Source organism: Mandrillus leucophaeus, unplaced genomic scaffold (genome assembly GCF_000951045.1).
Source record: "Mandrillus leucophaeus isolate KB7577 unplaced genomic scaffold, Mleu.le_1.0 Scaffold987, whole genome shotgun sequence".
Taxonomy (NCBI): domain Eukaryota; kingdom Metazoa; phylum Chordata; class Mammalia; order Primates; family Cercopithecidae; genus Mandrillus; species Mandrillus leucophaeus.
Window position 1 is genome coordinate 360,503 of NW_012110774.1, and position 72,089 is coordinate 432,591.

Sequence of the window (72,089 nt, forward strand, 5' to 3'; positions counted from 1 at the left end):
GTCTTTATCTTCATATCTTGTTGCATTTTGAAGGCCATACCTGTCTCTACACTCAGCCCTGAAGAGACAGGAAAAAATCTTACTAAAATACTAAATATTATAGCTGCCATCTGTCTCAAAAAGCTTGGCAAGGATCCAAAATGAGCATTTCAGTAAGACTAACTACATCAGCCCAGTGTGTCCTTCCAGCTGTAGGTCACCTGTCTTCTTACACATTCTCTTTGGTAAAGGTACTTCTCCTCCTGGTACAGCCAGTTAGTCCTTCTGCTTTCTGCCCAAGTCCTCCTGTCTGGGGAAGATCCAGAGGCTTCTGATCCATGTTAATAGCTCAATTGGAAAAGGAACATAAGCCACATAAATGTAGTCTAGCATTGGAAATAATCAGATCAGTCATGCAAATTAATAAGTACATAAGGTCATATCCCAAAAGATAATAGGGCAGTCTTGTACAATAAAAGCTGCCAGAAAGAGTGGATTTTAAAGGGAAAGAAAAACTAAAGAGCCAGGCTAACTTTGGACTCTTATAAAAGTTACTGATATGATCTGTTTTTAGGTGTGCAATCTCCTGGCACTAGTGTTTGGGAGGTAGCCATTCTCTGAACCTCATTGAAAGATATGGACTACTCCGTTAAGAGCATTAAAAAATATTAAAAAGTAAATAAAACAAACGATGACTTTTTTCAAGGCACATTTTAAACATTTATTTTAAAAAGGGGAGTAAAGCATTTAAATAGCCAATCCTATAGACTGGGACTTGAACATCAAAGGAAAAACAGACAAAGACCAGACGATAAAGTCATTCAAAAGCACAGAAGCACATCACATACACCCGCAAGTTTCCCAACTACTGCACTGATTAACTAGATACTCTCAATGGCTTTTGTATAGCTTGTCCTAGAAAGAAAAAAAAAATTGAATTTTCATTTTCTTACAAGTTCCAGGCTTAAACAAAGGCAAAAATGACATGCAACAATTGATATGCTCATAAGTCGCACATATGCTCCAAGATCTTTATTATGTAACAATAAATGCTAGCACTTTATCGCTGCCATCAGATTTTCTTATAGTCTTAGAGCCATGTAAATAAAAGTTCATGATGAAATCAAAGAAAATTAATTTTTCTAATCTTAGATCAGTTCCATAGAAAACTATTAATTTTTTTACTGCAGGCAGTAGAGAGGGGGTGGGGGACGGGAATTGGTTAGTAAGTCTGGTTCTAATCTTCTGAGCTGCCTTTGGAAGGAAGTTATGAGGTAGAGGGTTCTACTGACTTTTAGTTAGGTGGACAATGAGAGAAAAGAAAAAGCAGGTGCCTCATCTGCAGATCCTTCTGGGATTGATCTGCCATGTACAATTTAACGCATAAAAAGGCCTCCCTCCGTAAAACTCAGCACTTTACAGACGTAGAATAGACAAGCATGCCAAATTTACTTATCTGCCACATACAAAGCATCATTCCAGGTGCTAGTGAGGAAAAAAAAAAAAAAGTTGGTGATTTGGTCCCTCAAGGAGCTCCAGATATTAATCTACCTAACTAAGCCCCCAGGTTCCTTCCAGGCATGAAATAATTAGTGGGACTCATGGATGAGGACTGGTCACTGGGCAATCTTTCCTGTACAAAGGATCCCTAGAAGTCATACTGAGTTCTCTTTAAGTTCCTTAATTCCTAATTTAAGGCTTCTAGTGAAGCCTCCTCACGGTAGGCTTCACTAGGCCCACAGTGCCCCTAGAACTCTAACAATCCTACCCTAGACAGACTTTACTGGAAAATGCACCTGAAGAGGCATTTTCTTGCCTGAAGAGCCATCTGAAGATGGCTCCCAAGAGAACTCACCAAATCAAGACAAATGTCCTAGGTCTCTAGTGTGGTAGAACTATGCACCTAAATATTGCTGCAAAAAGAACACACTTTTAGACACCCCTGCAGATATCTAAGTAAGCGGAGAAGACTATTTTTTCAACATACATTTTATTTCTCTTTCACCCTAACTCCTAAACAGCTTACTGGGGGTTCTGCAAGAAAAAAAGATCATAATTCAGAAGGTAACCATCATTATAGACATAAAGTTTCCGGTCAAAAGGGTTATAGTTAATGCTCTGCACTTTTTCCTGCATCTTATGCACTACAATGTCTAGTTTGCCCTCTTTCCCTGTGTTTGTGTCATAATAGTAAAAAATCTCTTCTGTTCTGGTGTTCAGAGTACGGGTGGCATACAGAACCCCACATACCATGAAGGCATTAGAAGCAGATGGTTTATACTGCTTGGTATACCAAGTGTTTAGCACCTGAAGTGTGGTGTCATTGAGTTTACTAATCACTATGTTACCAGTGCTGGCTTCAGTTGAATAAATCACCCACAATCCATTCTCATCCACAGCAAAGTCAATATCTTGCCAAGCAACATTAGCATATGAAAAACGGTTATTATAGGCAGCATTAGGGAGAGTTTGAGTCACAGCAATCGTGTTGGTGGTCAGGTTAACTCTGGCAATATTCCTGGTGTTGTACATGTTGATGTACATGTTGTTGTTGTAAACTGCTGTACCACTACCTTGGCCATAGGTGATCCGCAACTCACGAGCATTTACGTACAACAGCAAATCATCCAGTGTGTTGTACAGCCTGTAATACTCCAACAGTTTCCCATCTGTATTCAATGGTGCCACCCAATACAGTCCTTTGCTTGGATGCTGGGGAGAGTAATCCCTACCCCAAGCACCATACTGATAAGAAAACCCTCTCCAGTTGAGCTGAACCACAGACGGTTTGCTGATGTTCACCACACCACCATGATCACAGCTCCCTATACAAACAAGAAAATAAAAAGGCATTTTTAGAGAAAAGGAACGACAGGATACAAGTAGTTTAATATCCTAAGCATCAAAGGAATCTATAAATATTTTTCCTGTCAAGGTTCAATAACAACAGTGGTTCTGATGGAGAAGAGCCAAACCTCCTCTTAGTTCAGTGCATTCAGTCTCAATGCAAACCCGATGTCACTCTACAGAGAACTACCTTCTGTTTCCATGGGTGGGCTTTCAATCTGGAAAATAGGAATAATGAAACTGGCAAGAACTATATTTAAAATGTTTGGAGGCCCAGAGAGAGGAAAAGGAGACTTGGTGAATTTAATATATTTCCTTCTATCAGAAAGCATTTTGCAAATATTATCTTATTTCATTTTTCTTACAGCAAAATCAAGAAAGCAAGATTATTCCACAATCCTACCCTATTTCTATAAATCCACAAGATGTTATTCACTAGGGTCAGCCCCAGAAAGAATTGTGATGAAGAAGAAGGTTTTCCCAGGCAAGGCTTCATGCCCTTCCTCGTTCTCCCCTTCCTTGGGACCCCAACTGCACATCCATGCCAGGTACCAATCCTGCTTTAAGCTATTCTCAGAAGAGGACGTTTTAAATATAGCATTTTATAGATCCAGAAAGATGGTCCTATAATGGTGGGATTTCACCCTTTAGAAGCCATAAAGTTATTTTGGGGCAACATTGCCTGCTCTGTACCCAATGCACAGCCCATCAAGAAATCACTTGGTGACCGTCCTGCTGCAGAGTTACAAGGTGAGTCCTGCCGTTCATTACCCACATGCTATTGTGCCATAGAATGACATGCAAGTATTTCATCTTTCCATCCAGACTCTGTCATTGTCACAATGTGTACAATCAAGTGGAACAAGATTCACTGGTCCACTGAATCTACATTCCCTGTAACACTTGGGAAAATGACTCAGTCTGGGCGATCAACCCTTCACATTGTACTCCCACTGAAATGCCTGCCATCCCAGGAGTTTATGGGCTATAAAAATAAAATAAAGTTCCTCTAGTATTTTTATAATAACTATCCAAAGAGTTGAACACACGCTTTCTGGGATCTTAACACTCAAAAAAAAAAAAAAAAACTCGTGAGATAGTTTATTGGATAACAAAGAAAACCCAACTTCAAGTATATTTGAGGTCATTTTCCCTCGTCCTGCTGCTCAGAGCAGAGCAGGTGAGACAGGAAAGGAGCAGAACCTAAATTGTTGGATCTGGCTTGAAATGCTTGCAGGGACTCAGAGAGCCATTGAGGAACATGAGGTGAGCTGGAGCCAAAAGCAGAGCGTCAAAGAATTGCCTGAGATTAGCATGGAGGCTGGGAAGGGAGAGCAAAGCCTTTGTCTCTGGGTCTCTGCTGTGTCCAATATGCAAAGACCCATTCCTTTCCTTGCTAAATGCCTTCCCTCCCCATCCTCCTCGCCCAAGGACTGCTCAAAGGTGAAACCATTACTAGAAATTCTGTTTTTATTTTTCCGATCTGCTGGGGCTTTTTGGTCCCAGAATTAAATATGTGTTCCTTAAATGGTCTCATAAATCTGCAGTTGGTGAGAAAGCCAGCCAACCATACAACAGGTAGAGAAATGAAACCACTCTGTACCCAACCTCAAAATAATTTTGCATATCATTAAGCAGAACACAGTTGCAGGTTTATTTTAATAATGCATGTGCCATTTCATAAATAAAAAAGCAACGTGTGTTCAGCCAAGAGACTATTCTCCACTGAAGAAATAATAAATAAAATTATAAATTATTATTTCTTCTACTAAAAGTGATCTCTCTGATGAATGCTTGTTTGCTTTTGTTTATGAAACAATGCATGAATTATTAAAATAAAGTTAGTGGTGTGTTCAGTTTAATGATAACAAAAACTATTCAAGTTTCCATATGCTACAAACTGGATTTTCTAGTTAAGTATCTTCCTGAGAACTTGTTTATTTAACTACATTTCACTCTGAGGAAAGTCACTTTTTTTCTTTCAAGTTGGAAGATAGAATTGTTTGCTTCGTTGAATCTTGCCTTCCTGAAAAGAAAATATCCCAAATCGACAGCAACAAAGTATTTAAGGAAAATTTATGATGCATCTCACTTATTCAAGCACTACCAAGAGGTTAAACTATTCTACCCCTAGATGTGGAAATTTTTAGACATGAAGGACCCAAAATAAACTTCTCAAAAAATTACTATTACTACTACTATTACCATTATACTAATTGCACTATTATTAGTATAATAGTATTAGTACTGTTACTATTGTTACTACTACTAATAATAATAGTGGCTCATCATTTCATAAGTTGACCAGAAAATTCAAATTGCCCAGTGTAAATATTAAAATGTATGAAACTTTCTTTTTCTCACCTCCCAAACATTCCTAAACACTTTCCTGTTCATTTGTTATCCTTCTTTTATCCTCTATGGGTAAGGATAAAGGGCCATTTTTTGGGTCCTGGCTATGGTAGAAAGGAAGCAGAAATGGGGATGAGAACTCAACATTGCTGCCAGTGCTACAAATGTGGCCACAACAATGTCAGACTAGGAAAAATACTATGGCAGGCTTCCTCGATTCCTGGCAGCAAACCGTCTTGGACACGATACTGAAACTGACAGCCCAGTTCCCACTCTTCCTCAGAGTCCCCATCCACCCATCCCATCTTCACTGAGCTTCTTACTACCCTCCCTTCTCTCATATTCCTTCCCAGCCTCTTCCTTCATGTCAAGGTCTTAGACATACTTCATTCCATACTTCATACCCAGTTTCCATCCCAACTTCACCCTGACACTTGGGCAACAGCCCATTGCCCAGTCATGATCCAAGAATTCTGAAAGACCATTGAATCATTTTGCATTTTCTGGTGGAAGAGAACACACAGCACAAAACTGTCAGGAGCAAAAGGATCCTTTTACCTACTCCACAAGCAAGGAGGCAAAGATAATTTGGTGTTAAGCAGATAGGTGAGCTGTTGGAATTTTCTTTTCACTCCAGAAACCACAGGTGCACCTCTCTGTTAGAGCATCTATGAAAGGCAGCCTAGTATGAAAAATACTACTAGCCAGATTCTAATTCAAAGCCTGATTCCAATAGCAGTTGTGTATCCTTGAGCAAGTTACTTAACCTTCTAAGCCTCAGTTTCCTCATGTCAGAAGAAAAATAATACCAACTCTGCAAAATAGTTATGAAAAATACAGAGAAGGCATGTAACTGTTACTCAGTAAATGCTAAATATCTCAATAGAATCACATCATGTTACAACTGGAGGTTTAGATCTCTCCTTTCCTAGATAGTGGCTTCTGGGGGTTTCTTTACTCATGCTGGTAACCCCAGTACCCAGAACAGGGCCAGTCACACAGTGGCACCAAATTATGTTTGTGGAATAAAGGAAGGAAAGATTAATCAAATCACCTAAACTCCGCTTACCCTTATTTATAAAACACTAGCCTTCCACCCTGCTACATATCTGGTTTTTCAAAAAGCCTGGTATTTACTCCATGGAACATAATTTAAGGAACCCTCTATACAAGTTTAGCCTTGATTGGCACTCTCTTCATCATGCAATTCATTAGATGGCACCATGGTTCTCTGAAAATATCTGAGGAAGCCATAATCATGAGACTTTAAAATATTCTGACTCGGCTTTTTTAAAGTATCATGGTTAGTAGCATTTTTTAAAGCCAATGATTCTATGCCTGCAGAGGAAAATTAATCTTGGATCTGTTAATGCACTCTCTCAACTGAGCAACTGAACTTGGTTTGAGCCAGGAGGAGAATATGATTGACTTATAAGAATTAGGCAATTAAAACAATCAGTCACAAAATGATTAAGACTAAATTGACTCTGAAGTGTTGGATATATGCTGTTCAACACGTGGCTCTTCCCTAAGCTTGAGATTTTAGCAGATCACCCCATTTCTTTCAGACCCCATTCAATCATCAGCTACTTACTGAGCATCACTAGGGACCAGCATAGAACCTTGCATCCCCAAGCAAAATGGAGATCAATCCCTGAGCACTCCGATCACATTTGGCCTATATGCAGTCATTTAGATTCACAGGCAAAACAGAGACAGACTGAAGTTTGAAGGGAAAAAACGTTAATGAGTAGAAGGCCAATTATTTTAGATTAGAAAGTTCTATGAAATGAGGCAGAAAAAGGGTGTTGTCTGTAGCAAAAACCAAATAGGAAGCATATTTGATTGAACCTGGGATACATTCACTTGTTCTAAGTTCAAGCTGACCACTGGGTTAGCAAACTGTAGCTATGAGGGAGGGGGCCCAGACTGTGCAGAGTTACTTTAGAGCTGAGACTTGCATATAGTCTTTTTTAGTCTGTGCAAACTCCACAGTGAAAAAAGCAAACAGGCCAGATTTTAAGGTCCCATAATAGGGAGTAACTTTAATTAAAGTCTCCACAGGCTCACAAGTGTGTGGTGCCTGGGGATTTTCCAATTCTGCATTATCAACCACTCCAAACAGAAAGAGAGCAAGTGAAAGAAATTGATTTAAAAACATGACCAAAAGTCAGTTTAATATAAACATCATAAATATAATATGAACAAAGCTGGAAGAGAGCCAAGTGGCTTGGCAGGGATTCAGGTACAGTCAAGGTTGTGGGAAAGTGAGTGAAAATCTGGGTCCAATTTGCTTAAACAACACAGCTGGGTTAGGATGGATCACAGAAGTCTAAGTGTGAGGGCCTAGGGGAAAGTTCTGGGGAAAAAAAAAAATCCAACAAAAACAACCCAACAGGCTCACTTGTTTTCTTCCCTGGGTACTAAGCAATACATTTTCTCCCCACCATTGTCCTTGGATTGCTGGTGCCTGCCACCCTCAGTCCTGAGCTGACCGGGAAGCAAAGACCCTAGTCTTGCACCTTCTGCTCTGTCTTTAACTACTTGTGTGGCCTCAGGAAAAGCAGCCTCCTTACTATCCAAGTCTTCTCCTCTGAGACAAGATGGGGCTAAGTGAGATGGCCCTGAATATTCCTTCATCTAAAATGTCCTCATTCGAAGGGATGCATAGAAAATTGTGCCAGGAAAATCCATTCCATGAGGAAGATTTGCAAGGGGTGTTGGGGAGCTAGTTCAGGTATTATCAGTTGTTGTCATTGCTTCAGCCTCTGCCTCAGTGAGCCCTCTGTGGTCCAGCAGAAACAGTTCTCATTTGCTACATTTTTGCACCACTAATCCCAGACTAAATTTAGCCTTAGTTTATTACAGAGGACAGACCATGCTGTCTGCCCTAAACCTCCTCTGCAGGTTGAGAAATTTGAACAGTTGTTCAAATTTATGTTACTTCCTTTCTGGAGAAGTTGAAAGGCCATTTTGTTCTGGGGCAGGATTCTGACCATTAGATGACACCTGTTGTAGTAGGATAGACTCCTATTTGTAGAGGGAGGAAAAAGATCCGCCTGAACAAGACCAAGAGGCTTATATCCGTGGCTATACCTATTTAATAATTGAAGCCTTAAAAAATCAGTTACATTGACAAGAATTCAGAAACACAACCTAAAAGAAAGCAGGTGTGAGGACTGGAATTAATAAAAATAAAAGGGTTGCATGATTTGATGAAAAGATACAGTCCCCATTCAGGCTAAGATGCTCAGGACCTGCAGAGAGAAAGTCCCTGTGTCATCGATATCTCTAAAAGACGGGGCTGAACGCTGTGGCTGAGAGGCTTTAGTTTACCTGGAGGGATGCATCGCAGTGCACAGTGATCTGGCACTGCTTTTGTTTTGTTGCAAGGTTTTCGCTTCAATTATCAACATTATTAATAATATCTATTGCCAGCGTGTGAATGCCGATCATAAGGCTCTGAGCTTCCCAAGCATTGACTCATTAATCCCCACAGCCACCCTGCAAGGCAGGCACTATTATTCTCCCATTTTACAAATGAGGATATTCAGGATCCTTTTTGCTGCAGCCACCTAGCTGAGAAGCTCAGGTCTTTGGGATTCTAAAGCTATGCTCTTGAACCCTACACTCCCCTGCCTCCATTTACGGGTATATTTGCAGAACACCCACCTCTGTGCTGTACTTAACCCCAGTGGCAACTCATTAGAGACTAACATGCCACCCCTACCCTCCAAGCACTCACAATCCATGAGCAATGGCAAGACACACCCACAAGCACAGGATATGTGGCGTCATTCCTTTAATCCTCACTGAATCTCAGGACACACAATACAGCAGGTATGCAGCATGCATTTATAGAAGAAAAAAGGAAAAATTAAAGAGGAGAAAGGGAAGGAGAGAGAGAAGATGGGAGCATTGAAGGCATAAACCCAGTTCATCAGATAAGTGAGCCAATCAGCCCTTAAATACACAGGAACGTGGATGCCACACACAGATTCCAGAGGCTTTCCCCTGAGGCCCCTGACTGCCTCCCTCACCATACACATTTCTGTTCCCTGTTAGAAGATGCAAAGAGAATATGTGTAACTTGTGGATTTTGTTTAAATCCCTCATTGTTTGTGCTCTTTCTCTGTGAAACCCAGAATATGATAGCATGTAGAGTACTCGGGAGGAAGGGACTTTTAAAACATGGAAGAGAAAACTGAGAACTGCAAAAAAAAAAAAAAAAGCAAACAAAAAAACAAAAACAAAAAACAAAAAACCACCTTCTTCTTTCACCATTGCGATCCCCAATCCCTTCCCCACCCCACTCACAGCTGCTTATGGGGTCTGGCACAAGTGGTTAAAAAAGTAGCACGCTCACCTGGAGTGGGAGTAGGGTGGACGACAGGGGTGTTTTGACCTTTAGAGGCCTCACACTCTTTCAGCTTGGTCTTCAGAGCCACGATTTCTCGGCGAATGGCAAGGACATTGTTTTTGTCAAGCGTCTCAAGCTTCTCTACCAGGAGAGTAATATTCCTTATCTGAGGAAATAAAAATTCAGAGTGACTTTATATTAGGGTGCAATTTCTTTCATAAACATTCCAGGGCTGAATTTGTCATTTAGTGAAACATTGCCAGAGAATACACCAGAGATTCTTCTGAATGGTTTCATTTGGAAGAATACATTTTATGGTTTAGTGTGAACCCCTGTCAGATCTCAGGCAGATGTGTGTGACAAGAAGAAAATGGCAAAGATTTTAACGGCTTTAATAACAGAGCCCAAGCTCATTCTCAGCATCCACAAATGTCCGTTAAAGTTCATTTCTAATAACGTTCCCCTATAAACTTGTGTTTACTCATGTTGTATTATAATTAAGATTCTAATGAATGGTGAGGGCCAGAGAAAGCTTAAATTCTAAAATATGTAACTAGAATTCTCAATTATAGCCCATGTCATGACTGTGCTAGTAAATTCTCGTTGATATAAATTACCCAACCATAAATGTGATGGTCTTTATCCACAGATCTTAAAAGGCTTCACAGAAATATACAAGAAATTTATTAAAGGAGGTTTCCAGTTTGTGGAGAAGGATTCCAGGTTATTCAAAAGGAGAAATAAACCTAACAAGTTTGCCACAATCAGGTATATTGTGGATTTCCAGTTCCAATCGAGAACAGAGAAGACACCTCATATAGCTTGGCCATGAACAGTTGTTCAAATTTATGTCACCTCCTTTTCAGAGAAGTTGAAAGGGCATTTTATTCTGGGGCAGGATTCTGACCATTAGACGATACCTGCTCCTAAGTCAGCACGTTCCCAATGTGCTTAACTTATTATTCAAACGCAGGCCCTTATCCAAAACAGAACATAGTGATATGCCATGTGGCCATGAGAAAGTAGAGAATTAGAAGTTGGAAGAGCGAGTTTTATTTCCTGGTCCTAGTACTTGCTTATAGTCACTGAAGGGAGTTTATTAGTAATTTACCAAGAAGTGAGTTCACTCCTTACCTCCACCTCCAGCTGGTCAACAATTTCTGAGCTTCCACCAAAACTCTCCTTCAGCTGTACGACCAGTTTCGCCATCTCCTTCACTTCTACCTTGATCAGTTCAAAGTCCAGTTCAGTGTAAGAAATGGTATCCTTCTCCATGATCTCAATTCGGACAGTTAGGTTTAACAGTTTCTTTTCATACACACTGATTAATTTGACATATTCCTTTACCTGAAAGAAAATCAAAAGATTCAAGCCAATTCCCTGAGTAGTATCACACCATCTTCTTCCACTACCAAGCCCTTGAGCTGAGAACTATTTGATTCTTGCCAATCATTGTTTTTTTGTAAAGAAATAGATCAAAAATATATTTAACTAGATTTTTAAAATCTATCCACATACAAAGAACTTATTACTCCAATTGAAGGGAGGTAGATTTTATATTTTGCTAGACCAAAAATAATTTTGCGTCAGCATCATCATTTGCAAGTGTACTTTAATCTTCGTTTTTTAAAAAGCTTTTAGGTTCGGGGTACATATGCAGGTTTGTTAGATAAGTAAACTCATGTCATAGGGTTTTGTTGTACAGATTATTTTGTCTCCCAGGTACTAAGCCTAGCACCCCAGAGACTTTTTGTTGTTGTTCCTCTCCCTCCTTTCACCCTCCACCTTCAAGTACGCCTCTGTTGTTCTCCTCTTTGTGTCCATGTGTTCTCATCATTTAGCTCTCACTTATATGTGACAACATGTGGTATTTGGTTTTCTGTTCCTGTGTTAATTTGCTTAGGATAATGGCTTCCAGCTCCATGCATGTTCCTACAAAGAACATGATCTCATCCTTTCTTATGGCTGCAAAGTATTCCATGGTGTATATGGCCCACATTTTCTTTATCCAGTGTACCATTGATGAGCATTTAGGTTGATTTCATGTCTTTGCTGTTATGAATAGTACTGCAATGAACATACACACCCATGTATCTTTATGGGAGAACAATTTATATTCCTGTGGGTATATACCCAGTAAGGGGATTGCTAGGTTGAATAATAGTTCTTTTCAGTTCTTCGAGTCACCACACTGCTTTCCACAATGGCTGAGCTAATTTACACTCCCACCAACAGTGTATAAGTGTTCCTTTTCTCTGCCACCTCACCAGCATCTGTTATTTTTTGACTTTTTAATGATAGCCATTCTGGACTGGTGTGAGATGGTATCTTACTATGGCTTCGATTTGCGTTTCTCTAACAATCAGGTGATACTGAGCTCTTTTTTCTTAATCTCCATTTTAATGTTTGAAGACATTAGCTCCCCAAACTAAACCGGTTTGTATCATATTCTCTTGCCATCTCTCCTCCTTTCAACACACTTACTCTAATTGTTGGCATTTGGGACTGGATTGTCATTTCTTGTGGCGGTTGTGCTGTGAATTATACAATATTAAGCAGCATCCCTGGCCTCTTGATGCCAGTTGCATCCACCTACTCCCCAGTTATGATAACCAAAAATGTCTCTGGACATTGCTAAATGTTCCCTGGGGACAAAATCATTGCCGCTGCCACCACCACCTCCTTCCATTTAGAACCACGGCTCTAAATCTAAGTATTTTCTAGAAGAGGGAGAAATGCGCTATGCTGAATTCCTTCTTTGATCACCATATGCAATTAGTTTTGATCCCCTCTGCCTTTTACAAAGTGGCATAAAGATCCAACCTACTACACAATATGTGAGTGTGTGTGCCCTGTAGAGTACACATTTCATTAAGTGCACCTACATTTATTCCAAGAACTGATTATTGCAATCAGACCTTTAAATTACACATTTGTTGCATATATTTGAATGTCTGATCATTAAGTTAAAATACTTCCAAAAATTCCCTTGGCGGTTTAGTGTATAATTGGAATCTCCAAATGGATATTTTAATAAACACAGTTGGTGGTTCTTTCTGTGTCTGATCTCTAAAGAAAATGCCATGGCTTTTTTAAGGACCTGCTCATTAAAAGTTGCTGGCTTTATATGCTTTTTAAAAATTTGAACAGAAGTGATACTTTTCCCAAAACTACACTAATATCAAGTAGCTGATCCACAGTGCCTGGATGAATTTAGAGCCAGATGTTGGCCTCTAATCCTTCTAATACCAAAAGCAATCCTAACTTCTGTCATTTCAGCCCTTCCACTTAACCCCATTGTGCAAATTAAAGTAGACTCATAGACCACAGACCTAAAGAACTAGGGCTTCAGGCAAAAAGGATTTTAATGAAAGTTGAAAAAACAGCCCTTGGCACTGCTAGTGTATCTCCTCAGGCAACTGATGCTCACTGCCATCGGATGTACCATAACTCGGAGGATGACAAGGCTGGTGATATTTTGGTGGATAGGGAGGTTTAAACATATATACTGCCACCCCTCTGTATCCATGGGGGACTGGTTTCAGAATCTCCCAAGAATAACAAAATTCAAGGATGCTCAAGACTCTGATAGAAAATGGTACACTATTTGCCTACGATCTACACACATCCTCCCAAATACTTTAAATCATCTCTAGATTACTTATAATACCTAAAACAATGTAAATGCTACATAAATAGTTGTTGTATTGCTTTTATTTGTGTAATTTCTGTTGTTACATGGTCATTTTTATTAGTTTTTTTCTGTGAAATTTTTCAATCTGAGGTTGGTTATATCTGCAGATGAAGAACCAAGGCTATGGAGGGCTGACTGTATATGAAACCTAACAAGTCCCCCTCAAAAGTGCACTGCAGATATAGGACTGCAAGGTTTCAAGTGTCTACAAAAATCAGGCATAAAACCTTGACTATGATAAAAATAAATAAATAAAGTGCCAATCCATTACAGAAATGGAAGTTTGAGAAATAAATATGCTTGTTGGCATTTGGCCTTGCCAGCTCTTGGAACAAATGAAACACCCTCAGCTTCTCTGGAACATTTTGGTGGCACATCGCAGCTGTTGTTCTACAAAAATGAGTGATTCAACTGTCATCTCTGCTAAATAAAATGTGGTTCTCCCAGATTTTCACAAAAAAAAAGCAAGGCATATTCTGGAGTTTGTTACCTATAAAAATGTGTGGTGTGCCTATCCTGGTGCAGACAGAATGAAGGGGCTGTACAGATCCAGCTGAGGAAAAAAACTCAAGGTTCTTCAGCAGACACTTAAAAGACGCTCGGTGGTGTTCAGGAAAACGGCAATAATCCATGGAGTTAGAGAAGACACAAAAGAGCTTGGGGATGGGCCAGAAAGACTTCAGAGTGTGAACTTCACTAATTCAAGTAAATCATTCATATGAACCTTTCACATATATGAATCTGTAGCTTTGGGAATGCGTGGACAATGCTGAGCACAAGCCATCTCCTCCTGGGAGGTGCAGTCTTGGGAGAGGCAGCCCAGCCTGCCTGGGAGCCTCCAGTCCCACATCCCTGGCACTTGGGGCACTTTCTGCATTTTTTTTCTTCTTCTAGAAAATACAGTTGTTTGTTGCCTAACAACATGTTTGTCAATGACAGACCACATATATGACAGTGGTACCATGAGATTATAAATATATTTTTACTGTACATTTTCTATGTTTAGATATATATGCATACACAAAAACTTACCATTGTATTATAATTGCCTACAGTATTCAGTACAGTCACAGGCTGTACAGGTTTGTAGCCTGGCAATAGGCTATATCATATAGCCTGAGTGAGTGTGTAGTTGGCTACACCCTCTAGGTTTGTGTAAGCATACAGTGATGTTCACCAATGTTAAAATCACCTAACGATGTATTTCTCAGAATATATCCCTGTCTTTAGAAGACCTGTGGCTCTATTTTGATCTAGAACAGTCATTCTAAATGGAGGGAGGGTGGTAGTGGTGATGATTTTGTCCTGGTTCTCATAACTGGGGGGTGGGCGGGTGCTATCGGCATCTAAAGGCCAGGGACACTGCTAAACATTCTATCAGGAATATGGGTCTAGCCTTGAGAAGACACGTCCTGTATCAACATCTTTACCTCGAAGCTCCTCATCACGACAAGTCTGAGTACTAGACGGCTTATCTATGTTTTAGTTGAGTCTTTAAGCCACCAGCCTAACATTCACAGCTTCCATTTTATTTTGCTTGTTATGCACATACTATGTCATTGATGAGGAATAAAATTTGTGTGAGGGTTGGTTTTGGGGTGCTTGTTATTGTTCCTTATAATTAATGTGGTCTTGTCATAAATAAGGATGTAGTGCTAGTGAGCTAAAGAATTAATCTGGTTCTTGTTCCTGCCAGTCTCTCAAAACCTGTGATTATAACTATGGCCAGACTATTTGAAATAAGTAAGTTTACTTTGCAACATACTACTGTTTTCAATATATGTTTCAAAGTAAATGTAACAGGGTTCATTGAGCCTGAAGTGATTGTAAAGACATATAAAGCACTTTGGAGCTAGACCCAACTAGACTCAAATCTAACTTCAGGACTTAGTGGGCAAATCACTTAATTTCTCTAACCCTTAGTTTCCTGTAAACTGGGGGTAATGATATTTGAGTTTACAAGATTACATAAAGACTACAGATAATGTACATTAAGTGCCTAGCTAATGGAGGCCCTATGAATTATAGAAATTAGTAGAGAAACAGTAATTTCAGCATTTTTCAATCTGACCTTTTATTTTCTTTCACTACACAAAATATGGCTCAATCAATGTCGTTTCTTTATGGGTTGCCTTAATGTCTCCTAGGCTGCCTCAACCTTCCCATGCATGAGGATCTACTAGCAAATATGTCATATTAAACAACTTACCCCAAAGACCATAAGCCTCCAGAGAAAGAGAAAATCTTGAGCTGCCTTTTGTGCCATCCCTTTCCTAAGTATAGTCACAAAAGGACATATCGTAAACAACAGAAAAGTATAAAATGCTTTCAGCATCTTATGCAGAGGCAGCTCCCTGTCTTCTCTGCGTACTGACAGATAATGAATCAATGTAAGGCAGTCAAGAACCTTTTCTACTGGCCTGTCCTAAACGGGCATTCTCCCAGGCCCCCAGTTAAATGATGATTTTCAAGGCAACCTAGGGACAGCTGTAATAATTCACTTGGAAATTCGAAAGCCCTCAGCTAAACAGGTAACTTTGGATTTGAGGGCATTACTGACCTACTGCAGCTCTTTCTGGGCCTACCCTAGAGGATGCTGACAGCATGGCCAAGAGGAAAGAGAGTTGGGATGATTTTGAAGACTCGAATTCTGACCTGGCTTAACCAGCCAAGAGAGGAATGACCTTGGGCAAGTCTCCTTACCTTTACGAACTGCAGTTTTTCCTTCTCTAAAATGGGAGAGACAACACCTGGCCTATCTGCCTTAAAGGGTTACTTGAAAGGAGAATAGAACTGGAAGCATTTGAAAAAGCACAAACAAACTGCTACTATTATTGTTGTTATTATCACCTGCCACACTAAATAGATTATATAATTCCTAGCTAGCAGATAAACTTTTTCCTTAGGCCACAATCACAGATTTTTTTAGGATCTGAGCAGCCATTGACACATTCAGAACTAAAACTTTTCACCTATTCTGCATTTTGTCCCTACCTGTTACTAGCAAAGCAGATGCTACCAGTCCCCCGTACAGTATTGGAATTGAATGTCCCATATCCACAAACCTGGCAAGCCACATCCCCTCCCTGGAGCGCATAAGGTTTCAAACTGCCCTTCACACTGCTGCCAGCAAAGATGATATGTAAATCAGTAGTTCCCACTATTTCAAAGCAAATGACTCTAACTGAAAAAATCTTTACCTAGGATTTTCCTCTACTTGTTATGTTTTTATGCATAACTTCTTATCTGTACTTGATTATGCTGGAATAAGGCTATGAATATTAATGGTTAGAATTTATAATTTAGTGCTGTGCCTTTTCTGCTGATTAATTCAAGGACATTTTATTTCTTAAGCAGCTAGGTTTCTAGAGTAGTCAAACACATTTTCCTGGACACTCATTTAAACTTAGAATATTTATCTACCAATTCAGGCTGAAAGTAGGGTCTCAGCCTCATCATAATTTTTGTTTTAAAGGATAACTATGTTGGATGTTGAGGTGGAAAAGCTTAAATTTCTTAGGAAAACTTATTCTGAATCTTGCAGTAAAGCCAGAGCTCCTTGTAAATTAATGGAGTTGTATTAAATAATGCATAATGTGATTATAGCCTAGCTTGGACTTCACCTGTGCAGAAAATAGGAACTTTTCTAATTGATTTTTAACTTGGGCTGAAAAGGTGGAAGGGGTCAAAACTAGAACACCAAGTCACATTGTGCCAGCCAGCCCAGAGAAAGGCAAACCCTTTAAGATAACTTCCTCTGGCTAAAGAAAAACACAGTAATCAGAGTTCAAGTCAGTGTTTTCACCAAGGCTGAGAAACCTATTAGTCTTGATTCAAATTCCCAGGGAAGCCTTCAATTTTTGTCTGACGTTGGACACATCAAATGTAATGTTCCTGCTGAGACAATAGAAGATAACCATCAAGAAAGAGAGATGGAGGGTGAGGACGGACGTGGGGATGGTTAAAGGGTAAAAAATAAAAGTAGTTAGAAAGAACAAATAAGACCTGGTATTCAACAGCACAACAGGGTGACTATAGTCAGTAATAATTTCATTGTACATTTTAAAATAAGTAAGAGAGTCTAATCGGAGTGTTTGTAACACAAAGGATAAATGCTTGAGGGGATGGACACTCCATTTTCCATGAGGTGATTATTATGCATTGCATGCCTGTCTCAGGGTATCTCATGTACCCCATTATTATATACACCTACTATATACCCAGAAAAAATAAAAATTAAAAATAAAGAGACTACAACCTTGGGTTTCACTTGGAGAAAATAGAAAAAAATAAAAGAGACTACAACTTATTGTCACAAAAAAAGAAAGAGAGTGAGGGAAAGAGAGAAGGAAGTGAGCAATTTGTAAAAGCGTTAAAGAAAAGAGAGAGGGAGGGAGGACGATGAGAGGGAGAGGATTTGAAGGAGTGGAAGTGGAGGAAGAGGAAAAGAAGGAGGGAAAAAAAGATCATCTAAAAGTAAGAAAATACCCAAAAATGTCCCCCCCCAAAAAAAAAAAAAAGAATTAACCAGGAAAGGAAAAGATAGATTAGAAGGGATGAATAAGAGCAAGGATTGAGGCAGGAGAAATAAGAAAGTAAAAGATGCAAGAATGGAATAGAAATAGAAGAAAAGGAAAAAGAGAAGGGAGATAGAACTAAAGGGGATAGAGGAGAAGAAAAAAAAAAGAAATGAAAGCTTGAGGAAAGATCTAGAAGACCAAAAGGAAGAAGCAGCATCAAAACAAAATAAAAATTGCAAGTTGGGGTTTGCAGGGAGAGCTTCTTTCCAACTATGTAAATACCACAATACTATAGTGAGTTTATCCACAGCGTGAACAATCTGAACCCCACTTTCTTCCTGTGTTCTCATTTCCCCTGCCTTAATAAGAACTCCATTGGTGTCCTCTAAAATAAATACTAAAATCACCATAGAATAAAAATGTGATGTCTTTGATACAGTGAAGAATGGTTGCTTCTAAAATCCTAAATTAAAACACGTTTTGTGTTGCTTCTTTTTATCAAGATACTGTTTGGAAAGAAAATGCTTACTTTAGAAAGCTCTTTCTCGAACTTCTGAGAAAGAACATGAGCTGTGAATTCCAAGCGTTCCACTCTGTCCACGGGAAAGGTGGTGTCTGGCAGGAAAACAGAGCACTGGCAGGTCCCACGGTCATCCACAGAGCCGGTGACATTGGAAAACAACTGCAAATAATAACAAGTTGAACATCAGTAACAAGCTGGAATCTGAGCTTTTTGGCAACTGGAGTGACAGAAATTGGCTTGTCAAGAGTACTTACAGGCAAGTAAGTGGAGTCCAATACATAAATGAATAGAATCATAGAAACAAGCTAAAACAGCTTTGTTTTCACAGGTGGGGACCACACAGCGTTTAGCCACATCGCCGTACGAAAACCACTATGTCAGTGGACTTTCCCGAAAGGAAGATTCTCCATTCTGGAGTCTTAAAGGAGATTATTCCTACTCTATGCAAGGAAAGGGAAATAAAGAAGCTATGAGAGTGCTAAGTTCGAATTTCAATTCTAGCACTTGCTAGATGTGAAACCTCCTTAATTCTTAGTTCCTTCATCTGTAAAATAGAGATAACCTACTTCACAGGGTTATCCTCAGTGTTAACGGAGTAATGTGAGCCAAGTCTCTGGCACAGGGTAGGTGATCAGAAAATGTCACATTCTCTTTCCTTCTACTGCTCATTTTCTCTTCCTCACCTTCACCCCAACCCCAATCCAATTCCTTTTCATCAGAATGAGGGAATCACCAAGGATGCAGGCTACAATGAAAATATATGATGCAAATTCATATCCTCTCATCGCCTGGGAAATTGTAAATTAACATCCTTCAAAATGAGAGCCAGCCATTTGTTAGAAACTGAATAGCATATGAGCTTGAAGGTTTTGTGCAATTTTTTTAGTAAAAGTTTTTTTCCAGCTTACCATTTGCAGAAAAAGTCATTTTAAAATATTTGATGTTTCTTTAAGATATTCAGACTCACACTTCAGTGCCACTGCATATTTTTAAATGACACGTTTGAAAGATCCTGTTTTTCTTTTGTCCCCTTTGAACTTCCCCAAGAGGATCTCAGCACAATTAACATTTTTTCATTACTACTGTTGCCTTACAGAGTAACCCTTGGCAGCCAATTTGCTGTGCCTTTTAATGATCTCATCTGAAGGCCAACCCAAAGCTCACCTGTGGAACATCAGCCTGAAGGGACTTTTTATGAACCGCTAAGGAGACAGCAATGGTCTTCAGAGCTAGAAGAGACTCTGGCCATGTCTCTCAAAGTTCAGGTCAGCCAGCTGCAGGTGGTGTCATGTGTCCTGTCATTTAATGGCCACCAACCTCCATGACGCCTGAACAAGCTGGGTCTAGATGCTTCTATAATGAAGACTTATTTTATCACTGGCCTCGGGGCCAATCAAGGCTTTTGCACCTAAGTTGTTTTTAATTTAATTTAAGTTTCAAGATGAGCAAAAAATACATATATGTGTGTGTATCCAAAAGTCTCTATATGTGTTTAGTCAAAATTTACGACCTTGGCCTCAATTTTCTTTTCCAGTCACATCCCCACACGGGAAAGAGTTCAGGAGTAGGGAGGAGAAACAAGCAGATTTATGTCGAACATAGGGGTGGACAGCAGGATTTGAATAGGGCAAGGGTCTTTGCTAGAGATGAATAAAGATCGGACAAGATACCCCAGGAACCTATCAGAGAGGCCAGCTTCCCTTGAAACCAGCTTTACTCATTTCTCCAAAGACAGAAAGACTCCAACTCAAGCATGCCAAGGCTTTTACAGAAAAGACCAACATATCACGGACTTTTGAAGAAATAGCTTATTATAATAACTGTCTAGCAAAAAAAAAAAAAATTATTGCATTGCATTTTAACAAGGGGAGTTTAATTAGCTGCACAAAACAGGGTTGGGCCATTCTCAGAGTTCTCTGAGAAACTCTGCCAACTGAGAAAACAGTGGATATCATCAAGCAATCTCTCGACAGTCAACTAGGAACCACTAGCTAACAACTTTTAGTACTGAAGTTCACTTGAAAGACAGGCAAATACTTATGAGCCCTGCTGACAGCCATTCCACCGGTTTCTATTGAACATCTCTGTCCCAGTGCTATGGACTCCCCCAGCTTCCATCCTGCTTATCATCAGCCCAGCATGCTCAGCTGACATCAAAATGGTCCATAACTTTGATCAGTGTCTCCCATTAGAGATATTTCTGCTCCTCGCATTCAAAGACAATGAAGCTAATGGTGATGAGTCTCTCTCTGCGGTGAGTGCTCAAACTCCACGTGAATGAAGCCTGGGGGATGGGAGACAAAGACAAGCGCTTGTCCCCTCAGCCTTTGGAAGAATATGCGATTCCCCTTGTGTAGGGCAAATAGGACCCCGAGTTCCCCACAAGACACCTTATACTGGTAGGTTTTCACTAAGCATGTGTTCAATTAACATTTACTGATGTCTATACTATGCCAGGCTCTGGCTTTAGGGAGACGATTAAGACTCAATTTCTGCCCAGGAATCAGGCCCACCGTCACTATGAAAGCCCTACTTGTTTTTTCAAACCAGCCTGATAGCCTGATGAGAACAAAACACGTGACTCGCTGCAGTTCCGACTATACCAGTTACTGTGTGGAGCGGAGCATTGAGCCTTTTCTAGTCTTGCAAATTGAGGACCCTGCAGAGGCCCCTCCTCAGGAGGCAGACGTCTGAGGCAGAGAGTACTCCGAGTGCTTACAACAGAAGGTGCAACTCACATTTAAGGTGATTTAAGGTTGCAATTGGCTCTAATTAGTAGCCAAGGCTAGGCGTCAGCAAAGATTCAAGGTATAAAATAATGGTACTCAACATTTTCAGAGTACAGAAAATGATATGTTTGGAACTCACTCAGTGACAGTTATAAAAGGGTTTTCCACCACCTTCCAAAGAGCTCGTCAAGCTGACAGCCAGCCCCAGAAAATTAGGTTGATAGTGAAATTGACTCCCAGTCCACTATAAAAAAAAAAAAGTTGGAGTTGTGATACTGACTCACCAGGGAGAGATAAGTAAAAAGGAAAATTAAAACCTCTAAGTACAATTTAACTACCATGTCTCATCTACTTTTAAATATTTGTCTTTTTACCAGACAATAGGCATTCTGGATTTCTCTGTTTCTTGATCTATATTTTCTATTATTATAGCTGATAATCTTATCCAAATGCTGGTTTCTGATGGAGAAATATTGACGGAGCTTCATAATAAATGATTATTGTTAACCTCAGTTCAAAAAAGAGTGCTAGCCAATTCTGATCATCCCCAGAAATCACTGAGTATCACGGAATAAAATTATGTATCTGATTTCTGACTGCAAAGAATCCTTGTGCCTACTTATGATTCCCAAGACTGCCTCCTCTAAAAAATAAGCAATTTTCATCTATACTCCTTGGAAATATAGAAACCTGCATGTACAGACATGGTGAAGAGAATGGACAGACTAATTTTGAGCTATATAACTTGTTAGCTTAGTGACTTAAACTCAATGACTTCGCCTTGTTAAGCCTCAGTTTTCACATCTCTAAAATGGGACTATTAATTTTACCTACCTCTTAGGCTTAAATAAGATAATATAGGCCAGGTGCGGTGGCTCATGCCTGTAATCCCAGCACTTTGGGAGGCTGAGGCGGGCAGATCACAAGGTCAGGAGTTCGAGACCAGCCTGACAACACAGTGAAACCCCGTCTCTACTAAAAATACAAAAATTAGCCAGGCATGGTGGCACGCACCTGTAATCCCAGCTACTCAGGAGGCTGAGGCAGGACAATCACTTGAACCTTGTAGGCAGAGGTTGCAGTGAGCCCACATCATGCCACTGCACTCCAGCCTGGGCAACAGAGTGAGACTCTGTCTCAAAAAACAAAAAAACAAAAAACAAACAAACAAACAAAAAAGATATGTATTATGTACTTAACCTAGTCCTGGCATGTATTAGACACACAGTAAATGTTATTGCTGCTGTTTCTATCTAGGCCCTATCCAAACCATTTGTTAATTATCAAATTTGTAATATTTGCATATTTCTGATGGTCAAAATGAAAACAAATAAAAGCCTTTTCCTCCTCTTTCTCCCATTTGCCCTTCCATTCGGACACGATCATGTAAGCAGCCACCTGACCTGTGAGTAAAGATCCTAGAGGTTGAGAGAGAGGAGCTTTGGCCCAGATAAGACTCCCCTACCCCAAGTTATACCTTAGTGAGAATAGCCTGGGAGGTTTGCAGAGTGGGGCTCTCGCAGAAAGGCCCAGAGTGAAATGAATAACTGCTTCTTACCTCCTAACCCCTCATGCCCTCCAGCCTATTCTCCTTTCTTTAAAGGAGATCCAAAGAGGACCCATCCCCCAAGGAACTGGGCTCACTATGCCTTCTATGCACTTAGCCTAGCTATACCAGTCTCTTTGTAATGCATGACTTTTGGTTTTGTTTGTTGCTGCTGTTGTTTGGAGCTGAAAATGGCTCTGAAGATTCCCTATAAAGAAGATTGCAAAGAGTGAACACTCCCCTAGGGAAATGTCCCCTTGTAGTAACACTTTGCTAAAGACCAGTAACTCCCCTGCTTATTTCTGACACCCATCTACTTTACAAACCAGGCCAAGAGAAATGGTCAGGGCTTCAACTAGAGCACTGTGGCTCTCACTCCCTCACGGGCTACTATTCACCATCCCAGGACCCTGCCAGGCAGCAAATCAACTGGACAAACTTTCCTGGAGCTGTAACCCATAAGAGTCTTCTCCTAACAGTTCCCATCCTGGACTGTATATTAGAATCACCTGGGGAGAGGTTTTTTAAACTATCTGATTTCGAGACATCTATGCAGGATTTTCTTAAGTACAGAACCCAGGCATCTGTACTTTTAGAGTCCCCCTGGCCACCCATCCTAATGTGCAGCCAGATTTGAGAATTCCTCTAAAGCATAGATTTTCTCAAAAGCCCCAGCTGGAGAACTGAGATGTCGTCTCTCTTGCTAACAATTTAATTATTATGCTGAGGCTTTAATTCATTTCCAGGGCACCTATAGTTAACACAAGGAGTCGTAAATCTTTTAGAGTGCCCAGGTCTAGCCATCCATGAAATTGTATTCAGGTCCCCAAAAGCAAGAGGAAGGGAATGAAGGCAGCTCATTCAGATTCTGGGGCCTCCTCACCTGGGACACAGAACCTCCGCTGCCTGAGCTGCCGTTGTAGCTGGAGCTGGAGCTGAAGCTGGAGCTGGAGTCAACGCCTGGGAAGGTGCTGAAGCTGGGGCTAGGAATTGGGGGTCCCGCATCCCCCAAATGCCCTGCAGCCTGGCCAAGGAAGAACAGAAGGGCTAGGAGAAATGAGAGGCCGGGCCTCATCTTGTCCTCTTAGCTAGAGCTCGGCTCTGCACAGAGCCCAGGGGCTTCTTATAGGGCCCAGTGGGGATTTCCCCATGGCCAGCATGTAGGAAAAGAGGAAGTGGCCAGGGAACATGTGACCTGCCCCAGGAGGGTCAGGACACCCAGGAATCTGAGTCACGGCCCACACCGTGTCAGTGAGGCCCACTCTGTGAGCTGCCCTTGGATCCAGATATCCCCCTGCCAAACATTAACTCCAATGTGCTTTGTAAAGCCCAGTATTTGGTTTCCCACTTGGTACTTCCTTGAAAGAGATGGGATTGAAGTAGTCTTTGTGGATGAGACAGAGTTTGGAGGCTCCGGGGTGGAAAAGCAACCCTCAGTCCTTTGCCTCGCAGCACTTCTAATGTGGAAAGCACACTGCTTTCCACAGACAGGGAACTCGCCTTAGGGACTGTGGCTCTCCTTCCCATGTTACCGCACACTGCTTTCCACAGACAGGGAACTCGCCTTAGGGACTGTGGCTCTCCTTCCCATGTTACTGCCTACTGCTTTCCACAGACAGGGAACTTGCCTTAGGGACTGTGGCTCTCCTCCAGGAGCGACTGAGCTTCCCTCTTCAGTTCCTACTGCCCAAGTTGTCCTTGACCTGTCCCTTACAGTGACTGTTTCTAGACAAAGCTGTCTAACAACCCCACTCTAAAGGAAAGATCGAGGACGTTTTGTTCCCTGGCAAACCAGGTAGGACTCTGTCCTATCAAGCACTCACCACTAGATGCTTCATGTAGGGAAGAGAAAACACCCAGATAAACAAAGGGATCCCGATGACCCACTGCCTGCTCTCCCAGGCCAGGGCACTGCCTCAAACCCAGTCAAGGAGGACCCCAGGAGCAGTTTCTCCTCCAGAAAACTTAGTCTGACCTCTGTGACCCCTCAGCTTCTTGTGAGCCAGCCACGCATTCAAGATCTCAAGCTTATTCTTCATAAAACTGAGAGATAGGATGCATTTTCTCTTGCTCAGCAGCCCTGACCCTGGGCTCCAGGATCCATTTGCCCTGCTCAACATTTCACACACCTTTGTGGCCTCTGCCTTCTCCCCTGGAGAATGAAAAAGGCGTTAGTCTCAGTATTAAGACTCAGCTCTGGGCCGGGGATGCTGGCTCACACCTGTAATCCCAGCACTTTGGGAGACCAAGGTGGGAGGATGATTTGAGCTCAAGAGTTTGAGACCAGTCTGGGCAACATGGTGAGACCCATTTTTTCTCTACAAAAAAATGAAAAAAGTAGCCAAGTATGGTGGTATGCACCTGTAGTCCCAGCTACTTGGGAGGCTGAGGTGGGAGGATCACCTGAGCCCAGGAGGTTGAGGCTGTGGTGAGCCATGTTCACACCACTGCACTGCAGCCTGGGTGACAGAGTAAGACTGTCTAAAAAAAAACCAAAAACAAACAAAAAAGCTTTGTCACAATGAGTCAGTGGCTTTGGGCATGTCACTTACCCTCTCTAGAGTTGTAACAATTCCTACATTGTTTGAATTAAATGAAATATTGTATGGGAAGTTGCTTATAAGCTTTGACGTGCCATAAAAATGTCAGCTTTTTCATTGTTTAATTTCCTAAAGACTAGATCAATATGTAAAATTGTTGCGTTCAAAACAAGGACAGAAGGTTCATGCCCCACTCTGTCGTCATACCACCCCACCCTCCCCAGAAGCTCCACACAAACTCTTAGAATAAGCACAGTGCTAAGGTGACAAACAGGGTCTTAAACCCCTGGTACACTATTCAGAAACTGGGGTGGTGGGGAGGGGGAAGCAGGGACAGGAAAACCACAAATGGATGAATAGAGAGTGATGAAGAACAAATATGGAGAAATGTGGGCTGTAAAGTTCATTGTTCTCTGTGGGAAGCAATTCAGCCTTGGCCTCTTTGGTCAAATGTTCTAACCACTTAGATGCCCAGTCCAAGGCAGGGAATGTGTATAGAATGTATGAGAATGAAAACTGGGAGACTGTATCCATTATTCTAAGATTGAATGCTATGAATATGGACATAAGAAGGAGAGTGTATCTCTACCTTCCATCACAATTCCCCTTTTCCTCCCGATTCCCACCAAAGCAAAGGGCAAATTTGTTCTCATTTGCTAGTAGCCTCTGCATGTAGCTGTAATGAGCCTTCCTTTTACCTTTTTTCAAGGAGCATGTTGGTGCCCTGTCAGAAAGAAAGTCTCATTAACAATAGTATAGCCTGTAGTCATGACTACCTTTAAGGGCTCCTATGGCCAATTCAGTAGAAGACCCCTTACCAGAGGGGTTGCAACGCTGCAGAAATAGGACAGCAGTTCTCCCAAGCACAAATGTGCCTTAGCCAGGGAAGAACCACCACCCACTGTGCTCGTAAGCTTCTTTGTTCTTGTATGGCTCCAGAGTTTCCAGAATAAAACTTTAATCTATTTGGTACCCTCAAATGCACAAAAGCATTGGTGATGCCTCAGTAATGAGATTATTAATAAAAATAGTTTGATCAGTTTCCCTGCAAATACCTTTGTCCTAAGAAACAAGCAGCCTCCTTGTTATTTGACAGACTCAAAGACAGGAACAAAATTATCAGAGCTGCAAAGCAAAGAAAGCAAAGTGTATTATTTGTAAAAATGTGTTCTCTCCTGGGTTCCTTCTAGAGTAAGGGGTCACTGAAATTCAATTGAGTAATACAGCAATCTTCATTGACAGTTTGAAAGAAAATTACTGTTTATGCACTTCATTAGGGAACCTTCCCAAACCATACTTCTTGAACAGTTGCAACACACAAGGAAGACATCCGTGTAGATATAACTTTAATTTAATCTTCCTGTCATTAAAAACCAAACATACTGCTGCACTTTTGCAAGAGGTTGTCTACAGGGTATCTGGTGTATACGAAGATAACAGAGGCTGTGTTTAGTCTACAGATTGGCAATAGAGGCTTTTCATATCAGTTGACTACATCATCAACAACCCTCAAATTTCTATTAGCAATATCAATAATCGTGTGTATAAGTCATAATCAGCTGACCCCATTTATTTACCTTAGAAAGTGGTCCCTCAGTTAACAATGTGTATTAGAGCCTACTCTGTACAGAATACCAGGCTCTATGATGATAAGGAAAGAAGAAAGCATAATTCTTTCTTATGAAAATGCCTAGTCACTTATGGAAGGCAAGCCACTTCTACTAGGAATAAACACAAATTGAACACAAAACCAGTTAAATGAATACTGAGAAATGACTGGATAGACTCCGGTGACCCAAGGTGGGTTGAAGTGTGAAGAATTTGCCAGGTGCTGAGCTTCTTAGGGATGGAGACCATGGCTTCACTGGTTTTCAATCTCCGGCACCTAGCCCAGTGCTCGGCATTTGGTGTCTAATAAATGTTTGTACACTGAGGACTATATTTAATAAATGAATGCATGCATGCATGAATGAGTGGATTGATTTAATAAGAATTGTGAAGGAAATTCTTAAATAACTATTGGAGAAAATACTTATTTTTTTAAAATTAGTGTTGAAGAAAAGGGAGTGATTTCCAAGCAAGAGAAATTATACAAGTAAAATAACATAGGCAGCCCAAATTCTCTCTAGGGTCATGATTATGCCCTTGTACCTACAATCTCATGTAGCCCACTGTAGCAACTCATACTTGGATTCAAGTTCTTAAGGTTATTCCTCAGCCTGACCTGAACCCCGTATCAACATTCTCACTCCCTAAGCATATCCTATATCAAGAACTACCTAAATTTTGCCATGTTATTTTGGTTTAGAAGATTAAAACCCCCAATTACAGAATTTTCAGCCAAATACTTATGTTTTCAATCTGCAGCAAAATCATTCCTGTTGACAAAATGCAGAACCAAACTAGTAAAAACGGCAACTAATGGAAACCAGGGCAAACATCTATGCAAATGCAGAAAGGCAACAATAACCAAAGGGTGAAAGGTAGCATATACTAATTTGGGAGAGAAAAGAGAAGCTTTATACCCTCCACAGAGAAAGTTTGGACTAATGAACCATAACAGTGCCCAGAAGCATTTCCCCACCACCATCACAAGGGAGACACCAAACTTCAGGTTTATCTCTGGACCCCACTAGATGGAATCTGCCCAGAGACCTAGAACCACACTGCCCTCTAAATTCCTCTTGCCATCTCCTGACTAAGCATTGAAGCACACCTTCACTTCACCTCAACATCAATACCCGGGTTTTTCATATCCCATACCTCTTGGATATTGTAAATCACCCACAGGTTCCTCCAAGGCCAGGTGAGTTGGTTTCTGCAGCCAGAGGCAAAGAGCACCCTCTCCTTGCTCATCTGCCCCAATAGAGAAGCCTTTGCCTGCCTCCCATCCAAACCACCCGAGTTCTGAGTGATACCTGTTATCTCCGTAGTTAGTTGCACGTGTCTAACCCCCACACCTCTCGCTGTAAAGAGGCAAACTCTTCCTACACCTATTGGACACTGTCACCCAGAAATTTTAAGTACGACCACTGCAACTATTTTAAGCATTTTCAAATTTAGTCATACCTTCTATTTTTCTGTTGCTGTTACTTCCCTGCCCAAATATTCTCAAACTGTGTTATGGACTAAATGTTTGTGTCTGCAAAATTCAAGATTGAAAAATCTTAAGCCCTAAGTGATGGAATCAGGAGGCAGGGCCTTTGGAAGGTGATTAGCTCATGAGGTTGGAGCCCTCGTAAGGGGAATTGGTGCCCTTATGAAAGGAACCCCAGGCAGCTTTTTTTGTCCTCTTTCCTCCATGTGAGGAAAAGCCGACCGTCTATAGCCTGGAAGAAGCTCCTCACTAGAACTTGGCCATGTTGACATCCTGATCTCAGAATTCCATGTTCCAGAACTATCTGAAATAAATGTGTGTTGTTAATAAGCCACCTAATCTATGGCATTTTGTGACAGGAGCCCAAACTAAGATACCAGGCAAATGCTAAACCCCAGCTGGGTGTCAGAATTCTGCACTTAATACTTCGGGGCAAATCAATGGAGTGAGAAGGGCAAAGAGTCCAAAGAGTCCAAATTACTAAGCAAAACTATTATATCTACCAACTTCCTGAGTGACTGAGTGCAAAAGCACAGCAAGACCTGAACTTTACAATATGGCAGCCACTAGCCCTGTATGGCTATTGAACACTTGAAATGCAGCTAGTCTGAATTGAGATGTGTTTTAAGTAGAAAATATACACAGGATTTTTTTAATGTAGTATAAAAGAAAAGAAGGTAAAATATCTCATCAATAATTTTTATATTGATCACAGGTTGAAATGGTAATATTTTAGATACAGTTAAAATATTTTATTAAAATTAATTTCACTTGTCTCTCTTTTTTAATGTGGCTGCTATAGAAAAATTTTAATTCCATTTGTGGCTTCCATTATGTTTCTATTGCACAGTGCTACACAGAGCACATAGCACGATTAGCCATGATGGAGACGCTCCTGGAGGTTGCCAGAACATCGGAAGTTGTACCAAATGTCTCTTCCCACTCACAGGAGGTTAGCTAACCAGGTGGGTTGCTGTCATTGGATTTCAAACTTAACATTTCTTCACAAATGTTAAATGTTACAGAAGTTCTCTCTAAGGAACCTCAAGATGAAATTAGACACGTTTTACTCCTTATATTAAAAAGTTTATCAAACGAGAGAAATGAAAAATATGTCAGTGCTAGTTGGGACAAAGTGAAGGAATTATGAATTTCACTTATGAAAAATTTTCACAAAGTGAAAAATTACCTCTGCAAGAGTAACCACATGGTGCTTTACTTGAGCCCATGTTTTCAAAAAGCAAGAGATTTCACATAAATTTCTATGTTTGAGGTCCCTTTGTTAGAGAAAGAAATATCTCATAACACCAGGCCTACGTTCCCCATGATCCCAGTGAGCTGGAGTGACAGCAGAGGCCCCTTTGAGTAGCACATGCTCTCCAGTTTGCCACAGTCCCCATCATCCACACCTGGTCTCTTTCTTTTAGGTACATGACCTGTCTAGCCTTTATAAGCCCTTGGGTATGCAATTATTGTTTTAAGATTTCAACTTTGAAAAATGAGCTTTTCAGAAGCAAAGAAAATTTAAAGGTAAAAAGAATGTAGCAATTAGGATATTGCATTTCCCCCCCTTTCATCAGAAGAACAGCATAATGTTAAAATGTATTACCAAGGATAACATGCCATGTCACTAAACTTGGATTTATGAGTTCTGGAAAACAATCAGAACATAATGAAATGAATTTTGAAACTGCTATTTAAATGGAACAAAATTTAATGAATCATTAAATGAAGCAATGGCCAAACATGTGCAGGAAATTTATGCAAATAAATTTCATAAAACTACCAAATAACTCAACCTCATCTATGATCGTTTAAACATAATCGAAGCTGGCTCTTGCTTTGTCCGTCCTGGTCCTTCCTTAGTGCTTCTTACTTCACCCGCTATGACTTATTGGTATGAGTTGGCCGCTGTGGGGCACAGAGCAAAATGAAAATGTGGGGCCTTTGTTCAAAAATGATGAAGAATGTTAAAACAGTGATAGCGAAGCATTAAACCAAGTGTGAGGCCCTTCTAAAGGTGGGGACCTGTGTGACTCACAGGTGGCACATCCATGAAGCCAGCCCTAACTGCAAGGGGGATCTAATCAGTTCTGGGGGGCTAAGAAAGTCTTCCAGCAAAAGGGAAAGAAATTTCAAAATGAGACTTGAAACATGATTTTCTCATCTGTATAATCTAAAACTGGGCTTCGCAGCATCATGGTGGAAGAGGTACCCTCTGAGCTGTCACTCGTGCCTGTTAAGCAGCATTTGGCAACCTACTGCTGAAACCTCGAGGATCCAGAAATATTGGCATGAGAGAGCCTGAGGCTTCTCTAATTGAGTCTCATGTTTAAGAATTTTGCACTTCTATTGCCATGAAGTTTCAAACTTCCTGATGACAAATAAATCTTGCTATTGTGCTGAGAGTTAATGACTATTGCGTTTATGTCATTGTGAAAATATTTAATGAGAAGTTTACACAATGATTTTAAAATATACATTTGTAAAACATTAGCCTGAATGTTTTTAGTTTGTGGCTTACTTAGAAGCCTCTTTTGGTAACCAGACCAAACAGACCTAACACAAGTGGTCTACACCCTATCTTGACCCAGCGTTCTTACCCCCTCCGCAAGTCAAACACTTTAGTTATGCTATACCTGTGTTGGGTTAAGTTTTATTTTGTATGTGTATGTGTATGTCTGTCTGTGCGTGTCTCTGTGTGTGTGTATGTGTGTATTGTGTATGTGTGTATATGTGTGAATATTTGGTTTGGTTTCGGGTCTTGCTGAGCTCTCAATTCCTTCACGTAGTGGAGAAAAGAAGAAGAACAATGCTTATTTTCTAGGACTGTTCATTTATTTACAAATACTTAATGAGCTTGCCCTGTAGGTAAGGCTGTTCTACGTGTTGGGGGACACAGCAATGGAAATAAAAACCATTGCCCTCATGCATCTGACAGTTTAATTGAGACAGATGATTGATGATATAAATTAAGCAAAATATATAGTATGTTAGATGGCATTAAGTGCTATGGGGAAAAAAATTACATAGGAAAGAGGAGTAGGGAAAGGTAGACATCAGGGGTTGCCTGTTTAAGTAGGGTGGTCAGGGAAGTTCTCAGTGAAAAGGAGACATTTGAGTAAAAGGTATAAAGGGGAAAAGGGAGAAAGACATGAGGCTCTCTGAAGAGAAATCATTCCAGAGAAAAGCAAATGCAAAACTGCAAGACAGACATGTCACCTGGAACTGAATGACAAAGCAAGGAGGCCAGTATGGCTGGTATGGAACAAAGTGGAGGAGAATAGTCTGAGGTCAGGGGAGTGTCACATTGCATAGGGCCTCTAAGGTCCTATGCAATGGTCCTGGAAGGATTTTGGTTTTACTCTGGTTATGTGGCAGCTGGTTGAGTAAAGGAGCAACATGATCCGATTCTTATTTTAACAGGATCACTCTGAGAGCTCTGTTGAGATCAGAATGTGCTGAATAAGAGCAAAAATGGGAAACCAGCATGGAGACTTCTGAGATAATCCAGGCAGGGGATGATGGCGGTTCACACCAGGGTGACAGCAGTAGAAACTATGAGACATGGCCACATTCAGGATGAGACGATGTTAGAGGCTGTGAAGAAAGACAAGACCCAGATACTCTGAGGTGTTTGCTCTTAGCAAGAGGAAGAATGAGGTTGGCATTAAATGAAAAGGAGAAGACCACAGAAGGAAGCCCAGGGCATCAGTTTGGGAATGTAAAGTTGGAGATGTTTTTAGACAACCAGGTAGAGGTAGTATGTTGGTAGTTGGATATATGAAACTGGAATTAAGAGGAGAGATCTAGGCTCTTGAAAACTCTTTAGGAATTGTTAGCTTATTAATGATATTTAAAACCATGAGACTCAGTGAAATCACCAGTGAAGTGAGTATAGCTAAAGAAGACAAGACATCTGAGATCTGAGGCCTAGGAGGCTCCAGGATTAAAAGCCGGGCATGGTGGCTCACACCTGTAATCCCAGCACTTTGGGAGGCTGAGACGGGAGGGTCAGCCGGAGAGTAGCTTGAGCTAAGGAGTTCTGGACCAGTCTGGGTTACATAGTGAGAGCCCATCTCTATAAAAAATTAAAAATTAGCCAGGCATGGTGGTGTGACCCTGTAGTCCCAACTATTCAGGAGGCTGAATTGGGAGAATTGCTTGAGCCCAGGAGGTAGAGGCTACAGTGAGCAAGGATCATGCCACTGTACTCCAGCCCGGGTGACACAGTGAGACCCTGTCTCAAAAAAAAAAAAAAAAAAAAAAAAGGTGGGGAGGAACATGGAGCTAACAGCCAAGGAGATGGAGAGGAACTGCCTGTGGGGTCACAGAAAAACCAGGCATGCATGACGTCCTTGAAGCCAAATGAAAAAAGAATTTCGAGTAGGTGAGAGCAATCAACTGTGTCAAATGACTCAATTGGGTCAAATGAGATGAGAAGACTGAGAATGACAATGGGACTTAGCAACATTGTGCATCATGGAAACCTTTCATGAGAGTTGTGTCAACAGAGTGGTGGGCCTGGAGCCACAATTTAGGGGGTTTAATGAAGAGTCAGAAGAAAGAAATTGAAGACAGCAAGTGTACGCATCTCTGAGAAGAGTTTTGTTAAAAAGGGGACTGAAGGTATGGACCAAATGAGATACTGTGTGTGAAAGCATTTTGGAAATTGTAAAAGCACTCTGTAAATGCTGAGTATAATTGTAAGACCTGAGACCTGTTGTATACTAAAAATATGGCTTTCAAAATGTCAACCAGACTCAAGAATTTCTGTGCCCAGTTAGAGCTGTAGCATCTCCAGAAAACTGTGTTCTCACTGCACCCATAGCTGTTCCAAGTAATCACTAAATCCTCAGGAAATCAGAGTTCAAAGACTCCTAATAGTGATAAGCAGTCTCCTAAACTCCTCCTTCCAACCTGCCTACACAATGACCCCATAAAGTACAGAATGAGGAAAAAGCCAAAGTTCTACACACAAAGGAAAGGTACAGTGACTGTTTAAGAAAAGGATTCTTTGTTCTTTTATGGTTGCAGAGCTTTCCTTGAAAAAGTCTCAAGCTAATCAGTCCATCTTGCTTGATTACAGAATCAAAATATTACAAAAGGAGAAATTTCCAGTAAGAAATGTGTCCTCACCTAGTGCCAGTAAGAATGAACACCCCTTACGGCATCATGGGATGTTGCAATTGATCAAAATGAGCATCTGTGCTGTTCAGTTTAGAATGTCATGTTAATACTTTATTCCTGGAAATATGGACACAGGTGCACAAGGTTCCTGCAAGTCAGAGTCCATAGGCTTAAAGTAGGGTGTTCCATCCCAGGTTACTCCAACTCTAAGGGACTCGTGTCTACGGACCACTGATAGCCAGGCTGCCCAGCTCTAAGCACTGAGCATGAGCGGGCTGTGGGGTCACATTTGGAGCAAAGCAACATGAGCTGAGCCTGAGGTGGGAAGACAGTCACCTACCCTTTCACACAGATCCATCTACCAGTTTGTTCATTAAGCAGATGTGCCAGGCACTACACTCCATACCAGTGCAGCCTAACAGAAACATAGTGTGAGTCATAAATGCAAGCCTTATATGTGATTTTACATTTTAGATTTCTAGTCAACACATTCAAAAGATTAAAATGAAACAGGTAAAATTAATAATACGCTTTATTTAACATAGTGTGTATGCCCTAAGACATCACTCCAACAAGTAGTCAATATAAAAAGTGATGAACGAGAATGTAAAATTATTTTACATTTTTTTGGTACAGAGTCTTTGAAATCCAGTGTGGATTTGACACTTCCAGCACATTTCAACTCAGAGTAGCCACATTTCAAGTGCCCAATAGCCACCCGTAGCTAGGGCTGACCCTGCTAGACAGTGCAATTCTAGGCACGAGGATTCTACAGGAACAAACCACATGTCTTGCCTTCTAAAAGTGGACAGACCCTACGAGGTAAAGACGACTCAGACAAGTAAACAGGGCATTAGAATCGCACCCAAATCAAGTTCATACCCTGCAAGAAAGTAGCCCCCAACCAATTCTGAGCAGGAGGGGGTCCGAAGGGCTGCTTCAGGAAGTGAAGACTTAGCAGAGCCCCCCAAAAGTAAGAGTCTAAGGGATTGAGAGGCAGAAAGGACTCAGGAAAGCCATGGCGACAGAGGAGCAGTCCTGGGAATAAGGGAGAATAGGGTATGTTGTGGGAGCTTCAAGGCATTCATTTTTGCCAGACCACAGAGTTTCAAGAGGTGAATAAAAACAAAGGCCTCAAGGTAAAGCTTGACCAGACCATGAAGTGCATTGTGAGCCATAATGAGAAGGCTGTGTCTCCTCCTGAGGGTGTTGGGAGTCCTGAGAGAGTTCTGAGTCGGGATTCTTGGTTGCCTGCTTTTCTAAGCCTGTCTACTCCAGCCCGGTCTGTCGCAGTGAGGAATGGAGCCCCATAGAAGTAGGATTCCCAGCTGGCTGGTGGCAGAGCTGAGGCCAGAACTCTGATCGTGGTCATGATCTCTCAAGGCCCTTCCACTGCCCACGTGCCAGAAGCTAACTGTGTCAGAGCAGAAGGGGAAGCACCATTGCTCCACACAACAGATGGAGGTAACACAGCTGATCACACCAGGAGGTGAGGCAAGAGGATCAGGAACTAAGCCTTGGGGGGGAAAAAGGGAGAAGTGTGGTCGTCCCAGAGGGCAAGCAGGCAGCCAGGGCTCTGCTCACCTGCCTGAGCCCAGGGTGTGGTTAAAGGGAGAAGTCCCACCTCTGGTGAGAAGGGAAAGTGCAAGCAAGAGCAAGGCCCTCAGCCTGGGACCTGCTGGCTGCAACTCCAGGCCTCCTCTGGAAATGGGGATAGGGCAGCCTGCATAGAAATTCAGCAAGTGAGACAATTTGCCTGGAACACACTCATGTTTGTTTTAATATAAAAATACCATTTATAACAGAGACAACTGGAAGATGCACCTCATTTATCCTGTGGCTTTCCACACTCTTCGGCACAGTGGGGTAAGACTACCCCAGTCTGAGGTGCTCAGTTCGGCTGCCCTGTGAGATAAGCAGAGCTTCTTGAGCTCTTCTCAGGGTCAGAAAGGTTATGTGGTTTCTCTAATGACACCCAGGATGTTGGCGGAGAAGCGAAGGTTAGGGTCCATGTCTTCTGTCTCCTTATCCTCCAGAGGGTTAGGACCACACCATCAACATCATCACCTGGCTGTTCCACCACTATCCCGTAGCGCCTTTGAGTGTGGGTCTGTTTATAACTACAGGGCTAGCCTTTTACATGCAAATATTCCCAGGAAGGGTCCAACCTTGAGATATCATTCATTAATAGAGATTAAATAAAATCAGGAATGAAATCCAGAAAAGGTTGATGACCAGGCACCAGAATGGCAGCCCAGGAGGGCATTAAGGGGCTCTGAGGGCAGAAGGAGGCATGAAAGCCAGCTTTGCCCTCTTTACCAAGCTTCCTGGAACCATACAGCAAACATTAACTGAGTGCTGAAGGTATATAAGGCACTATGCCACACCCTGTGGGGTACGTAAAGAAGCATAAGGAATGTCTCTGCCCTCTCAGTGCTTAAAATCTAGCTGGAGAGTATCAGTTTTCCATTGCCACTGTAACAAATCACCACAAAATTAGGGGTTGAAATCAATGCAAATTTTTAATCTTACAGTTAGGGAGGTCAGAAGTCTGGCACAGATCTCAGTGGGCCAAAATCAAGGTGTTGCCATGGCTGCGTTCCTTCCCCACTGAGAAAGAGTCTCTAAAGGAGCATCCATTCAATGCCTTTTCCAGCTAGAGACCACCCACATTCCTTGGCTTGTGACCCCTTCCTCCGTCTTCGCAGCCAGTATGGCTGGTAGCACCTCTCACATCACACCACTCTGACACTGACTCTTCTGCCTCCCTCCTCCACTGTGATGATACCGGGTCCACACGGATAATCCAGGATTATCTCCTCATCTCAAAGCCAGCTGATTAGCAGCCTCAATTCCATCTGCAACTTAATTCCCCTTTGCGTGTAACATAATATAGCCACAGGTTCAAGGGACTCAGAAGTGGACATCATTGGGGGAGGAGAGAGAGTTGACCCTATTCTGTCTACCACAGGAAGGCTGAATATTCAGATACAAAATTAACTCTAGTACAAGGTAAGAGCCACATGGTTAAGTGCAGTGGAGTTCAAGAAGGGAAAGATCACTTCCGGCTGGGATCATCCATCCGGAAAAGCTCTGCAAGACAATGGGCTGGTGGCATGCAGGAAATACCAGGATGCCCTGTGAGAGGAGGGGCTGGAGCTCTGTGATTCCCCTGTGTCTGTCCAGCTCTAAAGCGCTATGTCCCACGGAAGCAGCACCAGCAAACATGGCAGGCATGGAAAAGGCAGAAGTGCAACTGAGGATGCCTGGAAAATCATGGATTCTCCACTGAGCTGAGTGGCTGGGGATACGTCCTGGAGGGCTTGGGATGGCAGGCCAGCTAATGATGCTTTGTCCCCTAGGCACTGAGCAGCAATTGAAGGTTGACCCTAAAAAGGCATCAGATGATGAGGAAGGGAATCTGGAGATGGAGAGGGACGAGGCAGGAAGGGCAGTCAACACTGTCAGCGCTCTAGACAGAGCTACGCAGGGAGAGTAAAAGGGTGGTGGCAAGGGACCTGGGAAGAGGGGCGGCACATGGGGATCCTGCAGGCGGAAGAAAGAGGACTGGCGACTGGTGGGTTGGGGAGAGCTGGGCAAGGACAGTGGCACAATGATGGCAGGAGAAAAGAGGATGTTTTTAGGAGCAGGAGTCTGAGGCACCGGCCAGAAGTCTATGAGAAATGGTCCCACTGGCTAGTGGAAATGCAGGTTGGGCCTGGGATAACGTTGGGATGGCAGGAGGTATGGGAGGAACTAAGATCAGTGATGAAAAGTAATGTAATAAAGGACAGGAGGATACAGCCTTGGGTGACAGCCTACTTAGGGTCTGGAAGAGGAAAGAAGAAGGCACTGAAGGAGATGAAGACACACCCCCACAGGCAGCCCCACTGGAGCAGAGAGCTTCATTGGTGCCTTATCAAGAGGGTGCAATGTGGGAAATTGATAACCACAATGCTTATCAGCAACTAGTCTATCAGGGACCAGCAGCTCACAGAGAACAAGAGGTCCCCAAGAGGTGAGAGCAGGTGGGTCAAGGGTGACAGCAACTTAGCTGGGACTCTGCCAAGGAGGACAAGTTCCCACAAGTTCCTGCAGCACCGTTACTCCACAGGGCCAATCAGGAGGACTGCTCTCCCTTACAGGGGCTTCCTCAAAGGATGCAGGAGGGGGCTGAAGCCAGCCTGTTTTGAGAACTACCCTGAGCCTGCCTGGCTGAGGCAGGGCCCCTTCCCAGTTTCCCCACAGAGCCTCTGATTGCTGTTCTGTAACATCTCTTGGGCAACTACGTATGTCCACAGTCTCTGGCACAATGTCCCATGTGTAACAGAGAAGCCACGCTTGCAAAGACAGATGGAAGGAGGGGACAAAGTTGCTCAGAGTATTTCCAGCATGGTCTTTCCCACATGCAAAACTATGCTATGGTGGAGGGAAAAAAAAAACAATGCATTGTCCCATTACATAAAATTCAACAAAAGAAAATGCAAAACACATGTCTGGTGCTAGGAGTTAGAATAGAGGTAGGGCTTGGGGCTAGGGAGAGGGGACCAGCGCAGCAACAGGAGGGAGGTTTCTGGGAGTGCTGATGCTCTACCTCCCAGTCTGGGGTTGGTTACATAAGGAGGCTCATAATGAATTTGGTGAAAACGCACTGAGCTGCAGTCTTACGGTTTGTGCATTTTCTGCACGTATGTAATACTTTTATTAAAAAGTGGGCCAGGCACAGTGGCTCACGCCTGTAATCCCAGCACTTTGGGAGGCCAAGGCGGGTGGATCACGAGGTCAGGAGTTCAAGACCAGCCTGACCAACATGGTAAAACCCCATCTCTACTAAAAATACAAAAATTAGTCGGGCTTAATGGCGCACGCCTGTAATCCCAGCTACTCAGGAGGCTGAGGCAGGAGAATGGTTTGAACCCAGTAGGCAGAGGTTGCAGTGAGCCAAGATTGTGCCACTGCACTCCAGCCTGGGAAACAGAGCGAGACTCCATCCCTAAATAAATAAATAAATAAATAAATATAAAAATTTTGTTTAAAAAAGTGTACTTTTAAATGCTGTTGTAAGAGAGGGCCCTGCATATCTGCATGGGAGGTCAGGACAGCTGGATAGAAAGACAAGAAGTGATGGCCAAAAAAAAAAAGTGGGGGGGGGGGCACTGGGTGCAGTGGCTTATGCCTATAATCCCAGCACTTTGGGAGGCCGAGATGGGTAGATCACCTGAGTCAGGAGTTCAAGACCAGCCTGGCCTACATGGTGAAAACCCATCTCTACTAAAAAAAATACCAAAAAAAATTAGCCAGGCGTGGTGGTAGGTGCCTGTAGTCCCAGCTACTCAGGAGGCTGAGGTGGTTGAACCCAGAGGCAGAGGTTGCAGTGAGCCGAGATCATGCCATTGCACTCCAGCCTGGGTGACAGGGTGAGACTCTGTCTCAAAAAAAAAAAAAAAAAATAGAGAGAGAGAAAAGGAAAAGCACAGGGAAAAAAAACCCAAACCCCGGCCATCCTGCAAGGGCCACATGTAGCTTTTCTCCAAAGGAGGGAATCTGGTTGACAGAAGAAATCACCAATTAACCAAGCTCACGATGCATTGTCAGTGGTGGGACAGGCACACCTGAGAGCCCACTGCTTGTCATGTGAAGAAAGAATCACAGACTCCACAGTAAGCAGGACAAGTGGTCTCTGCAACGGTCAATTTCATGTGTCAACTTGGCTAGACCATGGTGTCCATTTGTTTGGTCAGACACAATCTGGGTGTTTCTGTGAAGGCATTTTAAAAATGTGATTAACATTTACAATCAGTTGAATTTAAAGCAGATTATCCTCCATAATACACACGGGTCAGTTGAAGGCCTTAGTTTCCTGAAAAAAGAAGAAATTCTACCACCAGATAGCAACATAGACATTCTGCCTGAGTTTTCAACCTTCAGAGGCAATACTGCAACGTCAACTCTTACAGAATTGCCAACTTGCTCTAAAGATTTTGGACTTGCCAGAACCCACAATTATGTGAGCCAATTCCTTGTGTATATATGTGTGCGTGTGTTGTATGTATATATTCAATTGGTTCTGTTTCTCTGGAGAACCCAAATACAATTTCTAACAGGCTGTTCCTCCAGAAGCCCAGATCATCTTTCTTGGGCCTCCCATGAAAGCAAACAAGGTGGGAAAGCACTTCAGTTTAAGGGCTGCAGCCTCAAGTCAGGAGCTCTTCTTTAGGAGAAAAGAAATCCCCAGCCAGTCCAGGGATCTAAATGCTGGCTTTTTCCTCTTTACGCTTATTTCAGCTAATGTCACCAGGCACACTCTAGCTAGCACCAGTGTGAAAAAGGGGAAGTACTGCGAAAAGGAAATATTGAGAGAAACCTGCATATTTCCAGTTTCTTCTGCTAGGGTTGCTTATGTGACTTTTTCAGAGAGTCCCCAGAAACTCCAAATAAACAGCCACATTGCTGAACCCACCTAAACTCTGACCCAGTTAGATACAGCAGAGGAAGTGGATGAAACAAACACGAATGTTTGCGGGTGCTTTAATCTTCTCCAAACACGGAAATATTGTTGAGATGTTTTATCTTCCATTGCACACGGAGGAGATTAAAAAGCCATGATAAACAGCATGCTCTCTGGGAGGGAATGCCATATATAGGACAATACATAATTTCCTGCTTCTGGTACCATTTGGGATAATTGTTCTGGTAACGTGAAAACAGGAGGAATATTAATTTAAGATTAAAGCACAATTATAAGCTCTGTCATACTGTTAATTTCTTTTAAATGCTCCTCTGAATAATTCCACCTTTGCAAGATGGAATAAGCATACAATTAAAAACTGCATTAAATAAATGAATAACTAATTAATGAATAAAAAGAACTCTGAAAATAAAATGGGTCATGCAAATTCTAAACAATAACTTTAACAATAGGCCAGATCTTAATCCTTCAGACCTTTGAAAGAACAGTATTGGGGTGCAGATAGATAGCATCTCTCTGTAGATTCTGATCTGGAATTCCTGTGTTCTCTGTTCACACACTGCCCAGGGATAGCTTTAGGTACAGGCATTGCAGAGAACTGAGGTGCTGCAGAGCAAGGCATAATTGACCAACCTGAACATCACACTACCTCTCCAACTTCATTACCAATGCCTCTCCCATAATGCCTGCAATTCTACACTTTCCTTTATCCTCCAGCCAGAAGTTCTACCAGGGTGATTCTTCCATGGATTAGGAATTCAGCTGGAAAACGCAAATATTCCCATGGGGGAAATATTCCTGTAAGGGTTAAAGATCGATGGTTCATTAGCATATTCATAATAAATTCCGCTAAACAGATTGCTTTCCTCCCAACACCTAATTGAGGCCAGCCTCTTTAGGGGAGTGGGATGAGGGAGAGAGGAGTGGTCATTTTGCATTAAAGGGGAATAGTAGCCTGAGAATGGTGGAACTGCTTGAGTGTGGCCTAGAGTAGAGGTATTCTGAGAGCCCAAGGAGCCTGAGAGTATAAAAATTCCATAATGAGTCCACCATGACATATCCACAAGGGAGTTAAGACTTTCAGGACAAGACACATGGGTGAGGAAGAAAGGCAGGAAAATATTGCCTAAGATTGCCTTGATGTGTCAAATAAAATCAATATGATTATATGCATTTTATTAGTTGAGAAGTTATTATCCATGACCACACAATAATGTGGTAAACGGGAGAGAAGAAATTAAAACTTTGTTCATCTGAGCCCCAAATCCATTCCCTTTGAACCATACCACACTTTCACACAGCAGTCTTATGCATATGGGATGACTGACCCATTTTTAAGATGAGCAAATCAAGGCTTTCAGGGATGAAAGAAGAGGCTATTTCCAGACATGAAAACATCAGGCATGTCCAGTAACTGCAGATACTCTGGGTCCTTGTACTGAGTGTTTACATGGCAGGAGATGAGGCTAAAATGTTGTAGGTCAGCTGGGCCCGGTGGCTCACGCCTGTAATCCCAACACTTTGAGAGGCCAAGACGGGTGGATCACCTGAGGTCGGGAGTTCAAGACCAGCCTGGGCAACATGGTGAAACCCCATCTCTACTAAAAATGCAAAAATTACCCAGGCATGGTAGTGGGCACCTGTAATACCAGCTACTTGGGAGGCTGAGGCAGGAGAACCACTTGAACCCAGGAGGCAGAGGTTGCAGCGAACTGAGATCGCGCCATTGCACTCCAGCCTGGGCGACACAGCAAGACTGCGTCTAAAAAAAAAAAAAAAAAAAAAAAGTAGGTGAGACTATGGGAACCACGAAAACCTGCTGATGTTGACCACAAGTGTATGAGTCAGGCTTCCAGATCTTCGCCTCCAGACTCTAACAGGATATTCTGACCTTCAACTAAGTCAAGTTGCCAAACCTGGGAAAGAGTCCAAGCTATACCTGAAAGCATTGTTCTCACTTCAAACCAGCTTGCTCTAACAGGCATTGATAAGACCTGCAATTAACAGCTCTGTTCTGAGGGACCAATTACCAACATAAAATCCTGCAGTTATTAAAATTATCACTTAACTCCGGGAGAGGATTGTGAGATAACCCACTTTGTCAGGTGCCAGGGAAAGAATGAGAACACTGGGCTTAAGAAAAGGCCTGGGACTCACATCCAAAGAATGTTCTCATGAGGGCAACTATAGGCAGGACCCCATGGGAAGTCCTCCAAGGCTAGGAGCCTGCTAGCAGCCTGGGCTGAGTGCCCACCTGACCATGCCTTCTCAGCCCGCCACCCCCAATTCCACCCGGTCCTCAGGTCATCCTGCTACCTTCTCTGCTCCAGCCGATGCTTCAAGTTCTAGCTTTTTTCCAGCTCCCCCTGCTCCTGTGACATTCTCCTTTCCTGGCAACTCCACCCACTAAGCTTTCCAGACCTGCTAGGTTCAAGGAAGGAGTCTCAGCAAGACCCACTCTTTCCTTATCAACCCCCAGTTCCCTGTAACCCATGTCCATCTCCCCAGTCTCTTCTCCTTTCTGGAGCTAATCTGACAAACTCACTCAGGTTCCTGCTACTCCTCACTTTTAGCACTTACACTCTGCAGAGAGTTGTGGCAATGCCTAGGCCCATCCATTTATTAAGTTCCCACTATGTTCCGGGTACTGTGGGGGTCCCAGGTGTAGAGTGGTGAACAAAAAGACACCAGCTTGGCCCTGCCAGTCTCCTATGGATTGTAAATGCCTTTGAAAGCAGGGCCCAAACTGTGTTCATCTGTATAAGCCTGGTCCCTAGTAAGGGCCAATAATGCTATTGGACTACTACTGTATGCATAGTAGTAGTCCAACAGCAATATTAAAGCTAAAAGGTATAATTACAGTTTTCAGAGGTCTTTGATTATAGTCTTAAAGTGCTTAGATGTTAATGACCAAACAGAATCAATAGGCTTTCCACCATAGATAACACATTTGCATCTTAATGAAAACCATTAATCCCTTAAACCTCACTCACTGACCCTACTCTCCTCTGAGTCCTAATGGTTATCATTTCCGTTCCTGGGAGGCCTAAAAGGGTGGTATTTGAACAAGACCCTCCAAACTATACTACGTTTATAATCTTCTACTCTAGGCACATAAAAACTAGGCCTTGGTCGTCCCATCTGGACTCCTCAAACAATAGCTAATAAATAAAATGCCCAACATTATATTTTTCAGGCATCTACAACTCGCGAGCCAAAGCTAGATTTAACTCTCAGATGTTTTTGTAAGACTCCACTTGTTTCATAAATTTTGAATTTTACAAAATGCATGTTTCAGTTTGCCACAGACCTCACCATTCCCTATTACCTTACACTTGGCCCTAATCAACAGACTTGTTACTCATCTATTCCTACCGCTGGAAACATACAGGTTTTTAAATCTCAAATAATATGTAACAGTTTAAGACTAATCTGTTGCCCACAATAACCCTGTGAGCTAAGCAGGGGAATATTATTATCTCAATTTTATGGTTGAGGAATCTGAAATCCAGGGAAGAGGTGAATGACTTTCCCATTTTTATTCAGTTTTCTGCGATCTGTGTCAGCCTGGCTTGTGGGGTTTGGATAATAGTGGCAATTACCAATGACTGGTGGCAAACACCAATGACTGTCTCCAAGCCAGTGATGACCTCTAGGGTCTGGATTCCTTCAGGGGTTTTTAACCTGATCTCCATACACCCCTACAGAGGTTCTAGAAATGAGGCTACAAATGTTCCATGGGTCCCCTGGAATAGCACACAATTTTGTGTACATGTGCATATGCAGGGGGAAATGCCTGTAGTTTCATCAGCTTCTCTCGGAATATATAATAGCAGTATGAGGTAACTACCTGGTTGGCAGTTGTTTCCTGGAGAAGATCTATCACCAGTCCACAATGTGCAAAGCCATCTGGCAGGGCATGGAAGGGTCCCTGGGTTGGGGGAGGGAGGTGTTACAGTTAACCAAGTAAATGAATCTTTATCTGTTCTTGCCAGTAATCCCCTGGCTTATCTCTGTGGCTGGAAGATGGGGGTACAACAGGATGGGGTGGTCTAGCTGGCCCTGAGGAGTATCTCACCTGAAAGGGGGCCAGGACCTTTATGAATTATCTGCCATGAATAGCAACATAAAATATTGCTCAGGAACAGAGAAAGGGGATACAGTGTCTCAGCAAAATTTATCAAAACCAACAGCAAGTAAGGCACTGAAAGTTTCCTGAAGATGGTGTGAGAGGGGCAAATCTAGAAGGCAAAAATGGCCACACGATACAGATTCAACACGCCTCAGCAAGGCCACCAAATGAGCCCCTTCTCCTGCTGGAACTTCTTCCAAGACTTTGTCCCTTTCCTCACACACAAAATCTTCATGATCTAGCGGCCTTCCCTCAATCCATCAACATCAACTCCAAAGAAAGAATGTAAATCTGGTTTCACTAAAGTCTTAAAGGATTGATGAGGCTTAATAATGTCCTACTGTGCTTTTCCTTATGGACTTTGTGTTTTATGGGAATGAAATGTTAAGTCAAAAGAATTAATCTCTACCTGTGGAATTCCTAACATCAATCCACCAGTGGGTGGGAACAAGACATTTTTGTTGCCTTTAAGAGAGCATCTGGACAGGCATGAAGAAGGGCAGCCAAATACAGAAGACTTGGATTTATAGTTAGAACAATTAAATTATCTTACATATTGGGTTGCTTATGGGCTTCCAGTTTAAAAAAAAAACCCTGGCTGGGCACAGTGACTCACGCCTATAATCCCAGAGCTTTGGAAGGCGAAGGCAGGAGGAGGCCAGGAGTTCAGGACCAGCCTGGGCAACATATTATAGCAAGACCCCGTTCTCTACAAAAAATGTAAAACTTAGCCAGGTGTGGTGGTACGCGTCTGTAGTCCCAGTGCTTTGGGAGGCAGAGGTGGGATGATGGCTTGAGGTTCAGGGCTGCAGTGAACTAGAATCACATTACTGCACTCCAGCCTGCAACAGAACAAGACCCTTTATGAGGAAAGAAAGAAAGAAAGAAAGAAAGAGAGAGAGAGAGAGAGAGAGGGAGGGGAAAAGAAAAGAAAAGAGAAAAGAAAAGACAAGACAGAGAGAGAGAAAGAAAGAAAGAAAGAAAGAAAGAAAGAAAGAAAGAAAGAAAGAAAGAAAGAAAGAAAGAAAGAAAGAACAAAATGGAAGAAAATATTCCTTGCCTTTAAAAGTAGAGAAAAACAGTTAAAACCACCAACTTGGTACTTTAACAATCTTTTAGTATCTAATTTTTTTTTTAATCAATGACTCTAAAGCTTTGATCTCTCTCATTCTTATCATGTGCAAACCCCTCCACAAGTCTGGCCAAAATGTCCAGGTGTTCAAGACACATCCCAGGAAAACAACCTTTAGGGCTTCACCCTCCCTCCCTGAACTAATCTCACCCACTTCTGGGGCCAGCCTTCCAGAAGCTCCAGTGTTCACCCCTCTGTTAACAACTCTGTCATATATCTATTGGCTCGAGCCAAAACCCCCAGGGTCATCTTGGACTTCTCTCTCTCTCTCTGATCCCCACATTCAAGCCATTAACAAATACCACTAGTGCTATCCTCAGAACACAACTGGAACCTGGCCTGCTTCCCACCACCCACTCCCTGGCTTCCTGCCTGGGACAAAACATCAGCACCTCTGGTCTGGACCAATAAAACAGCTTCCTCCCTGGCTCCCCTGTTTCCACTCGCTCCACTTCCCCATCTGTTCTCCCTCAGCAGTCAGGATGATCTTTGTAAAATATAAGCTTCATCGCATATTTCTCATACTTAGAACTCATTGCTCTTTCCCAAACTCTTACCAATGCCTGCAAGACCTTATATTCGTCCAGCTCGTACTCATTTTTCCGTCTCCATCTCCATCTCCCACCCATACTCTGATTCATTCCCTTCATTGTACTTCCTGCAATCTGAAATTATCATTTCTATTATTTATTCAGCAAATGCTTATTGAGCACCTAATATCTAGTGATCAGGGCTTATTTTGGGTGCTGGGGATACAACAATGAACAAAATAGATTTTTCTGAAAGCCTGCCCTTGCAGAGCTTGCATTCTGGTGTACATAGATAGAGGAATTTGTTTACTTGTTTATTGACTGTCTTTCCTGCTAGAATGTAAGCTCCTTGGGAACAGGGACCTTGACCATCTTGATCACAGCTGTATCCCCTATACTTAAAACTATGACTCATTGTAGATGTCCAATAAATATTTATTAAGTGAATAAACTAAAAAACATTTCTTGATTCAAGACTAACTTTGTTCTCTGTTCAGGATGGATATCTGATTATACTTCACTCTGGAGGTGTGGAAAGCAGTCCCAGAAGCAATCCATGAAAAGACAGTCCCTCACTGACCTTCATCCCATGCTGCGACACCCTGGGAGGCACAGGTGCTCCACTCCTGAGCCCACTTCTGAATTTGAACAATTGGCCTGGCCAAGTAGGGTAACCGACTATTCCAAGCCCAGTGCCCAGGTCTGTCTCTATGCCTTCCCCAAGCCATGTGGAGACTCTCATCTTGGGGTTTCTGGTTGCCTGGATCTGAATCGTGATTCCATCCTCCTCAGCTCCTTAGATGAGAGGCATCAGAGGAGCCCTGCCCACGCTGGCCTGGGTAGCATTGGCTCTCTCCTTCAGACGAATTCACCCACGGTTCATAGAAAGCCCTCCTATTTGAAGTAAACCAATTAAATTGATTGATATTCCCATCCTCAACCCCCTACTACCACCACCACCCTATAGCCATTTCACTTTGGAGAATGGGAGGTGTACCACCAGACTCTGATGAATGAGACTCCAATTAATAAAGATCTCTACTTCACAGGATGGGTTAAAGAAACAAACTTCAGAAATAATGCTTAGCACCTTCCTGTGCCAGAGCTTAAAACACTTCATAGGAAGCATAAATTAATCTTCTCCAAGTCCCCATGAGGAAGAAAGAAGATTTTATTATCCTCTTTTAGCCACAGAGAAAACATGGAGAATCAGCATTTTCCTTCACAGAGCAGATCTGTGCCCAAACTACGGGGTTGCTACGTCCACAAGCCAAACACCAATCATTGGGCCATCCTGCCCTACCTGGGGAGCTGCAGAAGAGGAAAGGACACAAAACAGAAGTCTAAAGACCCCTCCAACTGCGGTGGGAGATGGCATCAAAAAAATCCCACATCCTGCAGCTCTAGTGACTCTACCTCCTCGCTCTGTCCTTGGGAAGCACCAGCGTGCTCTCCCTGAGATATAACGAGCTTTCATACTGAAAGATTCTTTTTTATCTCCCTGGGAAGCTGGGATACCTGAAGACTGTGTTTTGAAATACATATATTGACAACCAATTACACAGCTCTGCTTCTGTGGTATAGCTCCTTTGTCAGATCATTCTCCGGGCCTGGCTACGATCCATTCAGACCATCTTCATTTTCACTGGGAAGTCTCTCTCCCTTTCCAGGCTTCTCAGCAGCTCACTACCCCCAGAGAGAAATGACTATGAGAGCATGGGAGGAAGCAGAAGGGGAGAGCATATCAGATTTACTCTGGCTTCTGCAGAGAGCTAAGCAGCTGGAAGGTAGGGTGGATAGGAGCCCCAGGAGAGGGATTACGCTGGGAAAGCTGATCCCTGGAGACACCTGTTCCACTGTCTGCATCTTGTCTATCTACGTCAAGTTGCTTCCTGAATATCCCTCAGGGGACATGTCAGAACGCCTTCCAGTCTGCCCATCCAGTGCTCCATGTTCTAGCTGTGACAGGTCACATAACTCACCTGAATGTGGTCTTAGGCATCGACAGCTTAATGTGATGGCGCAACAAGAGGTCATTTAATCTGGGTCTTCTGGAAACACAATATCCTAACCTAGAGATTCTTGACGTGCACTTCAGGAATTTATAAATTCCCTGAAATTATGGGCAAAATTGACTATACATGTGAATATGCATGTTGTTCTAAAGAAAGAGTTCACTGTTTTCATCTGATTCTTGTAAGGTTCTAGCTCTCAAAAATGTTAAGAAATATATATATATGTTTATATATGTTTACATATGTTATATATATTTCTTAACATTTTTGAGAGATAGAACTTTACAAGAATATATTTTTATATATATTTTATATATATATAATGTATATAATCTCCAAAGGAGTGACTCCAAAGAGAAATTTTCCAACACACTGACCTCTGACCAGAAAATTATGGGAGAGGTGAGGGACAAGCAGGTCCTTTTGCTGTTCCTTATTAATAATAGCAGCTAACTTGTATAAGAGGCTTCGCAGGTGCCAGAAATTGTTCTAAGCACACCCTGTTTATAAACACGTTTAATTATCTTAATAACCCTACAAAGAGTTACTGTTACTAACCCCATTTTACAGATGACAAAACCGAGGCACCAAGAACATCTGACCTCACAGCAGCACAGCAAGTAGGAAGCAAGACTGACTTTGAAACCAGCAGCCTGGCTGTGGAGTCTGTGCTCTCAATCACAGCGCCACTCATGGCTGTCTGGCTGCCTGCTGCACAATTGGAGGCTCCTCCTGGTGGCTCCTCTTCACCCAGGCTACATTGAACATTTGCCTCAAGCTGCAAAGCCAAACTCTACATACTCACTGTGCCAGGAGAGATAATGATTTTGGCAAATTTTTTCTCAGAAACTATACACTTGAGATTATCTATTATAAGCAAGTGCTTTGTAAGCTGCACAATGCTATGGAATGTGAATTAGGGTGACAAACCATGGTCTAGGTTTTGCCTAATAAAGTATAATTTTTAAAACCATTCCAAGTACGATGGGATATTTCTACTTGAACCAAACTGCTTTCCACTGTATTCGCTGTTGACCACATTTTACACTTGCCAGCCACTCCTCACAAACTTAAGTTAAATGCATGAAATCTGACATCCTTCTTTAGCAGTACTAGGAACATAAAACTTCCACAACTCGAACATCTGGCCTCACAGCAGCACAGATGTGTATGCCACACATTTAATGGATTTTGTGTTTTTTCCCAGTGCTCTGCACCCAGTGTGTGCTCAAATATTTTGTCAGTGTCAATGGTGACATTTCAAAAGGTTGCATTTTTCCTAATGCTGTTTCACTTAGTTTCAAATTTCAAAATTTCTAATATGATCCAATGAGACACAACTCAACAGTAATTATTGAAATAAAAATCCTAAAAATCCTATTCATCTGGTTGAATTTTTTTTCCCACAGATCTCAAAACTTTATACAGCTTCCGTTCAATTTGATATATCTTACTTTCCAGAGTTAAAAACAAAACAAATATTAAAAATCAGGGTACGAAAAAGATCAGAGTATGAGAACAAAATTGAATTAGTCCTGCTTCTTACCTCAGAATTAAATCTATTTTAGGATGGCTTTCAGCAGACTTCTTACTCATAGGTTCATTCATTCATTCAACAAATACTTACTGAGCACTTCCTATATGCCAGGCACCATCATAGACACCTGGGCTGCATTCATAAACAAAGCAGGCAGATTTGAATCCTTGCAGAGCTTCTATACTAATGATGGGGTCAGTTAAAAACATAATAAGTCAGTGAGTTACACAGCAGGTTGCAAAGTAATAAGAGCTCTGAATAAAATAGAGCAGGATAATGGGGTCAAGATAACTAGGAGGTTGGGTGCTGGTTACAGTTTTAAATAGGGTAGTCAGAGTGAACTTAATCAAGAAGGTGAGACTGAGCAAAACACTTGCCCCTGGTAAGGGAGTGTGTCACATGGATATCTAGAAGAGTGATGCAGGCAGAAACACTAAGGTTAGTGTGCTTGCTGCCTTCAAGAAACAGCAAGACCAAATGGGCCAGGGAAGGCGCAGTAGGGGCTAAGGTCAGAGGGTGGGAGTGGGTGGGAGAGGGCCTGATAGTATAGGGCGTTGCTGGCCATTATAAAGGCTTTCACCTTCCTCTGTGTGAAATGGGAAGCCACTGGCAGATTGAAGCAGACCAGAGGCAGGATCTGGCTTTATATTAAAAGCATCTCCCTCTGGCTGCTATGTTAAGACCAGATTATATATGTATGTGTAGGTTGGGTGGAGAATCAGAAACAGAAGCAGAAAGATCAATGAGGATGCCACTGAACTTACCCGGGCAAAAAGAGGATAGTGTCTGAACTAGGGAGATAATGGCAGAGATGGTGAAAAGTGGCCTGATTCTGGAAATACTTTGATAGTACAGCCTATGGAATATTCTAATGAATTAGATACGGGATACAAAAGAAAGTGAAGACTCCAGGATGACTCTGAGGTTGTTGGCCTGAGCATTTTATTATCAAAAACAACCGATGGCTCATGCCTGTAGTCCCAGCACTTTGGGAGGCCATGGCAGGCGGATAACCTGAGGTCAGGAGTTTGAGACCAGCCTGACCAACGTGGAGAAACCCTGCCTCTACTAAAAATGCAAAATTAGCCAGGCATGGTGGCGCATGCCTATAATCCTAGCTACTCAGGAAGCTGAGGCAGGAGAATCACTTGAACCTGGGAGGCAGAAGTTGCTGTGAGCGAAGATCATGCCATTGCACTCCAGCCTGGGCAACAAGAGTGAAACTCTGTCTCGAAAAAAAAAAAAAAAGAAAGAAAGAAAAAAGAAAAAAAAAGACAACCAATTCCTCAGTTCTTTCCATGAAGAAGCAAAGAAAGTAGCGGCAGCAGGGATTGACATGGCTTGTAGTGGCAGCTGTGGGCTGTCCAACGACCAAGGGATCAAAGGGATCATAGGCAAGAATGTCCTCTTGTGCCTACAGCTCCACCTCAGGAAAGGTACCAAAGATCTTTATTCCCTCTGCCCCTCTGCCCTTTTCTGCAGACCTAGGTCACCTTAGACCTAAAGGGCATCTTACTATCTAGATTCAGTATTTTTCTTTTATAGTGGCATTTGTCCTAATCTTTATTCTTCAAGCTTCCGGGAGCACTTGGAGTTCTGATCTTGCAGAGTGATGAACAAATGTACCATTCACAGTTCCAGAGATGCTGATTCTATTCCTTCAACTTTCAACTGTCTAGACAGAATGGGTTAAAACACAAATTTAATGAATTAAGGGAATATCATAGATTTTTCTGAACATATCTAGAAAACTGGTTGGTTGGTGGGTGACATATTAGTTATAATCTAACCCAAGCCCAGAAGTTCATATTTGTTCTTTTTACAAAAGGCACCTCATTAAATCACTGTCTAGTCCGTAACTGGCTTTATTGGGACATAAATTCATTTCACTAAACCAATAAATGTTAATTCTTCACCCTGGAGATTCTAGTCAGTCTGGTTTTATCCTGCTCAAGCTCCTGAGGCTGCCATCAATTACTCATGTTTGGGTTTATATGTCATTATGGAATCACTTTAGCTAGAACTAACGGGAAGTGAAAGGACAATAAAGCTAAGCCTCATTCCAAAGAGAATATACAGAAAGGGGCATTCACCTGAACCCCATTATTCTTTTCTATAAATTAAAATATCCTGGCATTCTGCAGCAGCAATCCATTATATTTAGATTCTCTGCAAAAGCCAGGGCAGGCGAGTGGTGGATACTAATGAAGGCAGCTGGAAGGTCTGGGGAGGCAACAAGCTCAGACTCAGAAGGTTTAGGTTTGAGACCTGCTTTGCAATAACTAAGTGTGACTTTCAACCAATTGCTTAATGTCACAGAAACTCAAGCCTCATGTGCAAATTGAGCACTACAATATCAGTTTCACAAACTAGGGAAGAAGTACATGAGACAGTGGCCGGTAGAGGTGGAAGTGCAGGGCCACCTGGCTCAGAGGAGTTTTTCTCTTCCCCTGCCCCTTCCATTAACCTAGCGGCTGGGGCAAATTGCTTGCTCCAGCAGCCTTCCATTGTGGTCTTAAACAAGAGATTTAACCTCTTTGAGCTTCAATTTTCCCATTTGAAAAATGGAGCTGATCATATCTATCCTCCATTTTACCCTAGAAAAGTACACTGATACCGATCATCTCGGTAAAGCTCTTAGCATCTGACCGGAAGAGGGGGCCAATTTTAGAAGACTGTAATACCACTGATGCAGGATTCCATTTTTAAAAACAAAGGCATTATCTCTTCAACCAAATGTTCTTTCCTATGATGGAAGGTTTCTCTTTAAAGCCGTCAGCTCTTTTTTTCCCTCAGATAGAAAATGGCTTCCTCTCTCAGTACCATATATAACTTCAGAAGCAAGGGGGAAAAAAGCAGAGTTGGCAAAAAGTAGAGGTGAATTGAATGCCTGTACATCCCATTCAGGATAAACTGCCCTTGGTGTAAAACAGTCAGTAACATTTTACAAGGAAACAGTGCGGATAAATGACTGCAGTCCCAGGACGGTGCTCCTGATGGCTTTTTATAAACCATGCACGCTGCCTGGATGCCTCTGTGCCTGCTCCTCCCGCTCCAGAGAGAGTGCGTGAGCAGGGCTTCAAGCCAGCATGCCAACAGCACCAGCAGGCTCCAGCCAGACATTGCTCCATCTGCAGGCCAGAGAGCCTCATCTTAGCGCCGGTCCTAGAGCCAGACTTAAACCTGGAGTGGTGCAGAGAGCCTTTGTGCCGGGTCTCAAGCCGGGCGCTGAACAAAGCAGGGGCAGCAGAGTAAAATGGGACTGGCATGGGCTTGGAGTCATACTGAGAATCCAGTTCTGCCATTTACGAGCAGTGTGACCTTGAGTTTTTTTTTTTTTTTTCCATAAAATGGAGATTACAAAACCTACCATATCAGTTAAGAGGATAAAATGCTATGACATTATGAATGCACTTAACATATAGTAGATATTCAACCTATTTTTATCTTTTCACCAGTTGCTGAAGTTAGCTCATCTAGTCCTCACTAGAATGCCGCCAAGTATATTAGTCCTTTCCCATACTTCTATGAAGAAATACCTGAGACTGGGTAATTTATTTAAAAAAAAAAAAAAAGTTTAATGGACTTACAGTTCCAAATGGCTGGGGAGGCCTCACAATCATGGCAGAAGGTGAAGGAGGAGCAAAGGCACATCTTACATGGTGGCAGGCAAGACAGCATGTGTAGGAGAACTGCCCTTTATAAAACCATCAGATTTCGTGAGACTTACTATCATAAGAACATCACAGAAAAACCTGCTCCCATGATTTAATTACCTCCTACCAGGTCCCTCCCACAACACCTGGGGATTATGGGCGCTACAATTACAGATGGGATTTGGGTGGAGACACAGCAAAACCGTACCACCAAGTATTGAGAAGTTGTAAATAAGGAAATTGAGGCACAAAGTAACTTGCTCAACAGCATCCCATCTGTCTCTGACTTTACTCCATGTTCATACACTATACACAGTTCAGCCTCTTAATCTAATAAACTGAGACTCAGAAAAGTGAATAGATTAAACGCCTTTCCCAAGTTACTCCCTTAGATCCAGGTCAAGGCTACTTGTTTCCAGTTTAATGCTCTTTGCATTAGCCTAGATCCTTAGAGATCATCTTCATTTCACAGATAAAGAAACTAAAGCCCCAAAAGGCAATGACTTGTTCAAAGCCATAGTCCAAATTTTGACAAAGGATCTTAAGATCTTTCAGAGTCCTCTAATTATCAGAGTGTCCTATGATCTCACAGCTGGTAATTCTTGAATTGATTTATTGAGAACCTGCTAAGTACCAGACACAGTCTCTGCTGTCAAGGAGTTTATGACCAAGTGGGAAGAAAAAATGTCCATAGGCAAAGATACCCAAGCAGCAGGTGCCATCACAGGGGTAAGCCCAGTATGGAAGAGAGTGCATGGGAAGGACATTTAATCCAGCCTTGGAGGACTGGGATTGGCTGCCTCAAGGAAGTTAGATTTAAGCTAAAGAATGAGTAAGAGCTAGTGAAACAGAATAAAGGAAGCAGAGTGTCCAGGAAGTGGAAACAGGGTGTCAATAGCCAGCAGCTGAAAGAGTGTGGCCCATTAAGAAAACTAGAGCAGGAGGAGAACACAAAGAAAAATAAAGCTGAAAATGTAAGCCAGCTAAGGCCTTGTACACTGCTTAAATAATTTGAACTTAATGCTGTCAAAGGCAGATGTTGCTTATTACACAATGAACCCCCACACATGCCTGTGACTGGAAGGGCAAGTCCTATATAACCCAGAAGCAACATCTTTGTCTGGTAGGGTACACTTTCAGTTTCACGTCAAGCCCCAATTCCTACCAATACCGACTAGAAAGAAAAAAATCAAGCCATTGCATAATGTATCTTGATTTCAGTAAACCATTTTGATAGTCCTTCTTGATTACTCTGTGAGCCAAGATGGAGAAGCACAGGCTGGAAAACAGTCCTACTCTGTGAATGAATAGCTAGCTGGACATTTTACTCAAAAAGTTTATTAAAGGGCTGATGTCTTACTCAAATGAAGTCTCTAGTACCATGCCACAGAACTTTCTCTCCCTGATCCCTTTATGGGCATGTTCCAAGGCTTTGATGCAGAAACTGAAGGCTTACTTATCAAAAGTGAAGATGACACCAAGATAAGAGGAATACTTTTGAAAAAAAAATTAAACATCAATAAAGTCATACAAATAAAATTAAATGTAGCTAGAACAAATGTAAAATTCTGCATTTTGGCTCAAAGAATTTACTAGGTGAGAGAATTTAATTAATAGTGGTTTGTGTGAAAAAAAAAAGTGTTTTTATCAACTATGTGACATGATTGCTAAACAAAACCTAATGCAATTTTTTATTGGAAATAGGAAAGAACTGAACAAATGAATAAAATCTGGTCCATATTTCCAGGCTAGTGAGGTCTTAGGGAATAAGGGGTGGTCCCAGTAAGTCATGAAGCAGTGTTTCTTTAAGGCACTAAGTCGTCTTAAAGTGATGTCTCAAATACACTCCCCTTGAGACCTCCTCTCCCATTCCTAGTAATGGTTGTGTAACTCCTGGGAAGATGTGTCACAGAGGCTGCTGTGACACCTCCTGAATCTCCACCTTTCACCCCATTAATATTGTTGACAAAGCAGCTTTGGCTATTACATTTGATGACTTAGAGAAATCATAGCTTCAACCCTTTCTAACTCCTAAATCCCACCCACAGTGCCCTTTCCTGAGAGTCCATTATCCTGCCACACTGGTGCTCATCAACGTTTTTACACATTACGGTGGCTTTCTTTCTGTGGCTTCTTGATCCCATATGTAAATAGACCAAATGGATCTGCCAGCCCAGCCCTCTGGACATACTGGACTTGTCTTATGGCTCAGAATATGAACTCTGAGGGACTTGCCCTGCACATATGGCTTCTCTGCATTAAGATTCTGCTTAGATCAAAAGAGGTCATAACCCAGGTGTGGTTCATGATGATCAACCCTATTCTCTATTTCTAGATATGGTGTTGTAAGCACATTCTCAAACTGGAAAACTTACAGACAATGGTGAAGGTTCTAGAGACCACATGTTTGGAGAAATGGCTAAAAAGCTTGGACTACTTGTCTTAGAGAAATATTAGTGCACATACAACATTCATCTCCAAACATTTAAATGGTTAAACCATTGGGGAAAATATAATAACAAGCATATTTTGTGCAGGTCCAACACAAATAACTAGGTTGCCTTTCTAACAATTAAAGCCATCCATAAATGAAATGAGCTGCCTAGAAAAGTAATGATTTCCCAAGCACTGGACTTGTTCCCAGCATATTCCTGAAGTCCACAGGGCAGGAGTCCTGCAGAAAATACTCCTACTTTCGTAGAAAGTTGGACCAGATGTTGAGTTCTTTCCAAATCTAAGGTTTATAGGCTGCTGGATCTCTGTTTAGACTGCAGGGGTGCTCTGTGATTCCCATGTAGGTACATGGGTCCCTGAATATCAGAAGATAGGCAAGAAGGTACAGGGAACTTGATTTGTTATTTAGTCTATCCTCCTGATTTCATTACTGACAATGAATGAGATTTTGGAAATTACATAATTTACCTAGATCAACTACTCTAGTTCATATCCTTTATCAGAAAGATTTCCTTTTTCCTACTTCTAAATCTCTTGACCTGACTTTTAAGCCCATTTATTCTGGCTTTATGCTCAGTGAATACGAAGATCAATCAATCATATCCCTCATTATACCAATTCATAAAACTAAAAATATAGTGCATAAGGCTTCTTTTTTCTAAGCTGAGAAATTCCAGTTCATTTCCTGTTCTCCTTAAGCATCCTTTCAAATGATCTTTTCCACCTGGTTTCTCTAAAACTGAGCACAGAACTTATTATGACTCCTTGTTTTCTGTAAGTGTCACATGTCCGGAAATTTGATTCTGTCATTTCTAAGTGTTTTCCAAATATGTTAAATAATGGTTGTTGGAACAGTCATTAATAGTTGTTTTTTAAGTGCTGTATGGAAAAGTAAATTAGTAAAAAAAAAAAACAAAAAACAAAAAAAAAATCCATTCCAGACTCAGTGAGGTTTATCAGACTTCTCAGAGCCCTCAATATGCATCACAAATCTCCTAGACCATGGAGAGTACATGTATGCAGCATCTCCCAAACCTACTGACACCAAGATCTCTTTTAGAGCATCTCAAAGGCCCAGTTGTTAAAAAAATTTAAAAAAATTTTTAAAAAGATCCCATTGGGATGTGCTGCTCTATAAAACAATGCCTAAAACCCATATCCACCCCGCAGAATTCTGTATACTGAAAACCTCCTCCATCCATGTGGCCAAAAGTCTTCCTCTCTTTCCCTATAGGAAATCTCCCCAGTCAGGCTACACTCAGTCTCACCTTCCCTATATCACTAATGCTAGCCTTCTCCTTATCTCCAAGCCCGATCCTTTTCAAACTTCAATTTCAGTTTGAGCTGAAATGGTGTAATGGAGTAATTATGAGAGATGGAGGTGACCAGAATCTCAACAAAGGCAATCCCTTCAAGAGACAGATGAGACAGCAAAGAATAGAAAGGTTGGCTTGCCCAAGTCACACAGCCAAACAGGGGAAGTGCTGGGACTAAGATTCCTAGTTCAAGGCTCTTTATGCTACATCAGTGGGTGGATCTGCTGGCAGGAACTCACTGAAAAAGACATTTTCCTGAGCCTCACTCCTCTCCTGAATCACGCTCACTTGAAAGTCAATTTTTTAAAAAGATCACAAGATATCCTGATATTCCACCAGGCTTGGGAACCACCATACTATATAGCACCACCTCCCAAAGTAGGATCACATGTGTAGTCCAACCCAGCACCTGCTCCCAGTAATATTGAGTTGTTTGGATAAGTGAACTTATTTAATCCTCTGTTTCTGTACTAGAATGACTTGATTGGGCCAATTAACCTATAAGATCCCTTCCGGGAAATTGGTTCTCTTATTTCCAAGTGCTACCTTAGTCATGCTCAGTGGTTACCCATCTATTCTGGCTGGCACTGTTCTCTCTAGCCTCTGAGCCTTTATAAAACTATTATTAAGGCCTAAATTACAACATGCTATATGATATAGCATCTTAGAATAATATTTCTGGAGTGTCTCCAACATGCCAGTTCCTCTACAAATGTTATTGCTAATGCTTGCAACAATCCTAAAGGTACTAATATCCCTATTTTAATATAAAGAAAAGAGGTATCTTTAATGTGAAATGGAAATTTCCAAGATCATACCACTTTTAAGCTGTGGACCTGGATTTCTAAACCAGGTCGGCCTCATTCCAGATGCTGTGCTCTGTCCACAAGGCCAGGCTGCTTTTGAATGTGAGTCATGTTTCCTCATTAAAAGTGAAAGCTCTCCTCACCATGGATCCCCTACAACACTAGCACCTAGCTGAGCATCAAGTAGCACTCAATAAATATTTGTTGACTTGATTAGTGGATTAATTCTCTCCTTCCACCTGCAGCACAGACCACATCTTTCCGATGCGAAAACATGCTAAACCCCTAGACCATCTGCAAATTTTCCATAAGCTCAGAGCAGAAAATTACAGCTGTGTAGACCGCACCTGTAGACTCAAGCTTAATTAATAGGCTTATCTTGGATTGAATGAGTTGCAGATACAGTACCTTAAGCAAAAGGCGTTGGGGAACATGTTGATGTGGAGAGGGCATGTTTCATTTCTCGTTTCATACTATTAAAACCATGTTAATGAAAATGTATTATTACTTAGTAATAATAATAAAGATGAAAATCCTCCCCCTCCTGATCCCTTACAAATGTTGTTTTTCATTTTGAATCCCAAATCTCCAGAGAGAAGTAGGAGGGAGTGTCACAAATCCAGATAATGATCTTAGGTATTACACTGTTCATTTGGAGCTCTGATTTAGCGAAGCTGACAGATGTTGAGGAAAAACATGTCTAGCCTGAAAACTCTCTGGTGGCCGCCCAGCTGTGGCTGCAAAGAGGAGTGAGGTTTTGCCAACAGAGCTTCACATTCATTTAAATTCAAGATGTGACATGCAGAATCACCCTGCTCTAAAGGTAGAAGTTGAAGTGCCGTGACATTAGGAACTGACTCCAGCCTGATGCTTTGGGGTACTGACGTCCGTCTAACCACACAGCTCACCCTGAAGTCCTTGAAATTACTGTCCTGATTACGTCCAGCTGTCTTGACGAAACCTGCCTTCATCATGACACGCTTACCATTACACCAGGAAAAAAGGGGGAAAAAACACCTTTGTGTTAACCACCATCATGTGACATTTCCTTTGTTCTCTCCCCCAGAGTAGGTTTAGAAAAGGGGAATGTTTAATTCACCTTTAAATAATACTGATTTCCCAAATGGCAGTCTGAATTCATGGTTTTTTTTTTTTTCAAAATAAATAGGCAAGAGGCACCACGGGAAAAGACGCACTCTAAAGAGACAAAAAAAAACTTAAAGGGTGACCTTTGATGCTCTTGGACCTTAGTTTTCTCACCTGAAAATTTTCTAAAGGGCATTTTGATCTCAAAGGAGAAAATCCGCTAATTAAATATAAGGCAGAAGGCCAGCTCCTTCTCAGTGAGACAAGGGTGGTCAGCCCTTAGCTCAGCCTTCGGAGAGCAGAGATGAAATGAAGACATTGCAAGAGGCTCATCTCTGGGCTCTAAACCTCACATCAACAAATGAAGCCTGGATTTCAGAAACCCATAGCACAATATTTACAGCACCTAAATGTCCAACGTGTTTTCTGAGAAGCAGAAGGCTTCCTGTAATCTGGTATATGTGGCTTAGAATTTGAGTGCTAATTTTTATCACACTAAAGGCTGTGGTAAGGCAAAACTGAGGGAGGTACTTGTAAATGCAGTTAAACTAATTCCTAGAAGAAAAAAAAAAAAGACATCAATGGTTAATTTGTCACCGTAGATAACTTCTAACCACAGGTCTCTTAGAAATGCTGGTGTCCTAAACATGTTCTTGGAAACACGAGCCTCCTCACCCCTGAATCCCTCCCCAGCAAATAAATAAATGCGTTGGCAAATAGGATTTGAAAAGAGCATTTTAATAAAAGAGGAATGACTTACAGGTCAATGATGTCAATGAGACAGTAGGACTTCGAGGAGACCACCAGCCCCCAGCTCCCACTACTGGGTCATTACTAGGGCCTTGTGACTACCCTCTTGGGCTGCTATTTCCTTCTCACATTCTGGGCTCTAGCTATATTACAAATATTTTAAAAGTCAGCCATCTCATTTAGATGACATTAGTAGACCATTGTACCAGCAGCAGTGCTTCTATAAGCTCATCAAAATTCACCTGTGTCTCGATACAAAATGGGAGAACAAAAGTACTACTACAGGGTCAATTATCCATGAGAATGCCCAGAATTTGCATTGCGCCTTTATTCTAAAAGGGCTTCAAAATCATCAGGGGAAGGCATCTACCTCTGATATAGCTGTGCAGAATGTTTACAAGGTAAAGGAAAGAGAGCAAAATCTCTCCCTCCCTTTGTCTTTATGAACCAGGAAACAAAAGCTCCAAAGTAGAGAGAGTTTATGTATCATGTTCAAGGTCAACCAGTCCATTCCTTCACTCCTTCATTCAACAGACATTCATGGGGCATCTTCTTTGTGCCAAGTTCTGAGAATAAAAGGATGATAAGAACTCTGTCCTTTCCCTCAGAGAGGTTCCCAGGCTTGCTGGATGAATAGATTTGTGAAGAGATTATTATAGAGAGATACTGAAGCAATAATTAAGATGTATACATGGAAGCACCTATTTACCTGGAAAGGGACAAAATCAAGAGTAGAACCTAAATTTTAAAAAACAAAACAAACCAAAAACCAAGCCATCTGTCTCCCAGACGAGTGGTTCTCAGCTCTAGCCACACACTGGAATCACCCAGGGTGATTTTCCAAGTACTGCTGCCCAGGACTTGCCACAGATCAGTTGAGTCAAGGTCTCTGGTATGGGGAACCTAAACCTTTATCTTTATAAAACCTTCTGCGACACAGTGTCACTTGATAACTACCATATTATCTTAGGCCAAGGCCATCTCCCCCAAAGCCAGTAGGTTATGTAACAGTGTAACGTTATCTATCTCTTTATGTGTGCCCCATCTCACCTTCTACATCACCAGCCCCTTCGGGACAGTCATGAGGGCTTTCAACTCTTCCACGCTCTGTTAAGTCCCCATGGAACCAAGCATACCGTAGTTACTAGATAAATATTCAATGAACACATCTACCTCAATGAAGAAGATAAGAAAAGGATGCTTGAACTTGTCCATGAATGTCTTAGTTCATAACTCAAAGACTGAGGTTCTGCCAACACAATAATGAAGTATAACTGGTAGATTTAGTTCAGCTGGATCAGAATGATGTGTATGATTACATGCAATGACTTGATGATCAGCCACTATCTGCTAATGAGTTTTTTCCCCTGGAAAAGTGAGAAACAAAAAGTGTTGCCCGAGAGAGCACGCTGCCAGGTGTTGGGGGACAAAGGCCCTCGAGAGAGCACGCTGCCATGTGTCGGGGGACAAAGGCCCTCGAGAGAGCATGCTGCCATGTGTCGGGGGACAAAGGCCCTCGAGAGAGCATGCTGCCATATGTCGGGGGACAAAGGCCCTCGAGAGAGCATGCTGCCATGTGTCAGAGGGCAAAGGCCCTCAATTTTAGTGAAATGGGATTTTTTTTTTTTTTTAAATGAAGTTGATGGCCACCAGCTCTTAGCTGACAGTCAATGGCTATAGAGTGAAATGAACTCAGGCTTTTGTTGAATTAACTACTGGTCATGCAAAACAGAAGCAACAGGGAAGCTGTGCCACGTTTGGGGTCCACTAAATCAGTCAGAGGTTTCCAGCACTCAAGTCTCCCTGACAATGGTGTCTGGGATCTGAACAAACAGGGGCTGCCGGCTGAGGCCTACCTGGTGAGAGGCCGCTAGGTCAGCTGACCACACCAACTCAGCTTCTCCTCTGCCAAAGACAGAGTGGAACTTTTCTGACTGAACTAAATCCTCCAAGCCTCATTAAATCACGCTTTAGTACCACATTGTTCGGCCATCACCGCTCCCAGCGTTGTATGTCAAACCTGTCCCCTCACCGTCTCGGATAATAAAATGTTTTATGGTTTTGCTGGATGATTGCTCCACGTCCCTTTTATTTTCAAAATGGCACATAATAAATACCCTCACAGAGGAAAGACTGATTTGATGGAAAACACTGCACTGGGTAGAGCCAAAAGCAATCAGGCTCACCCGGAAAAGATAGCACAGCCGGTGGGGGTTCTGGAGCCATATCATTTGCAAAATGTTTCCTCGGCCATTCATGAAAACTACAACCGGCAGGATGTGGCTCTATGCCCCTAAATAAGTGGCCTGTGACTCAGTCAGTCCAGCTGATTTTGTCCTCCATATGGTCAGTCCCAGCCAGGCTACAATGACTAACCGTGAATTCAGCCAACACTATCTTGTAGACTATTAAATGGACACATAGATGGCATGTAAAGGAAGCAGGGCCACTCACGGTCACCACAGGAGGGCCAGGGAGCGTGTTGTCATTCTCGGCACATCTATGCCTTCCCACCGAAGCCTAATCGCATTGAGTCCACCATTTCATTGTCTGATAGCACAATTGCCATTCCCTCTCAAAAACCCCAATTTAGCTTATAAAGGAGGAACCTGTTATCTATAATCAAGAACATACGGAAGTCTGATTCAACTTCAGCATGATTTTTTTGATAGCCCAGTTCAATTATTTTAATAATGCATAGGCTTGGGTTTCAATCCAACCCAGTTCAGTCGACTTTTAGAAAATGAAACTTTGATGCCTTTTTGTAAAAATTAGCATTCGACTTTGGTTTTAGGTTCCTGAATTGGCATGATAGATTCCATTTTGGCTGTGGAGTTTCAGTTAAATGCTTTGTTATAGTCAGACTCATTATCTTGGATATCAACAAGCTTGTGAATTGTATCCTCAGTAGCATGATCACTGGCAGTAGGTTCTGCATATAATTTAGTGAAGAGTTAGCGTCACTTCTCAATTTAAGAGTTACAAGTGGATATTTCTATACCTATGTATTCAATTCAGGTGTATTTAAATACTTTTTACCATTATCATTTAGAACTGTGAGGTCGTCCTTAAGATAACTTGGAGACATATGATTTATCCAGAGAACTGTCTATTTTGCTTCCTAGCATTAAATGCAAATGTCAAACATCTTTGAATGGTGAACAGATGCATTTATTAGTGGTCATTAATGACCATCTTTAATCAATGACACTATCTTTTTAAGGAAACAAATGAGTCCAGTTTGTCTTGTAAGTAAGAGATAATTCATTAATGAGATTATTGCTCTTCCCAAGCTAGGACATTAGAAAGTAACTGGTAAAATGAACCTTCTTTGCCAAGATCCTACCAGTCAAACAAAAGCAAATATTTCTCTATCACAAGTCTATCAGAAGTCTCAGCTCCAATACAAAAACCTTCTTTAAAGTAAAAGAGGTTTGCCTCAAGTAAAACCAGCCAGGGGCTGTGTGTTGGAGGGCAGGGGCACAGTCACTTGAGCTGCTGGCTTTGTATAGAATATCAGTACCATACCAAGGGGCCACGTCACTCATAGTTAGCATCACAGGCCCCTTATCCATTGAATACACAGGACAATAAGCACCAATCAGCCATCACCTCAAAAAGGTAAACATACCTCCCAGGACGCCCTCAGACACTTTCAAGAAATTAAAAATAACAAGTCATATTTGCATAACTTTCCTAGACTGTGCCCCACAATTGGAAAACAAGAAAGAAGTTTGAAGATCCCAGCAGACTGGAGGTCTTACAAGCTTCCCTTCTTCTGTGGTACATCCACAGGCATTGAGAGGGAGCAGATGGTTCGTGCTGTTGCACGGGAGGTGGTATTGATGTGGGGTGGGGTGCTGGCCAGTGCAGCTGTGGGCACCTTCTCTGTGCCTCTGGGTGGCTTTTTATTTCCTTTTAGGGCATTGTGATATTATCCTTCTGTCTTTGCATATTCTGAATATGAGTATTTTGTAAGATATGTGTAGTCTGAAGAGAAATTTTAAATTTTGATGAAGTCAGTTTCCCCCAAATTAACCAATAAATGTAATGCAATCCAAATCGAAATTCCATTTGGATTTTCTGAGACACTCAACAAATGTAACCTAAGATTTAGGTGAAGAAGTAAATATTTATGCATAGGTTAAGTTGACCTTTAAGAAAGAGTGTTTGACCTAGCAGACTTAAGGCACTCTTTAAACAGTAATAACAATATGTTTTGGGTTCAAGAAACTCAGAAACAGAATCATAGATACATAGGAACCTAATTTGCAATAAATGTGGCATCAAAAATCAATGGGGAAAACAGATGGTTTAGTACATACTGTTAGAAAAACTGCGTGGCTATATAACGGAAAATAAACTGGATCCTTTCCTAACACTACATACAGAGAGAAACTCTAGATGAATTAAAGACATGAATATAAAAGGTAAGAAGATAAAGTTTCTTGTAGAAAACAGATTTTCTTTGTAATCTAGTGTTGGGAAAGACTTCTTAAACAAAACTTTAGAAGCATAAACAATTAGACAAAAGAATTAATTTGATTACATTAAATGTAAATATTTCTGTTCAGCAAAATAAACCATAGGAAAAATTAATAATTAACCAACAACATAGGAGAAGATATTTGCAATGTCTAAAGTTGGCAAAAATACTAATAAATAGAATATCTAAGAAATGCCTGTAAGTCAATAAGCAAAAGACAGAAACTATAATAGGAAAAAAAAAAAAGGCAAAATATGTGAGTAGGAAATAATACAGAAGAACACTTCAAAAAGGCAACTTGCACATGATAAAATGTACCAAAAATGGTAACCCAAGAGCACACCCTTTTTCTAAAAATACTTATTACTTTCTACCTATTAAAACACCAAAATGGGAAAGGTAAATGAATCCAAGCATTAGGTGGGGATGTGAGGACACAGGAACACTCATCCACTGCGGCTAAAGGAATAGTGAGATAAATCAGCACTACTTACTCAGACTAGACACATGCATTCCCTGTGGTCCAGAAATTCTAGTCTTGAATAGAATGTAGAGTGTACATCCCCACAGGGATATATAAGGAGACATATTGTAGGGTAAACATTGTAGCACTGCTCGGGAAACAGGATTTGGGCCAATTGGGAGTTCATCACTGAGAGAGTTAATACAATCGAGATTACTAACAAAACCAAAACCTGGATTTTTGGAAAGAACAATATTGACAAAGTAGTAGCAGTATTGAACAAGAAAAAGACAAGGCACAAATACACATTTTTAGGAATAAAAAAAGAAGATATAACTACATGCAGTAGATATTTTTTAAAAAATAAGAATATTATAAACAACTCTAAGCCAAATAAATTTGAAAACTTAGATAAGATTAACAAATTCCTAGAAAAGTTCCTGGAAATCAAAAACTTTAATAATCTTAAAACTTTTTTTAAGAAACTTGAATCATCAGTTTAAAATCCTCCCATGCAGAAAACACAGAAGGTTTTGCCAGCGAGTTCTACCAAATATTCAAGGAACAAATAATTTCAGCCTTACAAAAATCTACCTCAGAGTTGAGCAAAAGGGAAATACTCCTTAATTCAATGTATAAGATTGGCAGCATAACTTCAATTCTGAAACCTGCAAGGACAGCTTAAGAAAACAAAATTATGGTGGATCACGAGGTCAGGAGTTCGAGACCAGCCTGACCAACATGGTGAAGCCCCTTCTCTACCAAAAATATAAAAATTAACCGGGCATGGTGGTGGGCGCCTGCAATCCCAGCTACTCAGGAGGCTGAGGCAGGAGAATCACTTGAACCCAGGAGGTGGAAGTTGCAGTCAGCTGAGACTGCACCACTGCACTCCAGCCTGGGAGACAGAGTGAGATTTCGTCTCAAAAAAAAAAAAAAAGAAAAAAAGAATTAGTAACAAAGTTAAACCAATCTGCTAAATACAAAATCAGTATTCAAAAATCAATTGAATTTCTGTCTACCATCAATGACATTTGGAAAATGTGATTTTTAAAATGATATTCATTCTGCTATCCCCCCAAAAATATAAGGTACTGAAAATAAGACTAATAAAAATATGCTAAATATTTACCAAAAATACGAAACTCTATTGAACAACATTAAAGAGCTAAAAAAAAAAAAAGTGGATAGACACCATGTTCATGGGTTGAAGAACTCAATATTGCAAAGATGTCAATGGTTTCCAAATTGATTTAGAGATGCAATGTAATTTTACTAAAAATTACTGCAGTTTAATTATGGAACTTGACAAATGGATTTCAAAATGCATATGGAAATGCAAAAGCCAAAGAGTAGGCAAGACATTCCAGAAGAACGGAGTGAGGTAGTTGATGTAACACACATGAAAAAATATTATAAAACTATAACAATTAAGACTGCATGTAAGGGTGGCATCTGATTATATAGGGCCTGAAGTTTAGGCAGCTTGGGTATACTTCTACATAAAATAATACAAAATTATAAATATTAGATTCAGGATTCATGCAAATGGGGGATGCTGAAGTGAGGAGGTACTGAGGTTTAAGCTTCTTTAGCTACTGGTAAATCAACATTCAGCTGCATAGTAATGGTGCTGGAATAAACAAATATTCCAATGAAACAGATTTAAAAGCCCAGAAACAGACCCGCGCATATATATGGACACTTAATTCAAGGCTGAGATATAATTGTAGATCAGTTGAGAAAGGATGAACTTTTTAATGCTGGAATAATTATTAATATTTCTCTAGAGGCTTCCTCATACCATAATCCAAAATCAATTCCAGATAATTAAAATTTTAGATGTGGGAGGCAAACACATAAAACATAGAGAGGAAAATATTGAAAAAAGTATTGTTATTATCTTAGGGCAGAGAAGACTTCTTAAAACACAATATGTAAAAAATACAGAGAAAAAGATTTTAAAATTTGACTATATGAGTATTCTGCTCAGTACCTGGATGACAGGATCAATCATACCCCAAATCCCAGAATCACAAAATATACTCATGTAACAAACCTGTGCATGTACCCATGAATCTATAAAGTTGAAATTTTTTTTTTAATTGGACTATGTTAAGTATGAGTTTGCATCAAGAGACAATATAAAGAAAGTAAAGAAACAAAATACAAATTGAGAGACTATACTTTCAAATATACTTAATTGACAAAGGATTACTATTCCAATATATAATATTTCATCACTATAAAATGCACTTTTCTTTCATATTTAACATCTAATTAAGATGCATCTTACAATCAACACTGTCACAATTTAATTGCTAGCGTTTTTTTTCTTAGTGTAAATAAAATAGCAGCACCTCTTACAATAAGAATTCTCCTAATTTCAATGAAATATACTATCAAGAACTACAGATCAACACATAATGAAAGGCCAACAAAAGTCAATCAGAAATGGACAGAATATTTGAACAGGTACTTCACAGAAACAATAATTTGAATACCCTATAAATATGTGGGGGAAATGCTCAGCCTCATTAGTAATTAGGGAAATGCAAATTAAAACTATAATGAAATATTGCTTCATACATGCCAGATTAACAAAAATTAAACGTTTGACAACATCAAGTGCTAAAGAGGATGTAGAACAACTAAAAGGTTGTTCTGCTCCTGGGAGCATACATTTGTACAATTACTTTGGAGAACATTTTGGCTTTTTCTAGCCTAAGATGCATACAACCTACGACTCGGAAATTGCAACTCTAGGTTCATACTCAAGATCAACTCTTGCACATTTGTACAGGGGACATGTACAAAGCGTGTTCATAACAGTACTATTTGTAAGAGCCAAACCTAGAAACAACCCACAGATAAATAAATGTGGGGTAGTCTCAGAATAGGATGTTATACATCAGCAAAATTGAATGAATGATAGCCCTATTCACTTACAAGCAATAATCTCATGAACATAATATTGAGCCCAAAAAAAGTTGCCAAATGCTTACAGGATGACTCCTTTTGTAAACAATGAAAAGCATGCAAAACTAAATACTATATTATTTAGGCTGCAAATACATATTTTGAAGCCATAAAAAAGCAAGACAATCCTGAACACAATATTCACAATCATGGTTGTATCTAAGGGTCAAGGGAGACAGAAGGATTAGGAAGCAACACTGCCAGGTTTCAGAGATCATTAAAATATTCAGTTTTTAAAATAGCGTTGTTAATATACATAAGTTCTTTGTATTGTTATTCTTTTTACTCTATACTTATTATATGCGTTATTTTAGCATTTACTCAATATTTGATTTCTTACATTACAAAAAATTAAGGTCTTCACATCTAACCCATTTCTTTACCAATATATTGTACAATCCTGATGAAAATCAATCATAAGTACATTTCAGTCTCTAATATCAATGGCAGAGTCACGTGGAAATGGGTTAAGGCCAGTGTGTTCTTTCAAAAAAGGCAAATAGATCTTTGGGTGTACTGGAAATATTTTGTTTAAAATAATACATATGAAACATATTTTTGTGCTAAATGGAATAAGTGTTAGTTATCTAGAAAATTCACTCATGTAGATAGATTTGAATACTCATGATGACAGATGAAGTGTTTAAAATAAACTCATTAAAAATAAAAGTTGTCATTTTTTCCACATCCAATGGGAAGCACTTCCACTTTGGAAAACACTAATCTTTTTAAGAAACGAATAAAATAAACTGGATCTCTCAAAAACTCACAAATATGGATTTCTCAATCTTACTCTCCCCTCCTTGCCCTTCACTCAGCCCAGAAGTCAACTTTCGACAAACATGTTCAGAAAGAAATTTGCCAGAAATTCAAAGTCATAGAACCCTTATTCAAGAAAAATCAAATCATAGAGGAAGGTTTTCCATGGTAAAGTTGAACGCTAGCTTTGTGCCATGTTTCATGCAGAATGCTGGAGATGAAACAGGCAAACCAGACAGGGTCCCACACTTAGGAAACTTACAGTCTAGTGAGGGAGACAGTCATTAATCAAAGAATCACTCGGATCACAGTGAAGATGGTGGAGATACCCATCACATGAGATTGTGAGAGCATAAAATAAAGAGAAATGGCCTAGTCAGGGATGACTGAGCCGAACTATGAAGGAAAAGTAGGCATGATCTAGGCATGTGTATTATGGAGAGGGGGCAATGAGAGACAGTGGAAAGAAAATTACAGGCAAAAGGAGCAAATAATGCAAAGACACTACAGTAGAAATTGCACATGGTTTATAACCAGTAATCACACCAAGGAGAAATATAAGACAGTAATAATAAATAAGTATACAGTAGTTATGTGAGTAAATAGCATGTTAAACTATTGAACAAATGACAGCTATTTCTTATCTAGACTTCAGTGATCATAACTAATATTTTTATGTTATGGACAACATTTGACTATGTACTTTACAGTTTCAATTCAGAGTATACTTGGGAATATATGAATATTTACATGGTGAACTCAAGAATAAAAAGTAAAAATAATGGCAAAAAATTGGTGCATTTAAAATTGGTGGATGATATGGTTTGGCTGTGTCCCCACCCAAATCTCATCTTGAATTGTAGCTCCCATATTTCCCATATGTCATGGGAGGGACCAAGTGGGAGGTAATTGAATCATGGGGGCAGGTTTTCCCTTGCTGTTCTCATGATAGTGAATAAGTCTCATGAGATCTGTTGGTTTATAAAAGGCAGTTCCCCTGCATACGCTCTCTTGCCCGCCACCATGTAGGACATGCCTTTGCTCCTCCTTTGCCTTCTGCCATGATTATGAGGCATCCCAATCATGTGAAACTGTGAGTCCCTTAAACATCTTTCTTTTATAAATTACTCAGTCTTGGGTATCTCTTTATTAGCAGTGTGAGAACAGACTAATTCAGTAGATTTTGTATTATCATACTTAACATCTGAAAGTAATTTCTCTCAAGCACATAAAGCCTAAATTCATTTGTTCAACACTCCACAGAAGTATAGTCATTCACACATTCATCAGATATTTAATGAATGTCCAGTATGTGTCAGACAAGGTGACAGACAAGAGATATATACAGATGAATAGATACAGTGTTCCCCTCAAGGATCTTGCTGTTACGTGGTGAATTAGTCAACAAAGAAAAAAGTCACACGAAAGACAGGAAGGAGGAAGGAATTAGGGGATTTCTGGGCTTGATATATCCTTCAAGATTTGGAATAATATAGAATGTGTTAAGAGCAAACAATGCACAGGAAGAAACAAAGCCAATTGGAAACATGAGGAAAAAACAACAGCTGTCTAAGAAAGAAAACGTAATCATACTCGACTCTGAAGTATAAGATATTCGGATACTCATACTAATGTAATCACTTCATTACCATAACACGAAAAAAGCTCTTTTCAAAGAATGGAGAGAGAAGGATCGGGGAGTAGAGTATAAGTGGTAAATGATCACAGCAGAAAGAGAATAAATAATTTCTGAAGTTGATAGACCAATAAATAACAATAACCATACACAGAAACAACTAGAAAAATTTCAGGCCGGGCATGGTAGCTCATGCCTATAATCACAGCAGTTTGGGAAGCCAAGGCGGGTGGATCACTTGAGGTCAGGAGTTCAAGACCAGCCTGGCCAACATGGTGAAACCCCATCTCTACTAAAAGTACAAAAATTAGCTGGGCGGGGGGTGGAGGGACATCTGTAATCTCAGCTACTTGAGAGGCTAAGGCAAGAGAATTGCTTGAACCCAGAGGGCAGAGGCTACAAAGGAGCCAAGATCATGGTGCTGCACTCCAGCCTGGGCAACAGAGCGAGACTCTGTGTCACAAAAAAAAAAAATACAAAGTGGTTGCCTCTGTAGGGTGGGACTGAGAGATGACTGCGAGTGGGCAGCTCCCACTGCTTTGTACACTTTGTACTTGTACACTCCAGTGTTTGATGTTTTTTATGATATTCATCTATTACAGTTGACCCTTGAATAATAAATATGGGAGTTAGGAGCATTGATACTCTGAACAGTCAAAAATTCACTGCTTATAACTTTTGACTCCCCAAAATTTAATTACTAATAGCCTACTATTGACCAGACGCCTTACTGATAACATAAATGTTGATTAACACATATTTTATGTTATTTGTATCATATACTGTAGTCTTACAATAAAGTAAGCTGTAGAAAAGAAAATTATCATTTTCATAAGAAAATCATAAGGAAGAGGAAAATATATTTACTGTTCATTAAGTGAAAGTGGATCATCACAAAGATCTCCATCCTCATCATCTTCCATTGAATAATTGGAGGAGGAAGAGAAAGAATTGTTCTTGCTGCCTTGGAGGTGGCAGAGCGGGGAGAAAATTCACATATAAGTAAACCCAGGCAGCTCCAACCCATGTTGTTCAAGGATCAACTGTACTTTGATCATTTTTGAATGAATGCTATTTTAAGAGAGACTATTACAATGCAAGGGCTATATAATCTTATAAGCTGCAGCATATCAATAAATAAATAAGCAATAATAGGTGATCATGGTTTTATTAGGGAGATACAATGGGACTAGAAGAAAGGAAGCATGGGTCCATAAAAGGCTGTTTGAAAACCCTGCTCTAGAAATCAGCCCATGTGGGTCCCCAGCTAGAGAATAATAATATGACCATTTCCATTTTCAGTGAGAGCCATGGGATTCCACTCTCCAGTTTCTTTTCTATCTGGTGGGATTTTCACAGCCCCAAGGCTCTAAGAGTGGCTGCTCTGCTGTATTTCCATAACTGTGTGCCCACTCTGTACATGAGCTAGACAACTCTGAGGACATTGTCCAAATGTGAAACACACAAGCTGGCACAGCAAAGAGGCTGGCACATAAACCCTGCCACTTACCTAATTTTGCTGCTGTCTTCTCATGAGAAATTACTATATAATCCAGTTCTAGCTCCCACATTTTGCAGAATGATAAACTCACCAGAAAAAACAAAAACATAGGCTTTTTTGGTAAAGTCACTGGATATGTTCAATTGTTCTAGAAAGTTATCCTAGGAAAGATTTGTCCTAAGAACATTTCCTTCTTTGTGGAAGGGGAAAGCAAAGATAGGCTCATTCTTAAGATGCTGATGGCCAATTCAGCCCCCTCCAGAGAGCAATGCAGTAACTCACCTGTCTTGGGGAAAGGTATGCATTTAGAGTGAATCTCTCTCTTGGATTCTATATACGAAAAACCATTTACCTTTGGGTGATTCTAAGGTATTTATCAACCCACTTGCCTTCTCTCATCTATTCTGCTTCCTCTGGGCCCAGAAGCATTAATGGAAAGCTATTGATCATGTTGAGTGAAATGCTGAAAAGGTTACTGAGAGTCAAAGGGACCCTGCTATGAAGGGGCAGGAAAAGCAGTCAGGCTTCCAACTCGATCAGGGATTTATCTTCAGAGAAAGGTGCTATGTATTGACAAGGGCTACTTCCATTCTTCTCAAAGGAAAGGGAGGCAGTGACTCACCTCTGCCCAATGCCAAAGCTTCCGAAAGAGGGGACCTAATAAGAGTTTGGAAAGTTTTGCTCAGTCTCTGTAGCTTTTAAATGACTAACCTGTCTTATTTTAAGTTACACCCACTGTTTTCCAGTTCAAAAGTCAGCTTTGTCCTATGGATACATGGCAAGGAAGATAGAAAAGGATAAGGATGAATCTCTTTGGGAGTGGAGAGGTGGCCACAGCAACCCAGATAGGAACAAAACCCCCTTCAAAGATGGAATGGAGGGGTGGCCACAGCAACCCAGTTAGCAACAAATTCCCTTCAAAGATGGTGTGGAGGGGCAGTCACAGCAACCCAGATAGGAACAAAACCCCCTTCAAAGATAGCAGAGTTTCAAAATGTTAGATTCTTGGCAGGCAAGGAAGGAAGCTTGACCTATGTTTTCTTTGCAATAAACGTTTTGTTCATC

The 72,089-nt window shown here is 41.3% G+C and overlaps 1 protein-coding gene across 2 annotated transcripts; it reads right to left on the reverse strand.

The window, feature by feature from the left end:
- Nucleotides 1–671: 671 nt before the first annotated feature.
- On the reverse strand, nt 672–23,719 carry OLFM4 (olfactomedin 4). Of its 2 annotated transcripts, none has more exons than XM_011971105.1 (5): nt 23,434–23,719; nt 18,282–18,434; nt 10,673–10,885; nt 9,545–9,704; nt 672–2,804 (listed from the first exon to the last, which is right to left on the reverse strand). In XM_011971105.1, exons 1-5 carry the CDS (start codon nt 23,623–23,625, stop codon nt 2,002–2,004), a joined length of 1,521 nt encoding a protein of 506 aa, XP_011826495.1. In that variant the 5' UTR covers nt 23,626–23,719; the 3' UTR covers nt 672–2,001. The 2 variants fall into 2 exon arrangements, with proteins under 2 accessions (XP_011826495.1, XP_011826496.1); XM_011971106.1 differs by lacking the exon at nt 23,434–23,719 and adding an exon at nt 18,530–18,553.
- Between the last annotated feature and the right edge of the window lie 48,370 nt (nt 23,720–72,089).

What these genes read in the sequence shown, in the direction of transcription:
- OLFM4 (XM_011971105.1), bottom strand. Translation starts at nt 23,625, where the DNA reads ATGAGGCCCGGCCTCTCATTTCTCCTAGCCCTTCTGTTCTTCCTTGGC. An exon ending in GCGGAGGTTCTGTGTCCCAG is followed by an intron (nt 18,435 to 23,433) that starts GTGAGGAGGCCC and finishes TATTATTTGCAG; the next exon opens with TTGTTTTCCAATGTCACCGG. An exon ending in TCGAGAAAGAGCTTTCTAAA is followed by an intron (nt 10,886 to 18,281) that starts GTAAGCATTTTC and finishes ATTTTCTTTCAG; the next exon opens with GTAAAGGAATATGTCAAATT.